The following is a 68,855-nucleotide window of genomic DNA, read 5'->3' on the forward strand; positions in this document are numbered from 1 at the left end:
TACAGCACCTAACTCCATCTCAGACCGTCAGTTTTGATGTATCCCAGATCCAAAGGTCGCTTCATATCCATTTCCATCGAGCCGTTGGATCATTCCTTCATCTTTTCATCCAACATCTTCGCTTCGCTAAACATCAAAATTTTCTGCACCCGCTCAACACCACAATACCTAACCCTACCCAAAACAGAACCAAACGCACCCCAACCTAATTCCCATCGAGTTTACTTCTTCTCCATCTCTTCTCCCTCACCCCCGATGCAGAACCCATTTCCACCACCTGCTCCGCCACCAACTCTCTGCCACTACCACAACCACCACTAACTCCACTTACCACCAACCCTAAGTCCATCATCACCTCTATGTCTCTCAACTAGCCTTTTCAATTTCACATCTCCCCAAACCCTAGCCGTTTGTGTGTGAAATTGGAGAGAATAGTTGGTAGGCATCAATGGACAAATTGAAGGCATGTGAAGACACAAAAGATGCAATAGAAGAATGGGTCGACGTTATTGAGTGTTTTCAGAAAGTAGGTATGATTTAATTTTGATTTCTTTGAAACCATAATTTTGATATTTTGGGGATTCTAGGGTTAGACGTGTGCAACTATAAATTGAGACCTTGGGTTGTTGTAGAAGTCATGCCTGGATTAGCCAGAGCACCATTTGGAGGCCTGGATTAGCCAGTGCTCTCCACTGTTAGGTTTTGTAATTTTCTGTTTTAATTCTAATTCTAAATTTCAATTTCAATTACTCTCTATGTTTATCATGTTCTAATTTCATGTGCTAGGTTTAGATGAAACTCTTGATTGTATGTTAAGATAGTTAGTAATCATGCCATTGTTCTTGTAGTGCTAAAAATGAGTTAGGACTGCTAGTAGCCATTTGAACAAGCAAGCATGTGATCAGCTGTGCTGTAGAAAGACAGCTGATGCTAGGGGTAAGTGAGTGATAATGGTTAAGAATTCAGCCCATTAGAAGGATTGTGCTCAAATGCCTTAGGATTGATAGATTAATTGGTTGTTACAAGTAAGCCTGTGATCAGCTGTGCTGTAGAAAGACAGCTGATGCTAGGGGTATGCTAGTAAAATTAGTTGATAAATCACCCATTATAGTATTTCCTGAGATGAAACAAGATATGATTCGATTAGATGCTGCCTTAGCTTAGGATCACACAAGGAAGCCGCGAAGAATGTTGTGCACAAGACCAAAAGGCTAGAAGTGTGCTTGAAGAGGAAGAATTGTTCTTAAAGAATATCTGGGCTTGGCATACTCAAGTCCCAAAACCCTCATCCAAATCCATTTCCTATATCCATACCTGTTTCCCTTTCTAGCCGTCAGATTGGATCATCTCAGCATCCTACGGTCGCAGCATCGCCAGTACATCATAGTCTGAAGCTTCTGTCTAACACTACAGCACCTAACTCCATCTTGAGCCGTCAGTTTCGTTATATCGGGCATCCAACGGTCGCTCCCCGCTTCCTTCCATCTCGCCGTTAGATCGATCCATCATCTTCGCATCCAACGTCTCATCCTCGCTGTGCATCAACAATTGCTAAACCCGCTCAACACCCAAGAACCCAAATCTATTAACCCAACCAAACGCACCTTTCTTCCAAAAACCATCGACTCCATCTTCTCCATTCCTCTACAGACGCCATACCACCACCATCTCCACCACCAGCTCCTCCACCTGCTCTCCCAACTGCTCTGCCACAACCATCCTATCTCACCATACCCCAAACCATCATTACCACCTAGCCCCCTATCCTCCTAGCCGAGTTGTTCCATCAATCTCACACTCTTCCTCTCTGAACCCTAGAGTGTGCAGTTGATGACACAAATCAAGCTAGAAACGTAGCAGGAGCAGGAGGAAGAGAAGATAAAGCATGGGTCGAGCTGAATTCGCAAATGGGTGAGAGAAATTGAAAATCCCCAAATTTTAGGGTTTAGAAATTAGGGATTTGATGTAAGATATAAATAGAAACTGATGTAGAATGTTTAAAGTGTTCTTGGGTTAGCCGAGATACCCCCTAATTGGGTTAATTTCAATTTCATGTTTAATTTCAAAGCAATTTAGGGTTCTTCAATTTTTGTTCATATTTGTTCTTTGCTTTTTAATTCCATCTTTCAATTTTTGTTTCTCACATGTTAGTTAGTTTAATTTCCTGTTTAAATCTTAGAGAAGACCATTGAACCATGTTGGTTAGCCATTTGAGTTAGACCCTGTTGAGCTCAAAACACTTAGGTTAGTGACATTCCAAGGGTTCACTGGCTTGTGATTAGTGGTGCTTTAAACAGACCATTAATGCTAGGAGTTAGTAATAATCTAAGGGATGAACAAACCATATTAGTTAGAAACCTAGGAACCTAAATGACCTGTGATTTTTAGGCTTTAATCAGATAGGAAATGCTAGGGTTTAATCTAAGGATTTTAGGTAGTTAACTAGCCACATGACAAGGATTTATCCTAGGCTAACTAGCTAGGTGAAAGAGAATTCTCATCCATCTCCATACACTTCATTCCCATCCACATTCACATCTTCCATGTCCTGTTCTTGTTAATTTTCTTTCATGTCCTGTTTTCAAATTTTAATTTTCATGTTTTCACTTTTGCTATAACTGTTAGTTCTGATTTTGTTCACTTCTCAAAGCTCTCATTTCAGTCCATTCATGCTCTGTTAGCAGTTAGAGATAGTTAGGAAAGAAAGAAAACAACAATTGTTCCCCCAAGTCTCTGTGGATCGACCCGTACTTGCACATTTGCCACTTTCGACACCGTGCACTTGCGGTATTAGTTTGTGACTCTTTTAGAGAGCCACCAGCTCACCTGCCTGGGCAACATGTCGGAGACAGTAGTAAATCCTTGACACCTTTCGTGCCGCTGGTGGAACAGGGGATGGTCACACCAGTTTAGTAGGGTTTACGCATTCACGACCATTAAAATAGCATACCCACTTTATCCCTGCCCAAGGCATGCAGGGCTACAGGGGGGAGTCCCCCCTTTCACGATCCTGCTGCCTTCATAGCCACAGGAGGGAGTCCCTCCCTTCACATATGCTAGGATGATTACACATGTTCACTGTTGTAAGGGGAAATAGTTGATAACTTTTCGACAGATAAGCACAAGGACCAAACGAGTCTTTCCCTCAGGCGACTCAGGGATGAAGTTGAAGAGGTAGTCGGGCTTGTTGTCTCCGCGTGAAACGGGGGGCCAACCAGCATCGAAGACCAAACACCACTCATACGCCAACACGTATTGTCCATCAAGAAACGACTGTCTATAGTTGAACAAGACAGCCAAGCTTTTAATACCAGGCAAGCACGAGCACCAGGGGCAAGTCGTTTCAAGCGGGCACGATGTGCGCGAAAAAAACCTTGCAAGGAACTACTCCTAAACACTCATTTACAATGATGAGTAGAGAAGCAGTCAAAAAGTTTTTATACAAAACTTCACATAGCATTATGGGACATTTATTCTCCGTATCTCCAGCCTCAACACCCCCTCGAACTCCTGACATTTACTTCCATTATTACTAGAATTCAATGATAATTTTCATGAACCCACGCAACTTCCACCTCAAAGGAGTCTGGACCATACAATTCTCGTACAACCTCTCTCAATACCTATTAGCCAAAGAGAATATAAATATCCATATATACAGAAAGGAGTAATTGAGCAACAAATAAGGAAATGCTTCAAACTGGGAAAATTCAGCCTAGCCACAGTCCATTTTCTTCTCCCATACTTTTGGTTAAAAAGGACAATTCTTGGAGGTTTTGTATAGATTACAGGAAGCTCAATAGCATACTATCAAGGATAAGTTTCCTGTACCTATTGTGGGTGAGTTACTAGATGAACTACAAAGGTCAATAATTTTTTCAAAGATTGATCTTAGAAATGGCTATCATCAAATTAGAGTTCATGATCTAGACATCTACAAGACAACATTTAGAACTCAACAAAGACATTATGAGTTTAAATTCGTGGCATTTGGCCTCACCAATGCCCCATCTATATTCCAAGCACTGATGAATGATATTTTTCAACCATTTTTAAGAAAATTTGTGTTGGTCTTCTTTGATGATATCCTTATTTACAGTTCCAACATGAGTGAGCACTTGGAACATCTCAGGATGGTTTTTTATTTACTTATACAGCATCAAATCTTTGATAAGATGTCACAATGTTGCTTTGAACGACCTTTAATGGAGTATCTGGGTCACATAGTCACAGCTGAGGGAAGTTGTGCTGACCCAAATAAAATTGCTTGTATGAAATCTTGGCTACTACCTAAGACAACGAAAGAACTGAGACGCTTTCTTGGTCTCACTGGCTAATATAGAAAATTTATGCAGCATTATGGAGCTATCAATAAACCTCTCACTAACCTTCTAAAGAAAAATTCCTTCCAATGGAGTCCAACTGCTACAACTGCATTTGAGAAACTTAAACAAACAATGAGCACTACATCTGTCTTAGATTTGCCAGACTTTACTAAACCATTTGTGGTTGAAAGTGATGCTACTGACATGTTCATTCGAGTTGTTCTACTCTAAGAGAACATACCTATTGCTTACTCCATCAAACCATTGGGTCCTAGAGCTGCAACAATATCTACTTATGAGAAGGAGTTTCTGAAAAAGCGGGGGTCTAACAACACCACCCAATATTTCGTTTGGCAATCTGAATAGACAAACTCCAATATACTTTCTAGAGAATCAACTAGATAGTCAGACTCAATCTAGAGTAAAGTATATCAAAGAGTTTAATATCTCTTTACAGTAAGAAACCGCAAATGCAGAAAAACATAGACTCAATCTACAGTACAAAATAACACAGACACCGGATTTTTTTAACGAGGAAACCGCAAATGCAAAAAAACCCCGAGACCTAGTCTAGAATAAACACACACTGATAATAAGCTGTTACACCAAATTCCTACTACTTATTCGGACTAGATGTAATGCCTTCTTCAGCACTTGTAGAACTCCTAGCAAAATACCGATTCTCTTTAGGAACTCTTCACACAAATCTTCTAGCAGAACCCAAAGTTCTCTTTAGAAGATACACCACAACGATCGATAAGATTTGATATTTTGTTTGCAAAAATTACCAGTTTGATTTTCCTTTAGATGTGAATCAAGGTTTTGGAAATCTTGTGTTTATTTTGATAAAAACAATTACTAGGTAAAAGTAATATCAAAACAAACTTGTATATTAGGGTTTTAACTTACAATAAATATGCGTACACACAAGGAGTCCGTGAACCTGATTTCCGCAAGTAAACTTGGGTGATTCCAAAGATAAATTTCCAAGTTAAGAAAACCCTAATAAATCTACCACAAGAACAACTAGAATAAATTTAGAGATATCTTGTTTAAAACTTCTCAAGGATTTTTACGAGATGCCTCAAAAGAAGTTTTTCTTTCTAGTCTCCGATTTCGACTAACAAGTGTTGGTATACGATCGGAAACTAAAATCTATCAAAACCTAGGGTTTATGATCAACAACTCTTGAATGGTTTTATATCAGAAGAGAAAACCTTAGAATAGACAAGAGGTGAAAAACCTAGATTACAAGTTGTATGATCACTCATGAAGATTAAATCCAACTTGGATTTGTGATCTCTAATACAAAGACTTTTATCTCACTCTCGTTCACGAAGAACGGAAGACGTGGAAAACAACCTGCAGAGCTTACGCCAATTTTCCAAAGGGATGAAAAAACATGTAAACTCGAGAACTCCTTTTTTATAATGAACAATAGCTTGGAAGATAAGCAAAGCTATTTTCCTTTTACAAGACTCTCCTAAATATGGGAGTCTTTCCTAAGTTAAAACTTTTGCCAAAATAATTAAATAAATAACTTATTTAGCAAAAATTATATTTATGTGAATAAATCACATTTTAACTTAGGCAGGAATCACAAACACTTTAATATGGTAATCAAAAGTGTTTGGACCAATAGCTAACTTGCCTAGATAAGGAAACATCACCAACTTGACCAAAAATCCCTTTTAGTCACGTATTGGGCCCAAGTTCGCGGACCACTCCAAAGCCCATGGAATGTTTCCTACTAATGAACTTAAATCACTCATAACTTTGTCGTTATAACTCGGAATTGAGTGATTCTTGGATCATTGGATCCGCAAGATCATTCACTATAACATGAGATCCTTTATAGGGATAAAGGTTATTGTCTCCAAGGTCATGAATCAAATAACCTCAAGTATATATACATAAATGTACATTTACCGTCATCGGAATTGTTCCATATAGTGAGCATATATCTTGATAGATTAGAAAGGTATAATAGAACAAGAATCCAAATGAAATCAATCACATACCTTTGATAAAGTACTTGTTGATGTCTTCTTGTAGTCTTCAATCTTCATCCTTTAAGGATAGCTTCGATTCAACTTCTTAGACCTAATCTAGTCCGAAACTATCTTTAGTATGCTAAATCAAGAATGCATTTTGGCAACTAAAATTGACAACTAACTTGACATACCAACGCTAGTGGGTTCAACCGAGCAGTGCTCTAACAATCTCCCCATTTGTCAATTTTAGGACAAAACCATTTTACATATGTCTTGTACTTGTTAAAAGTAAAAATGACAATCTTGATTTCCTTGGTTCTTCAACTCTTCATGTGTTCATCCTGTACTTGTTGAAGATCCACCATAGTATTATTACACAGCATCAAAGTTTCATTGTATCACAACTTTGACAATAATACTACGGTGATATGTATCACTCCCCCTTAGTCAATACTCCATCTCACATGGAAACCACTACCCCTTACACAATGATACGAAAACCATATGTATATGTAGTAGAACTACACATTAATTCTCCCATTTTTTGTCAATAAAATTGGCAAAGGTACAAGAACGGGATCCTAATGAAATTTCCCAGAAGAGACGTTTCATAGACTAAAAGACAAAATACATACCAACTTAATTTAGATGCAATCATAAAGCCGAAGCTAAATGCATTCATCAAGGAGTTTTAAGATACAAGATAACCCCTATAAAATTCCACAGCCGCACACCCCGCAAGATATTACCATTAAGCACAAGTTCAAAATAACTATCCCCCATTTGATGTCATTCCCGAAAGAACAACAAGAGCGACCTTACTCCAAAGAGAAGGATTTAAAAAGGATCTTAGAAATTCTACAAGGAGATATGATTTAAGAACCAATCATTGAAAGTCTCCCATGAGATCATGTTACTAAAAATTTTAGAACTATCTCATGGTAACAATACACAATATGTGATCATCTTTTCTAAGATACAAACTTGTATAAACAAGACTTTATATGCTTAGAAGGAAGAATAAACTTTTCCACAAGGATTTACACCCAAAATGGTTACCATAAGAGTATGAAAAAGGTTCTTTGAAAATAAAACCAACATCCATGGCTTTGATAATTGCTTCTAACCTGTTATATTTAAGAATTTCAAACACAAATCAAGTTAGGTAATTAAGACTCATACATGTGGTATCTAACCATATTCTTCTTCACCATAACTAGTTCAATTGACTCAAATGAACTAGTTAGAGAGTTGTTCAATTGCTATGAGATCTTATGTAACTACACAAGACACAATTGAAACAAATATGATTCGATTCGAAGAATCGGCTCATGAACTTTATAGCCACGGTTTGCATAAAGAATTCCTTAGTAATCTAAGTTTCATGTTCAGAGCACATCTTTAGATCATAACCACTTAAGCTCACAAACAAGTTCGCGGACTTAAGTAAACCGGTTGAGTTTTCCAAACTCAGCAGAAATTCTCGGAAAGAGAAATTTCGCCAGTTCGCGGGTTGGGTTCGCGGACTTAGCACACAAACGAGTTTTGGAAAATCCAGCAGAAATTCTCGGTCGAGAACTTCCGGCAATTCGCGGACTGGGTTCACGGACTTGGAAATCCAAATCCACAATCCTTCCGATTTCTGTTGATCAACAAAGTTCGAAAACCTCGGTTCAAGGAATACATGGTTATGTAATCTAAACTCTCATTTCAATCACTGAGACATTCTCAGAGGACGCTATGTAGCCGTTTTTCACAGACCGATTCACGTCAGAGCAATTCTCAAAGTGATTGAAACTTTTCATGACTTTCGTCACTAGATGAAGATAAACTTGATCAAAGCAAAACGCTTTACCAACACATGTTTTGAGGAATATATAAGCGAGTTAAACTCAGCTCGAAACAATAAATTTTCCACATATTCAGAAATTTCCCAACTTAATATGTGCGCCCAAACTCTTTTGGAATCCTCACCGCATTTATTAGGGCTTCTTGGCGAGGATGCACTTTCAACACAATCTTGCTCACTACAAGTATTCGAAACAAAATCATGCATGGACTCTAGGAATTTAAAAACTTCCTTGAAACTTTCAATAAATGTTCCATACCTTTTTAATATGTTATCCCTTGTCAAACTCTTGTCTGGGAGATCCTTCTTAATAGTACTCGTTGTTTTATTAGTCTTCTTTGGTACCCAGTTTTGAGCAGCTTTTGGAGCAACATATTTCTTTTTCTCCCCAATATAATTGTGAAACTTCTTTGGGGGAATACTGAAAGAACTGATATTATGAGACTCAGTTTTTCTCCAGTTTGGAACATCAGATCTTGTCATCCAAACAGAATCATATCTGGTTTTATCTCGTTTAAGAAATCTGCAATTCCTTTGCAAGTGACCTGGTTTTCCACAATAAAAACAATGTTTAGTATAATGGAAAAAGTTATGTTTAGTATTACCTGAATGTGTATGTGCTTTCTTTGAATCTTGGCAGGATTGCTTCTTTTCGCCATCCGTAGTTGGTAGAGATACTTTACTTTTGTCAACCGTGGAAAGTTTTGGTTGAGAAGAATATTTAGCTTTGACAAATTTTACCTCTTTGAAAATACTAGGATCATTTATTCCTTAATATCCCAATCCTCGTGTATCACGATGAATTCTACATGCTCCCAATATCGAGGTTAATTTGTCTGAGCTGCTATTTCTAGAAAAACTCTCTTTTAAGCTCGAGTTTTCTTCTTCCAACCTTTTGACCTTTTCAAGTGCAGTAACTAGATCATTCTTGGATGATTCATATTGAACTTTGAGATCTTCTCGTTCCGAATCAAATAACAAGTTCATCTCAATATTCTCCAAGTTATCTAGCTTTGCTTGAAGAGTAACTTCCCGATCTCGACCTTCGGTAATTTAGTTCTTTAAGCTTTCGTATTTCGTTGAGATAATCTCTTGCACCAATAGAATCAAGTTGGTCTTGCAAGTATTTATTCCGACAAGTCTGTCATATTTAACTTTGTCACTGAATATGGTGCTTTCAGCCTCCGAGAGTTTCCGATGACTTTCTTTAAGAAGATTATTAGCTACTGGATCATCATGGAACACTTCTTCGTCAGAATCAGGATCAGTATCAAAAATAATTTTTCCAGAAGCTAGTTCAACCTCGCCTATGAGATCTTGAGGATTATAATATTTAGGTCCATCATCAAGAGTAGGCAAATCTGCTGCATATGCCGATTGTCTACGTCTCCAGTTAGGACATACTGCAGACAAGTGCCCGAAACCTCGACAGTTATAGCATTGTACATCATCATTAGATGTTGCACCTTTATAAAAACTATTTCATGTCTCTCAAGAATTTTCTAAATTGTCGAGGAATAACATCCTTAGTATCTGGCGAACCAGATTTATCTTTAGAGGATTCAGAATTGTTTGCATCTTTAAGAGAAATCACCTCTTTTCTAGCGTGTTCATTATCAAAGATCTTTAACTTTTCAACAAGAGTATTTCTGGAGAGTGTAGAAAGATCGTTTGCTTCTTCAATGGCATATTTCTTAGAATCGTATCTAGATGGTAACGATCTGAGAATTTTCATCACAATGTCCTTTTCAGGAATAGTCTTACCCAATGCAAAAGATGTATTAACAATTTCAGACACTTTGTGATTAAACTCATCAAATGTTTCATCATCGGACATGCGAAGGTTTTCCCAGTCAGAAGCTAGATTTTGAAGCCTTGCTTCTTTCTCTGCGGCATTCCCTTCGAATACGGTATCTAAGATATCCCAAGCATCTTTAGACTTATTGCACGTAGTCACGTGGTGCTGAAGATTTGGGGTAATGGCATGGATGATAGCATTCAAACCATCGGAGTTTTGCTTTGCAACAAGTATCTCGGCAGGACTGTATTCACCAATGTTCTTGGGAACGTTTACATCTCCAACTGCCACAACGGGAGCATCATAGACATTAACTATATATACTCATGATTTAAAATCACGTGCTTGAAGAAAAGCTCGCATACCAATTTTCCACCATAAGTAATTAGTGCCATCGAAGGCTGGTGGTATGTTTATAGAGATAGCACCTCTGTCCATAGAATCGGATTGTTACAAACACAGACTTATGAGGTCTTAGCGTGTTTGCCTGCTCTGATACCAATTGAAAAAGCGGGGGTCTAACAACACCACCCAATATTTCGTTTGACAATCTGAATAGACAAACTCCAATATACTTTCTAGAGAATAAACTAGACAGTCAGACTCAATCTAGAGTAAAGTATATCAAAGAGTTTAATATCTCCATTTCAACACAATCAAAGTTAAACAGAAACAAGTCTGTAAACCTGATTTTAGTGTGAAGCTCTTGAAACAAAGTCTTTTGTTTTAATCACAACCTATTTAATATCCACCGTGTATAAACCTCTTTAAGCAACAATCACTAAAGGAATATTTCAACACAGTGTCCACTTGAAATAGGGTTAGTCCAGAGTGGTCTAACAATGTGAAAATAACAAAATCAATTGTTAAAGATCAATCAAGTCTTATCCAACAAACAAGGTCGGATTTAACAACTATGATTGATTAACGTACAACTTGTATTATTTCAATTATATAAATAAAATATAATGCGGAAAAGAAATAACACAGACACCAGATTTTGTTAACGAGGAAACCGCAAATGCAGAAAAACCCCGGGACCTAGTCCATAATAAACACACACTAATAATAAGTTGTTACACCAAATTCCTACTACCTATTCGGACTAGATGTGATACCTTCTTCAGCACTTGTAGAACTCCTAGCAGAATACCGATTCTCTTTAGGAACTCTTCACACAAATCTTCTAGCAGAACCCAAAGTTCTCTTTAGAAGATACACCACAACGATCGATACGATTTGATATTTTGTTTGCACAGAACACCAGTTTGATTTACCTTTAGATGTGAATCAAGGTTTTGGAAATCTTGTGTTTATTTTGATAAAAACAATTACTAGGTAAAAGTAATATCAAAACAAACTTGCAGATTAGGGTTTTAACTTAAAATCAGTATGCGTACACACAAGGAGTCCGTGAACCTGATTTCCGTAAGTAAACTTGGGTGATTCCAAAGATCAATTTCCAAGTTAAGAAAACCCTAATAAATCTACCACAAGAACAACTAGAATAAATCTAGAGATATCTTGTTTAAAATTTCTCAAGGATTTTTACGAGATGCCTCAAAAGAAGTTTTTCTTTCTAGTCTCTGATTTCGACTAACAAGTGTTGATATACGATCGGAAACTGAAATCTATCAAAACTAGGGTTTATGATCAACAACTCTTGAATGGTTTTATATCAGAAGAGAAAACCTTAGAATAGACAAGACGTGAAAAACCTAGATTACAAGTTGTATGATCACTCACGAAGATTAAATCCAACTTGGCTTTGTGATCCCTAATACAAAGACTTTTATCTCACCCTCGTTCACGAAGAACGGAAGACGTGGAAAACAACCTGCAGAGCTTATGCCAATTTTCTAAAGGGATGAAAAACATGTAAACTTGCTAACTCCTTATTTATAATGAACAATAGCTTGGAAGATAAGCAAAGCTATTTTCCTTTTACAAGACTTTCCTAAATATGGGAGTCTTTCCTAAGTTAAAACTCTTGCCAAAATAATTAAATAAATAACTTATTTAGCAAAAATTATATTTATGTGAATAAATCACATTTTAACTTAGGCAGGAATCACAAACACTTTAATATGGTAATAAAAAGTGTTTGGACCAATAGCTAACTTGCCTAGATAAGGAAACATCACCAACTTGACCAAAAATCCCTTTTAGTCACGTATTGGGCCCAAGTTCGCGGACCACTCCAAAGCCCATGGAATGTTTCCTACTAATGAACTTAAATCACTCATAACTTTGTCGTTATAACTCGGAATTGAGTGATTCTTGGATCATTGGATCCGCAAGATCATTCACTATAACATGAGATCCTTTATAGGGATAAAGGTTACCGTCTCCAAGGTCATGAATCAAATAACCTCAAGTATATATACATAAATGTACATTTACCGTCATCGAAAGTACTTGTTGATGTCTTCTTGTAGTCTTCAATCTTCATCCTTTAAGGATAGCTTCGATTCAACTTCTTAGACCTAATCTAGTCCAAAACTATCTTTAGTATGCTAAATCAAGAATGCATTTTAACAACTAAAATTGACAACTAACTTGACATACCAACGTTAGTGGGTTCAACCGAGCAGTGCTCTAACAGTTTCTAGCTATTGTTACAACAGTCCAGCGATGGAGACACTATTTGTAACGCACGAGACTCATCATCAAAGTATCAAGTACTTCTTTGAACAAAAAGTTACCACTACATTACAACAAAAATGGTTCATAAAATTGTTGGGCTTTGACTATGACATTTAGTACAATAAGGGCACTGAAAATGTGGTTGTTAATGCCCTCCCTAGAAAACCTTCAGATTCTTCTATTTGTCATTCCTTAGTCATGCCTACACCAACTTGGGTGCAAGAAGTTCGACAAATATATGTCAATGATGCAAGGGACAACCATCTCATCTTTCAGCTTTTTCTCACCTCTGATGGTCTTCCTAACTACACACTTAAAGATGGAGTTCTAAGATACAACAATAAGCTCTACGTAGGTGAAGGTGGTCATGCTAGACACAAACTTCTGTACTTATCACACGCATCTTTCATTGGGGGTCATTCAAGCTACTTCTTTGAGAGCTAGAGTCACTTCTACGGCGTGTTTGGTTGACGGGTTGGGAATGCGATACGCGGGAATATAATTCCTTTGGAATATGATTTCTTTAATCTTGTTTGGTTTAGTCACGATTAGGATCAAAATGTAAGGGAATAGTTACCAAAATAAAAAAAAATATTGAAAGAAAATTGATTCCCAACCGATGGGAATCCTAAACCCACCTTCTAGGTGGGTTTTCTATCCCCCATATTTGGGAAACCTAAAAGTAAAGGAATAGAATTCCTGCAGTTATTACATATCCCAAACAAGGGTATGGAATCATATTCCCGGGAATACGATTCCATACCCATGAAACAAACACGCTATTATCGGAAAGGAATATATGGAGATATAGTTTCTTTTGTGTCACGGTGTGATGTTTGTCAGAGGACCAAAACTGATCACACAAACTCTGTTAGATTGCTCCAACCACTCCCAATATCTGAGCATGCCTGGCAAAACATTACAATAGACTTTATAGAAGGCCTACCTGTGAGTAACATAAAGAGTGTCATATTGGTGGGCGTTTTTTTTTTTTTTTTTTGACTTAAAAGGTTAAAACTTTATTGATAAAAGTTGAAAAAGAGAACAAGAAAAGAACGCCTAAGCGAGTCTAAAGTTGAGGACAGAGCCAACATCAAAAACAACAAAAAAACATACCAATGGAGCGGCAAAATTCCACACCCCTACATACACATCCAGAAAAGCAAGCAAAGTTGTGAAGGAGACAAACTATTTGTACTTTTTAACAGCCGATCCTTGACATTTGCCCAGATTTTCGTTGCTTCCCTTGTTAGGGTCAATGCCATTCCATTTGAGCCTTGTAAGCTCTTTCTCTGCTTTCTTGCCAAGTTTGCCTTCATTAGCCGTGTAGGGCGCATTTTTGTTAGGATCCACATCTGATAAATCTTCAATATCTTCTTCACCCTCTTCAATAATCCATATATCATTACTCAAAATTTTTAAAGAGTTATTGGTACTCACCTTGACAGAAGAGTCACTGCTCCAAGCAACATTGGTCCTGTTTTTACCAGCTGCCTCAGAAATCTTGAAATTGCCATATTTAACTACATTATCTCCAGCCAAATCCTTCCTTCTCTTTCTCTTCATTCTGCGTCACTGATTGGGAAACTGGACCCTTGGAAGATTTCTCTGGTGATTTAGTTGCATTAACTGAATCTGTACTCTTCTCCTTTTCCATTGTTTTTCCATACATGTTTTTACAGCCACCACCTGTATTTCCTTGCTTCCCTGGTGACTTGGCAGACTGAGAAACAGAGATTGAAGCTTTTTCTAAAACTTTTGGCTTCTTAATGCCACCACTTGCATCTTGCTTCCCTGGTGACTTAGAGGTATGAGGTACAGAGACTGAAGCTTTCACTTCTGGCTTCTTATATCCACCACACAAAACCTTTGTTGGACTTTTTGTCGGTGAAGCTTGTTTTTGTATAACACCTTTGATACTTGTCCTAGTTTCTGGTGAAACATGCTCAACAGTTGAAAGTGTGACCTTTGCTGCACTAGAAATCAAAGCATCTCCAATCAAATTTGTTCTTTTCTCCCTTGTCCCACTGAAGAACTTTCAATGAACAATATTTCAGCTGCCTCCGCCATATTGTTTCCATTACTTACAAATTTCTCAGACACAACAAAGTCTTTACCTTGCTCAAAGTTATGTACCACTCCATGCTTTCCTTTAATCACTTTCTTGGGAGACCACTTAGGCTTCAATTTTCAAGAACAATTCTTGTAGGAGTGACCAAAAACCAAACAACTAACGCATTTGGATGGTTTTCATTTATACTCAACCGGAAGATCCATTGCAAACTTACCATCAATTACTAGTGGAATGCAATAGGGGTAGGTAAAATAAACACCAATCTCTACACAAATTATAGCATAGGATAGTCTAGTTCGTTTGATTGTGCAGTCATCTTCTAACAGGGGTTTACCTAAAAAACTAGCAATTAAACTTAAACCCTCTAAATCCCACATGTGAAATGGAATACCATGAATCATAAGCCATATCGGCACTGATTTGATGTCAGAAAGGGTTTTTTCAATAAGTTCACTCCAGGGTCTCAAATAGAAGAGTTTCTTTGAGATTTGGAAAGAACCAGTATCCAAAACCATCCTGCGATCTTCATCATCTAAAAATTCAAATATAAAGGCACTGTCTCCATGTAATGTAATACTTACCTCCTTCTTGAATTTCCAAAGTTTGCTCACAGCAACTTGTACTGCTGAGAAAGATAATATTTGGCCTATAAAGAAACCGACCACAAAATTCTCACACCTCTTGAAACCAGCTGAAAATTTTGTGATTGAGCAGCAACAACTAGCTTCCCATCTAGTTCTACAGGAGGTGTGAATTTCATTTTCGGGTGAGGTGTTACAACTACAGGAGTAGGGAATAAGGATCTCCAATCTCCTGAAGGAGCTTTTCCAGTTTGAGAGTTAAAGTTAGGGTTTGAAGATGAAGGATTAATTAACTCAGAGGAAGAAGAACTTGTAGGATCAATGATAGACGCATTTATGTGTTTAATTTGTCCTCAATGTTTCATATTGTTAGTACTCGATTTCGTACTTATTATGGTGTTTTGTGTGTTTATAGGTATTTTTTGGAAATAAACATTGTTGGAAAATTCGGCTCGAAAAGTTGCTCGGGACACCTCCGGAGAACATTTGCTATACGGATCCCAGATTTGGATAAGGGGCACCCATGGTTATGTGTAGCCCAAATTCATCTTCAGCACCCAGGAATATATGTAGCCCAAATTTGTCCACAACACCCATTTGTTATTGGCACCAAAGCAGCTGGTTAAGGGGCACCTTCATCCCCTTCGTTTGAACTGAATATTGGCGGGAAAATATTTTTATTTACTGTCAGATTTCAATCAAGGATTTGGAGGTGTTATAGGGAGACTAAGTGGCTGAAAATTTATGGGACCGTTCCTGGGACATATACAAAGTTATTACAAGTTTTTTGGTCTATCAAATTTGGCTGAAAAATCCGTGAGAAGAAATCAGGGAAGCACGTGCATGAGAGGGACAGTTCACGGGATTACATGAGTTTTGGAGAATTTAAACATGTTCTTCTCATGTATGATGACTCTAGCAACACTTTGGACCTTGAAAAAGATAACTGAGGAGATTTTGCAGCTGTAGAAACGCGTGAGAAGCTAAATCAGGGAAGAAAATATTCCCAAAATATTTTCTTTACTGCCCGAGTTCAATGAAGAATATTGAGAATCATGGCGTGATTAAATGAGTCTAAGGAGTATAAATAGGTGGATGGGATCATAGAGAAGGGGTCTCGAGAGTCTGGGGGGGCTGAGGAGAGCCAGAGAATGAGAAATTCTAGTTTTCCCAAACTCGGTTTCTGCTGCTGCTGATGAACATGAAGAACACGAAGAACGGACCATCCAAGACCGTCGTTTTCCAACAGTAACAACGACTCACAGCCGTGGGTCGTACATCAGAGGCATACTTATTTGTAAGCGTTTGCGACACAGAGCCGTGGGTCTTAGAGAAATAGTATCAGTGACACATACTGTGGGTCGTAGTTCTCTGGTTTGTAACAAATATAATTGTTACAAACCCGGTATTGAACTATTTCTCCATTTTCATTATTTGTAAACACCCTTTGAGCAATAATAATGATTTTTGAGCGTGTTTCCAACATGATGAGCGGCTAATTCTCCCACAACCAAGGCAATGAGGAAGCTATTTACGCATGAATAATTGGTAACTATTTTATTTTCTCTAATATTTAATTATAATTCACTCAATCACTGCTTTTGCAGAGTTTTAAATTGTTTGTGTAATTTTCCTAATCAGTTGTGGTTCAATTAGATAGGTTATGCTTTGTTTAGATGATTTATGCTTAAGGGATACAATTGATGTTTGAGAATTTGCTTGATTATTAGTGAGTTAAGATATAAAGGACTTAAAAGATAATTAGAGTTTAGGATTATTTACCATCATTAATTCATGTGTAATAGTGAAATCAGTGTCTTGGTTATTTTCTCTTACCTCTCGCCCACTTTGTTAATATTTTTGTATATAATTTTATTAAATCTTTAAATTTAATCTTCACAAGTCCGAGAGTATGAACCTCATTACTACAACATCATCAAAAAACATTATCAATCAAGAACAGACCCCTTACAATTCTCGACAATATCATTTGATACTTCTTTGTATTTCTATGAATCTTGTCTCTAACATTCTCTGCCTTTGAAGACTCCAAAGGAGGAAAATCAATTCCTTTTGGAGATAACGAAGAAGCAAGAAAACCATTATTGGTAACCTGATTTGAGATCAATGAGCTTGAAGGTGATGAATTTGTGTCGCCCTCCATGGATCTACTGCGAAGAAAAACCTAAGTAAAAATTGCCTTTTTTCCTTGCCACGTCACAGCTCATTATTTCTCCACATGTTTTTGTCATATTGGTGGTTGTGGACTGAGTAAGTATGCTCACTTCCTAGCTCTACGATACCCCTACACAGCTGCTTATGTGGCTCATGCTTTTCTAAATCAATTGGTCAAACTACATGGATTACCTTCCCCTATTGTGTCTGACAGAGATGAGGTTTTTACAAGCAATTTCTGGCAGGATTTATTCAAAGCTTTTGGTACTAGCCTTAACCTCAGTACATCATATCAACCCCAAACAAATGGCGAAATTGAAAGGGTCAATGCTTGTGTAAAAAACTATTTGAGATGCATTACTGGCCATAAACCAGGCGAATGGAGTGATTTTTTAGCTCTTGCAGAGTGGTGGTACAATACCAGCTATCACACCAGCTTAAAGATTTCTCCTTTTCAAGCACTTTATGGGTATGTACCTCCTCATCTAGCTTTTCCTTCTGCTACTACCACTTCAGTTGTTGAAGTTGAGACTTACTTGAAGGAAAGAGCTTCTCTACTTGATATTTTCAAAGAGTCTCTTCATAAAGCTCACGAGAGAATGAAACTGTATGCTGACAAGTCCAGAACAGGTAGATCTTTTGAAGTGGGATACTTGGTTTATCTTAAGCTCCAACCAGATATACATTCTTCTCTATCCTTGAGAAAGAATTTTAAGCCTTCCTCCAAGTTTTATGGTCCCTTCCCAGTCCTTCAACGTATTGGAAAGGTGGCTTACAGGTTGGATTTACCATCTCATTCACGTAATCATCCAGTATTTCATGTCTCACAACTTGAGAAGCACATTTGCCAGAAACATACTCCATCATCATCTCTACCAGTGGTTTCTCATGAAGGACGGAATCATGCTACCTGAGAAGATTTTAGGCACAAGGACAATTCTCCAGGGCAAGAGGTTGGTCTGACAAGTGTTGATCCAATGGACTAACTCATTCCCAGAGAATGTTTCATGGTAAGATCTCTCCAACATTCACACTCACTTCCAAAGTTCATCCTTGAGGATAAGGATGTTTTTCAGGGGAAGGCAATGTCACAATGTGCCGAGTATGGGTTAGCCAAATAATCTGCTTGTAATAGTTATTAGAGTGTGTTTATCATATTTCTCTTAGTAGTTAGTTGTCCATCAAATGAAGGACACGTGCCTCCCATTCATTGCAGTAGGATTAGGTTAATCATTGGTTATTTAACGTTGTAAGAGAAAACCATTTTATCTATCAGAAAATTAATGAAACAAAAACTATTTGGTTGCAGTAATTGGCACAAATCTTTGGCCTGGATCGAAGATTCAGGAGATGTTTATAAGTACCATTTCTATCTTTCTGCTTGTCTGGTTATTGTGTTATCACAACAGTCTCTACAGGGTAGACTCCTCCATGGCATAAAATTGCAACATCCGGATCTTCCTGACACAGTAAGACTGGCAACAATGGGTACTTCTAACGTAGATCATTCCAGCTTTCCTTCAGAACCATGACTTATATCCTCTTAGAGATGGACTTGTGGGACGCGAACTTGTTCCTTTCTTCTTTACGCGACCTACTTTACCTTTTGTAACTACACCTTCGGTTTTAGCCAACTTTGTACTCAGGATTCCCACTGGAACAGCAACACCGGCCTCATCCGGATTAGCATTTTTCACATCAGATCTTGTACATGCTGGAACATCTTTTACAACTTCATGCATACCAGTATCACAACTGCAACTAAGATTTGGTTCTTCACTTTTCACTTCTTCTTGTTGGACGGAGAATACAACACTTCTTTTGACTCATCAAAAGAAGACGTACTAGTTGGAACACCACTACCAGCAGACTTTTGGCCCAAGCATCAATCAGCAATATCCTTCCAGCCATATGAAAACCCACAACAAACGACTGCAAACCTGCTGATAGTGTAGATATCCATCAGTAGATAATACTAATTTCCTCACATACCAGAACAGATAATGTAATTTGAGACTCAACATGCACATAATGTTCTTAGCGGCTCAGCACAAACTCTACAATGACCCATAATTAGATGTTGTAATCCTCAACACAAACCAAAATTTATTTGTCCATGAATTTGCTCGCAATAAAGTGATAAGGAGGAAAGAAATAATGCAGGTTATAATCCAAACATCACTTGTGATCTAAAAGCAGAATTCGCATGGAAGAAGATGTGATGATACCAGAGATGAAAATAAAGAATATTAAAGAGATGGACGAGCCAACTGAAAGAGAATACACGAAACTGATAGAGTGATTTTCAACGACTTCAATAAATTATGGAAAAAATGAAAAATATGGTTTCTAGTGTTAGTTAATACACCAAATACTTTTAACATTGCAGGATTAAGAAGAATGAACAAAAACACGACGAAATAAAGAATGAAAGACGCAATTTACTTTCGTCCTACAGATAAAGAAAAAAACTTGGATGATTAGGAAAAGTTGAGCAATTATGCAAATTGATACTCCCTCCGTCCCACCATTAAGTGACCTAGTTCAAGTTTGCACAATTTTTAAGGCAAGAAGGGGAAATGTATTTTTAAGCACTTTTTATAATTATATCCTTATGGATAATAAATAGTGAAATTTTGAAATAATTTATCTCTCAAACTACACCACGGATGTTCGCAAACTTCGTACCATTGAAAAGCATTTTAAAACACCTACATAATGAATATAAACATGACTATCAAATTATGCATATTTCTTGTAGTTCTTATAATCAATTAAAAGGATAATTTTAGAAATATCTCATTGTTTAATGATATAGGTCACTTAACGGTGGGACAAAATCTAAAAATAACTAGGTCACTTATTAGTGGGACGGAGGGAGTATTATTAATTTAAGAACACAATTACGATTATTGATTGAATACATGATCTAATGAAAATTAAGGGGGGAGGGGGTGGGGATAAACAACTTCCATCAAAGAAAAATATTTTTAGGAAGAAAAAAGTGATATTTTGATTTTGAGTCCCAAAAAAGTGATCAGTGTTGTGTTTGGGTCCTAGAAAGTTCGAAACTAGAGTTTGGGTCCCAGAACCGTAGTTGACTGCGTCGACAGTTAAGAAAGTTAGTTAAATAAGGAAATGACCAAAATTTTATTAGATTTCGAATTATTTACTAACATAGCCATGTACTTTCTGTTAGACTAGTGTACGGCTTAAAACTACTCATCATTTTAAGGAAAGATCGAAACCTTTTGAGATGTCCTAAATTTCTTCTTCGAATTTTGTTTAGTCTTTCTGAAGCTTAGATACTTCTTCTCTGGATGCTGATGTAGAAATTAACCACTTAACTCACTTGGACTTTCTCGTAATAGATGATGATGTAAATCATGTAATGCCATTTATTGCGGAAAAAATTTTGAACTCACACTGCGAGTTCAAAAAGGAATTCGCAGCATCAAAAGCCATTGGATGTGGAGATGTGACATCATGACTTAACCACAGTTATATAATTAGATTTCTAAATATAACTGTGTTTAAATCTTTGGTTAGATAATGTCATATATCCATCATCTGACGGCTGTGATGCTGCATTTAGATAACAAAGAGACTGCCAATGCTGAGATTTATATAAAATCTGAGGAGGAGATGATATTTAGATAACAAGGATGAATTGGAGGCCCTAGAAAATAATTAGGGGCCTCAGCCATTTTATTTCCACCCCAAAATATCCATTTCCACCCCCAAAATATAGTGAAAATACTGTTTTACCCTTTACTAAACCTGAAACTCAAAATTCTATTAACCCTTAACTCTAAACCTCATCTCATTTTCATTTTTAAACCCAAAATTTTGTTACTCACTTAATTTGATTTTAACTTTTTTTTTTCCAAATTTCTTGTTTGCAAATTTTTTTTTTCCTGAGACTTGCATGAAAAGTCGTTAAGTAATAAAGATAACGACTCTTAACCGTTGTTAAAGTTTCAAAAACGACCCCAAGATTCGGTACTGTTTAAAAGTTGTTTCTTGACGATTCTAAACTGTCGTTAATGTTTATAAAAAAGTCGTTATCTTCTTCTAAGAGTCATTAATGGCGGAAATACATTAAAGAAGTTAACGACTCTTTTATAAACATTAACGACAGTTTAGAGTCGTCAAGAAACAACTTTTAAACAGTAACGACTATTGGGGTCGTTTTTGAAACTTTAGCGACTGTTAAAGTCGTTATTGAAAAACTTCACTATCTAACGACTTTTCATGCAAGTCTCCGAAGAATTTTTTTTTTGCAAACACCAAATTTGAAAAAGAAAAAGTTAAAATCAACTTAAATGAGATTAACACTAATTAAATAAGGGTAGATTAGCCATTACCTAAAATATTTGGATAATGGGTATTGAAATTAGGTTTGGGTGACCTTTTTGTCTTTTAGTGTGAGGCCCCCTAATTATTTTCTAGGGCCCCAATTCATCCTTGTTAGATAATGGTGGGGATTAGGCTTAGTCTTATGGGCTAGATATCTAACTGCTAGATTGGTCATCCACGTCAGCCTGGGCAACCTCCTAAGTCCTATGGTATTGCTAATCTAGCAGCGAAACGCTGAATAGAACAACGCTCAACGCTGAACCAAACAGCGCCACACAATTTTATTTTTTTAAAAACTAATCATTATCCCTCTCTCGCTCTCCACTTTTTCCCCCTCTCTCCAACTTTTTCCTCTCTCTCTCCCTTTTTTCCTCTCTCCATCACGTTTTCCCTCTTTTTCCCCTCTCCCTCTTTTTCATCTCTCTCCATCACATTCTCTCTAAAAAATTAGTAAAAAATATAGAGCGCTGAATGGTTCAGCGTTTATGTCACTTTTTGAGCGCCGAATGATTCAGCGTTTCAATCTCGCTGATATTTGAACTGCGAGTACTTGCTAGGAGAGAGAACTATCAACTATTAGTGTTAACTTTTTTCCCACACTTTTTTCATGATTTGCAACACTTTTTGGCCAATCTAGCAGTTCAATCTAGCCCATAGAGGTTAGCCTTGTGCTTTTCTTTCTGATTCACAAAAATGATATACAGTCGAACCTCGATAAATTAATGCTCTCAGGACAACGAAAAAATATTCGTTTAGCGGGGTTATTTATTTATCGATAAATGAATAAAATATTCATTTAACGATAAACGAATATTTATTCATTTAGACAATATTTTCTCAATTAAGAAGTTAAATTGTATAGGAGAAAATGTACAAATATATCAGAAAATGGTCAATTAGAAGAAGAAATCCAAATATTAATTGGTGTCATTTTTAATTTACGTTATAGAAATGTGATCTTTTGAACTATCCTAACGAGAATGATGCAGTTATGGAGTCTCCAACAGACGAAGAAATTATTGAGTCAGTAATGAATAATGAGAATGATCCTGAACCAGATGATAGTAGCTTCGTACCAAATCTGTCATGTAAATATGCTTTTAAAGCGATGGTCACTTCAAAAAATTACTTGCTACAACGCGAGCAAAATATTCCTGAAATTGTGCAAGCATTGCATAAAATTAAGGATATGATGCATTTTGGTTTGGGTGGAAGAAAAAGACAATCGACCATAGATGATTTTTTTTTTGAGTTCACTCCTACATATATTTTTATGTAAAACTTTCTGATTATGTATTTTGGTTTATTTATATATATATATATTTTTTTTATATACAATTCAGTGATTATTCGTTTATATTTCTACAGGGCCTGTAAGGATCCAATTTTTTTTATTCATTAATGCATTAAAAGAGACTAATCATTTATCACCTTGGCCCAAATCGTGACCGGAAAAAAATATTCATTTGTCGAGATTATTCATTTATCGAACATTCGTTTATCGAGGTTTATTCATTTATCGAGGTTCAACTGTAAAATTAAAGTTTTCCCAGCTAAAAAAAGATAGTTTCTCTATGTTAATTTCAACCATATATTTGAGCTTTTGGTTCAACTGTAATATTTAAACTTTAATCAGTTGATTCATGAAAATTTCATTCCTTATATAAATCTGTATATAGGAGTCATTGAGCACAACTTGTTCGACGAAATGATTGTGGGTTATTTTGCTTTTATTTTTGTTGGAATGATGTCATTGGAAGTATTGTTCTCGTATCACATTTGAATTTGGCACAAGAACATAATGAAATGTACTAAAACAGGGTTGCCATCTTAGAGATTTTTGTTCTTTCCCACTGTCCCAAATCCAAGATGGAAAAGCTAACCGCAGCTCCTTCATGACCTGTAACATTTCAGTCTTTTCATTACATTACTCAATAGAACACATAATACGCCAAGTTTGGCATTAGGCTTTGAGAAAGTAAGCAGCAGGTGACCATTAATGGCGGATCCATCACAGTGGGGTTCTTGCCGAAATAATATGGACAGTAGGATTGATAATATTCTCAGCCGATAGATGTGTTCTAGTATGCTAACGGAAACTAACGGAGTTAACCAAATATTGATTAATGAAAATATAAAAAAATTTCTTTAACAGTCAAGATGGTCAACTTTAGTCCTGAGACCGAAACTCTAACTTGAAACTTTCCAGGACCCAAATGCAACACTGGTCACCTTTTTGGGACCCAAAGTCAAAATATCCCAAAAAAAGATAGGAGAAAGTTTTACTCTAAAGATACTAAAATTGGAATTTAAACCAGTCATATTATGATGAGAGTCTGGAAAGAATTTACAAGAGCATACAACACAGAAGAAAGTTTGGCTTTCAGCTCTCCTATTAAAAGGAAGACGGTGCCAACAAGAAACAACTAACGTGAACAAAAACAGAAAGTTCACAGAGAAGGGGAACCACTAGTAGATGTGACTTTGAGCAACCACGGGGGAAAACTAAATAGTGAAAGGTGATTAGTAAAATGGAATTCAGTGAGGGATATAGTGTTGGGTAGAAAAGAGAGTTCCTAATATAAACTGTAGTTCTGAGCATGTCAGCAACCTCGAAGTGTGAACATATGACATATATATCACATACCTTGTAATACAGGACTTGTTGGTTTCACCATAACTCTACGGAGGTAAAAGTAGTCTTCCTGCAGAATACATCATTCATAAGAAACTAAACACTCTAAATAAACTCTACCAGTTTGGCAGTTCAAAATGAAACGCAACAACAATCAAAATTTTCACATGCTAGAGTTGAAAAAGGGACTGATAGAATTACCAGATCTTGTTCGTTTGACATTAAGATTAGCACGTTCTTGGGCAGTTGAAGATTGTTTCTTCCTTTTAGTGTTAGAAGAAGGCAGTGCAGGTACCTAAACAAACGGAGCTGATCATTACAGTTAATACTTAAAAGGTACATTTTAATTTTGAACTAAACTGCTAAACGGACAAATAATTTAAGGCCTCAATACAGCTTCGGATAAAAGCAACAACGAAACAGGTTCTGAAGAAGACGTAGCTCAGGTAATGTTCATATATTGGAATGGTATGATTAGAATCAAATTTAAAAAAAAAATGGACTATCTTATCATCATAGCTTTCAAGTTCTCACAAACACTTTTAAGTATTAAGGTTTTAAATAACTTAGTTGAATTTTGAAAAGAAAAAGAAAAGAGGAAAATATGTACAAGGTATAAAATGGAGATTGAATGTAAAAACTTACCTTTTCCTTCATTATGATACTTCCCGGCATCTCCAGTTGGCTATGTTTACTTTCTTCACTTCCCTTTGACACCAGGTCACTTGCATCCTTCACATCACCAACCTTGTAGAAAGATGTGCAAGATTTTCTCAGCTCACGACCTTCTGTGCCATCAATACCACTTCCGGAATTAATTTTTTCAACAGCTCCAGTAGGGACAGGGGAACGCATAAAATCTGTCTGGAGCCCATCTTTAGAATAATGATCATCATGTGGTTTTCCAGGAATAGTCCCCTGCAGTTGAACATTGGGCTGATCAGGAGTACTTGTGCCACCTAGTTTACCATCAGTACTTGTTACCTTACTATTTACAGAAACAGAACCCAAGGAAACAAAGTCAACTTTTTCTCTTTCACGCAGAATCTTACTATTGGTAGGTTGGTTGTTTTTCAAATTGTTTCCCAGTATTTTGATTCTGCTAGCTGTTCTTGTGCTATTAGGTGAACACATAATCTCCTTTACATTGTCAATATTAGAGCTAGAAGGATTTGGAACACAGCTACTAATCAAGAACTTTTTTTGTTGTGTCTCAATAGCCTCCAATCTTGGTTCAGGGATACTATTGACATTGTCATTGCAACAATCCAACGCTATATTCTTATTATTCAACCTACTGCTAGTAGTTTTATCTAAACCCACTTCAATCGAGCAACTAACGTTAGCTTTGGGAATGCTCTGCAGAGTAGACTCATCCATGGTATGAGAATTGCAACTTCCAGATCTTTCTTGCACACTAGGACTGGCTACAATGGGCGTTTCTGACACAGATCTTTCCAGCTTTCCTTCAGAAACATGACTTATATCCTCTTTGAGATGGACTTGTACAACTCCACAGCCAGTAGACCCAGAAATAGAACGTGATTTTGTTCCCTTCTTCTTTTTCCGACCTACTTTACCTTTTTTAACTCCACCTTTGGCTTTAGCCAACTTTGTACTCAGGATGCCCACTGGAACAGCAACAGCAACAATGGCCTCATTTGAATCAGCATTTTTCACATCAGAATTTGTAGATGCTGGAGACTCTTTTACAACTTCATCCATACCAGTATCATAACTGCAACTAAGATCTTCCGGTTCTTCACTTTTCATGTTAGTGAACGTCTTCTTGTTGGACAGAGAAGTCAGCACTTCTTTTGACTCATCAAAGGAAGACATACTAGCTGGAGCACCATCACCAGCAGATTCTTGGTCCAAGCATTGATCAGCAACATCCTCCCAGCCAAATGGAAACCCCACAATGAAACGACTGCAAACCTGCTGATAGTGTAGATATCCATCAATAGATAATACTAAATTCCTCAAACACCAGAACAGGTAACGCAATTTGAGACTCAATGTGCACATGCTGTTCTCAGTGCAAACTTTCAATGACCCATAGTTAGATACTATAATCCTAAACAAGAACCAAAATTGACTTGTCCATGATAAAAAAGGCAAGTAACCAAGAAGAATAGGGATAAAGTAGTAGTAACAACCTCTGGAGAAAACCCATTTTCCTGAGAACGAGAATTATTGATAGGGCCTTGAATTAAAATGTTGATCCCATCAGCTGACTTAAGAGACATTAAACTATGTCTCTTAGTAATTGGTGCAGAGGAAAATACTCGCTTAGCTCGATTTCTGTAGTAGGACAACAAAATTAGAAATCACTGGGACCCTTTCCAAAAAAGACAATGAAAACCCTAAGTATGTAATTACTTACTCTGATAAGACTAAACCTCCAATGCATAATCTCTTTCCATCTTCAGATTTCAGCAACCACCAATCTTCTAAACAAACCTACACAAAAACAAGAAGAAGACAGAAATGCAGGATGAGTTAAAAGGGAATGGAGAAATTTGTTATGCAGAATTGTGAGTGAGAGAGAGGTGAAGAGAAGTACTGTTGGAAGATATCTGGAAGAACTGGAATTGGAATTCTTGATCGGTGTATTGTTGTTTAGAATTTCTGAGGAAGAAGATTTCGTCGTCATGATGAGAACCAAATCAGCTTCTCCCCATCTTTGGCTAGGGCACACATGAAAATGAAATAACGAAGACGTTGGAGGGAAATAAAGAGGTGTAGCAGTGTTGGAGGTAGATGATTTAGTACCATATTCAGTATCAACAGCAAACAGGAAGCTGGAATAGCTCAGTTGGTTAGAGCGTGTGGCTGTTAACCACAAGGTCGGAGGTTCGACCCCTCCTTCTAGCGTTTTTTTTAGCGCCGATATAAAACTCTTTTAGGCTTAGTTAGACCCTAGCGCCTGGTGACTTATTTAGCGCCGATATAAAACTCTTTTAGGCTTAGTTAGACCCTAGCGCCTGGTGACTTATGCAAGAGCAAGTCATGTTTTAGGCTTCTCTTAAATATAGCTCACACTTTTATTAACCATAACCATTTTAACCATAATTCACAATATTTTTCAATTTATCAAACATATCCCATACAGAGTTATCATAAATCGATAGTCAGCTAGAGGCGAGTTGAGTTGAGTTGAGTTGTTATATAACCAATCCAACTGAGTTGATTCAGTTACAAAAACTAAATTCGAGTTGAGTTGTTATATAACCAATCCAACTGAGTTGATTCAGTTACTAAAACTAAATTCCAAACCAGCCATATTCACGAACCTCTAACTATGAACCCTAAAATTTTATCTTCCAAATTTGTTGAAAAATCAACCCAATATCATCATGGGACGAACTAAAGGAGAAAGAAACAAATCAACTTCATGAGATAATTTAAGGTTAGTTTTGCTAAATTTTTAAGAATTTAAATTGAAACCCAAATGAGAAGAATTCATGTTATTGGGGCTTTGATGTTTAGGTAAAAAAAAATTGTTGTTGAGATTATGTTCATTAATTGTAGACCAATTGGTATACAACGAATTTATAATTTACAGGTTTTATCGAAGTTTTTTAGTTTTGGAGTGTTAGTATTAGGATTCTGCATTCCAGGTGTTTGAGAAATTGTCCAAATCAGATACATATATGTAAGGGAGCACATATATATTTGATTTTGTTTGTGATGCTGAAAATCTATAAGTATTGTTGAGTTAGAATGTTCTTTAGCAATGTAGCACTAGTTACACATTCTGAATCACGTACTCTAGTAAAGTTTCCATGGGAATATGACTCAACCTAAATAATGGATCATCATTGCCAAAACAGATTGATATTTATTTAAAGACGAAGCAAAAACAATCCTGCAGGTGGCTTTTCACATGGTAAATGGTTAAGCCTTCAACTTTTATTAGCTTCAGCACACCATTGGAAGTATCTCGTGTAGGTCATATATCACTATTAAATACTAGAAAAAAGCCTGATTCCTCTAGCCAAAAAACGACCAATTAGTAGGTTAAGGCATAAAGGGCTATCCACTTTCACTGCCACAATGAGGGGCTTACTGAATATCACCTGCAATTCTACTAGATAACTAGCAATATTTACAAAGCAGATGTTGCTCCTGCCTTGTTCCTGCTTATATTCAGGAATAAATCATTTTGGACACGGTAGAATTCTAAAAGATCTTGTCAAGATGTTTCAACAAGGTCAATCTAAGAAACCTTTAGTATACCAGAACTATCTGAGCCATTCATATTTTCGGCGTACCACTACTTCTGAATCAAATTCTGAAGCTACCGTAAATATCAACAAGTGATCTTTGCAACCAATTTCCAAATGCATTACAAACTTAGAAGTGGTTTTATAACAATGAACCCATTTTACCATTACTTTCGTCACTTACTGTTTTGGTTCTTCGCCATAAGGTCGTAATGCATATACAACGGAACAGGTAAAAGAAAATTATTGTCCTGGGTGCAACATTCTGTCTGGCATCCACTTTCACTATCACCAAGTTGGTCTTCCCAATCCTGCCATTCACTTGGTTTGTTGTGGTCATATGTTCATGTACCACCCACACTACTTCTTCCTATTTGACTGTTTTGTATTGGGATATTCTCAGGAATTAAAATCAAGAAAACCCTCCATAGAATCTGCACATTAGGAAACATCATTTTTATATACTGACTGGATGTTGTGGATTTAAGTAATCCAGAAGGAAAGGTTGATTTAATGGCAAAGATGATCCATTATTTAGGTCGTTTTAATTTTGATATTAAGGAAATATTTGATTTAATGTTTATATTAAGTAGATATGTGACATTACATAGAATTTAATTTCCCCTCTTATTGTTTTAGGTTTACAAAAAGAACAACAAGAATGACCTCATCTTCAGTTCGGAGGGGTGATCGACCACCAAGTAAAGAAGTTGCGGATGAGATAGACGAAGATACAATGGAAGAGAGTGATGGGGATGAATACAATGAAAATAAGTATAGTCGTGAAGCAAAAAGTGATGAGGTTGATAACGAGAATGGTGTTAAGAATAATGAAGAGATCAATTGTGACAGTATGAATCTTTATCTCTAGTTTAACCGAACTCATTAGGGTTGGAAATCAAAGTATACACTAAGTGTGCTAAAAATAAGAAAATCAAAGTTTGATGTTTGTGTGCCTTTAACAGTTTTGGGGGCCTTACTAGTGAATATTAGCTTCTAAATAGAGAGTTAGTCTTAATCTAAATCCCGGGTGCCTTAATAGGCCTACCTGCATGATGCACAAGTGTCAGGCTTTTGAAAATGAATACAAAATGATGGAAAGGGGGAGAAATATTTTTATTTTTCCCTCATTGCTTTTGTTCTGGTCACCCTCTTTTAAAAGAGAAAAATTTCAGAATATTAGGCCTGTTTGGTAGTGTTTTTCAAAACAGTTTTCACTTTTCAAAAACAGGGAAAACAGAAAACGATGGGAAAACGTGTTTGGTAGCAGTTTTTCTAAAAACGTTTTTTACCCGTTTTTTGTTTTCGAAAACACCTAAAACGAAAACAACATTTCATCGTTTTCATCGTTTTCATTTTTTCCTTCTTCTCCTTCAGAAACAAGCAGTTCCCAAAGGAGGTGGGTTGATTTTGTTTTCATGATCGTTTTCATGATTTTGTTTCGATTTCTTTTAGGCTATCAGTGAATCTCCCTTTGGACTAATCGGGTGTTTGATTTGAAGCAGATGGGTTGATTGATTTGGTATCAAGTTCTAGGGTTTGCAGCAATTTTTAGGTATGAATATCTATTACAATTTCTGGGTTGCATGTATGATTTTCTTTTCGATTTCTCTACGGTTATTAGCTAATCCCTTTTTGGAATAATGGGTATATGATTTGAAACAAATGTACTGATTGATTTGGTATACGGTTATTAGAAACCACCATTCCTGCATCTTTTTAATTGTTTGTATGTTACTGCAGATTTGATTCATATTGTTGCAAAACAGACAAGGGAAAACTCGTCTTGCAAAGTACTACGTTCCTCTTGAAGAATCTCAGAAGCACAAGGTTGAATAGAGGTAATCTATCGCTCATATCTGGGCAGTTGCAATGCTCCTAATCTAGAATTAAATGATTCTGTAAGACATATTGTTAGTCATATTCCATAAATAAAAGTCTATGTTACATGCTCAGGGTTCTTTCAGTCTTCCACCATATATATGTTGTTGGCCACAATTTACATACTGGAAAAAGGTAGAGATTCTTAATAAAAACATACAGATAGTGAGTGTGATATCGACTAGTGGGATTGACATGAGTCGTCACTGAATCATCATCATAATGTCATCATTTATGTCTCCCTACTGTAGAGTGTGTACTTGTGTGCACTTTGTATAGGACTATAGTAGGTAGATATATCTAAATTGGTAATACTTTCTGGAACGTGAATCAGTACTACTATTAATTTCCATGCTTATCCAAAAGCATAAACAGCTTACCTGTTTATCTATTGTTTGTCATGGTTCAAAGACAAAGTTGAATTCAAAAGGTACACATCCACCATGAGTAGGTGGATTCAGCTCAAAGAGTTTAATTCTGAATGGGAGTATGGCACAATGTACAATGATTCATATCTACTAGTATGCTATGTCTCCTGGTTGTTTACTATTTTCGGAATCTAAACAATAGGTACGATACAATTACCACGTGATTTGGTTAGGTTTGGTATTTACAGGGAATATATGTTGGGGTGCTTCTTGGTTTCTACTTTTCGTAAAAGAAGGAAAAGGTGTGTTAACACTTACCGGTAGTTGGGTTTCTTTTGTTGAAGACAAGGTCTTTCCTAGTTCCCTTCCCAACCTCAGATATGAGCCATGTTGAATAGAACTTAGTTTCCCACAAGTTATTACAATTTTGAGCCTCAGCTTTTATTTTGGTGTCAGTTACATGAACATGTAACACAACTTAGTTTTCTCATTATAACTGTGTTTAGAATTTTGAGCCTGATTTCACTTTACAGGTTCATCGTTTGGTGGTTAATAGGGATCCTAAATACACAAATTTCATCGAGGTTAGTACTTGGTAGTTCTTCTGCTTTTATTTATTTACATTTAGTTTATTAACAACTAGTTTATTAACTAAAACTAGGGATCCTTACTGGATATTGTTATTACAATTTTTTTTTTTCTTACGTAAGTACCATGTGGTGGACTCCACTGAATTTTTCTTTAAGTTTTATACAGTATGTATTCTGTAGAAAAAAAGATGGCTTCTCTATCAAGTGATGATAATGTAGATGATATCCGCACATGGCCACAGTATATTGTGGATTACTTTGTTCAATTGGTTCATGATGAAGCCAAAAATGGGTTACAAACCACTACATTGGAGAAAAGAAATGGGGAGAAATAGATAATGCTCTCTTTGCTAAGTTTGGTAAGAGATACACATTCCTAAGTTGAAAGCTAAATTCAATCGACTGCGTATAGAGCATAGGGAATTTGCAAGGTTAGTGAGTGATACCGGTATGGGTTGGGATCCAGTTGCAAACACTGTCACTGCAAGTGATGATGCTTGGAAGCGTTACTTGAAGGTATGCGCATAAATGTTTACACTAAGATATTTACTTGTACATAATATAGGTACATAATGTAGTTCAAGAGTATAATGCATGTGTAACATTCCCAAATGCAGAAATATCCTGGTGCAAAATCCTTCCGTAAAAAGGGGTTAGACAATTATTATATGCTTGGGGAGATATTTAATAGCACAACAGCATCTGGAAGCATGTCTAATGCATCAACACGGTCTCCTCCTGACTCAGACACCGAAAGAGACTTGGAAACAGAATTCCTTGGCAAAGGGGTACATGTAGAACCCGCTAGCTCTGGAGACACGAGTCACCCTTCATCACACACACAGTCAAACATACACGACGTGCTTTAGAACTTCCTATTGATCTCCCTCAGCGAAAGGCGACTAAATCATCAAGGTTTGATGATGCACTTATAGCATGGACTGAAAATCTCAAAGTTAAAGCTGAAGTAACAAAAGCGAAGGCTGAACGTGAACGAGAAGGAAGGAAGTAACATCTCCTCTTTGTACCAGCACCGAGATATCATCTATTGAAGATTGTATGGATATATTGGACAACATGGAAGGAGTGGAAGATGATGTATATCTCAAAGCCATTGACAAGTTCAGAAACCCTGACTATAGGAGAATTTTTAAGAAAATGAAAGAATCAAGGAGAATTATGTGGCTTAAGAGTTTGTAATATGTTTTTTTTTTAAGAAACTGAACTCGGTTAAGGGTTGTTGAGTGTTGTGATTTAGAACTTGAAGTTACACTGTGACACAATATTTATGTTAATGTGAGCTTGGTTTTGTGTGATTTGCTTTTTTTGATAGTAATTAGTAATAGGTTTATGTTGATTCAGTAAAAGTTTATTTTTTATTGTTATTCATTGTGCTTGTAATAACAATATGTATTTGCTTTGTGTAGGCACTGTACCAAAGGGAGTATTTGGAAGAGATTTGGTTGTTAACTGGCATATCAAAAGTCCAGGTATGTAGCTTTACTTTTCCATTGTTTCCAGCTTAAATCTATGAATAGAACATTCGTCATTCGCCACTGCACATCATCAAGACAAGTGTAGGATCAATAGAAAATACCTTGCCATTCTCTGTAATCACTGTAGGATCAATAGAAAAATGAAAAATATCATTATCTGTAAGAAATATACGTGTACGGTACCCTGTAAACTTGCTATAGATATACAATTTCCATTATATAAAAAGGACTAGTTCTGTTAGACTCGAAGCATCACAGTTCTCTCATTAGTGTTAGCTATTTACCCGCATTTGAGAGAAAAACTTCATTAGAAGTGTGTGTGGCGATTATAGAAATGGAGATAGAAGAAATAGGTAGCATTCCTCCATTGCCACTTTTATCATTAAATCACATTTCGTTGTTATGTAGATCCCTGAAAACTTCAGTTCGGTTCTACGAAGAGATATTGGGTTTCACTATGATTATATGATAGATATTGTCTATAATATAGAGTTTGACACCGTCCAGGGTCCGCATGTTGGAATTGATATTGTCTATAATATAGAGTTTCCAGATTAATGGTGTAGCTAATGCTCTAAATCTTTCAAGCCTTCCTACGCTTCCTCCTCAGTCTTCTAGTTCTGTATCATAACACTAGCATTACTAATAGTTTTAGTTGTCTTCTTATTAGTACTTATCTGTTGCCTGTTAGTATTTTTAGGCTTGGTCATGATGCGTCGACCTTTCTTCTTATAATCATTTATCTTTTGCATCAGGCAGTAATACTCTTGTGTTTTACCAGAGTATTAAAATGGAATCCAGGGATACAAGTTCATCAAGTGACTCATCCTCAGACTCGGAAGACTCGTTTATGGAATTGCTTATGGTTAAGGAGTTGCATAAGCGTTATATTAAGATACCAATGATGACATCAGTGCTTAGTGGGAGAGAGTTTATTTTTGAGTTACTGAATGGACATCCAAGACGAATGTACAACTTGATGAGAATGGATCCTTCTACATTTATGCTGTTATGTTCAACTTTAAGGACCAATGACTTCTTACAAGATGATAGATCAGTAAGTGTCGAAGAGGCGGTTGGAATATTTTTGGCTATTGTTAGTCAATCAATGCGCAATAGATTGGTTGCAGAGATGTTTCAACATTCGAATGAGACCGTATACAGGCACTTTAAGAAGGTTTTAAAAGCATTATGTCGCCTTGGATGCCTCATAATTAAACCTCCCAATATGGATGAGGTACCTCCAGAGATTATGACAAATCCTAAATTCTATCCATGGTTTGTGGTATGGCTCTCATTCCCATATTACTTGTTAATGTATCTTATATGCATGTTTGTTTCTTTACAGTTGATATTCATCTTGGTTTTAGCATCTTTAGCTTAGCCTTTACAATTGATAATTCAAAACAGGATTGTGTTGGTGCTATTGATGGAACTCATATTAGTGCTTGTGTACCTGCTTCTAAACAAATTCCATTTCGAGGCAGAAAATCTCAAATCACGCAGAACATTATGTGTGCTTGCTCGTTTGATATGTTGTTCACATTTGTATATACGGGATGGGAAGGAACTGCCAATGATGCAAGAGTACTCATGGATGCCATATCGAACGAAGAAAACAAATTCCCAATGCCCAGAGAAGGTATTGAATACATATTACTTTAATTCTTGTTAGCTTACATTTAATACTTTAATAGATCAATCTGTCCATGCAATATCTGAATTGTTGTACCTTGAGATAGTGTTTAAGATGATAAATGTTCATGTTCCAACTGTCTGTTGAATTGATGAAGTTAGCAACTGGTAATTTGAATGTAGGAAGGTACTATGTTGTTGACTCCGCTTACACAAACATGCCTGGGTTTCTGACACCCTATCGTGGAGAACGGTATCACTTTCGTGATTTTAGGGGAAGAAGTCGACAAGCAAAGGGTCCTATGGAATTATTCAATCATAGGCACTCCTCTTTACGTAATGTTATTGAACGTTGTTTTGGAGTGTGGAAAAGTAGGTTTCCAATATTGAAATGCATGCCAAATTATCCACTTCGCAGACAAAGACTCATTCCCGTTGCATGTTGTACTTTACACAACTTCATTCGCTATTCGCTTAAATTCAAGGAATGACGAACTGTTTAGTCAGTTCATGGCAGAAGATCTTCTAGTGGCAGATGAAGAAAGTTCAAGTACTGGTCAAGAAAGCACATCAATTGACATTGATGTAAGCGCAGCGAATATTGAGCTGATGAATAATGTTAGAGATGACATAGCAGGGACAATGTGGATTTATCATCAACGCCGACATCACCACCAACACCTTTAGCTTATACAAATATGTAAAATTGTTGTTATGTGTAAAATATTTGTGCAAGCTCATAACTACTTTTTGAATTATTAGTTTTAACATATAACTAATTTTGAAAAATATGTTTTGAAAAATATGTTTTTGAAAACAGCCATACCAAACAGTTTTTAGAAAATGAAAACAATGAAAAAAGGTCTGTTTTAAAAACAGTAGAAAACTATTTTTGAAAACTGTTTTTGAAAATGCTACCAAACAGGCTCTTAGGTTCTTGCAATCGACGGAGCTAACCTAGGAAGATTGTGGAAATCGTTATTGTTGCTTATTTGTGTTGTGGTTCTGATTGAGGTTTACAAAGGGGTGGGAGAAGCTGAAAATTTTCTTATTCTTCCCTCCTCTTCTTCATTTTCTCTGGATGGAAGATATAGAAGAACTTAATCGGAACCAGGCCTGAGTTATCTTTACGGACATATGTTTATTTGGGCTGATGATGTTGTTGATGTTAGATGAATTCATAAATGAGGTAAAGAGAGCCTCCACTTTGTTTCAAGTCCTTCACCTTAATTAACACCAACTGTGCATGTTGATATTTGACAAGGAACAGACTTAATTGTTTAATTTCTTATTAAACCGAAATTCCTCCATGTTAACTGATTTGGGTATTTTGTATTCAATTTGATTTTCGGGATTTCTAGTATTTCGAGTTTATGAGAAAATGCAATTAGGGTTCTTGTGGAATTTGGGGCTTTTCCCCTAAATTTTTTCAAAATGTTAAATTAACATGATAAATGCTTGAATGGGTTTGCTTAAATTTACTCAGTTCTCAGTTTTGTTGTTGTACTGAGTTAAAATTTTCATTGGTTTGAAATGTAGCCATGTATATGGAAATGTCTGGGAGCATAATGTTGTGAATTTGAGCTGTTTGTTTATTTTCCTCAGAGAAGAAATTCATTTTTAACCTTTTGGTTTGGTGTTGGTTTAGCCAACTCTGGGAACTGTCTATTGACTCTTACATAGAGCTAGTAGCAAATTTGAGAGTTTAAATTTATGATTAGGGTGAAATAAATTATGTGAGAATATAGAAGAGGATGCAAAACGTCTGAGAATATCCATGTTCCTGTATGAAAGCAAGACACTACGAACCGTCTGTTCGATATTTCTATAGTAGATCAATGGTATAAAATAGTGCTTGGACGTACGGATTAGCAAATTGTTGTTCCTTGATCAGCAACTTTGCTATGTAGCTTGGTATGTTGATACTATTTCATTTGATTTATTATTTTGAATGTATTTATACTAGACTGTTTGATGTGGCTGTCACTGCCTTTACTTTGTTAGAAATGAAAATGGGGTTTTGTTGTGCAGCCTACTAACTATACATGTTAATCAATTGAAGACTTGATGTACTAGACATGATGGATGATGTTAGTGGGAATATCATGGCCTTCCTTGCAGTACCATCCTTTTGGATAGATATTTCAGTTATATGAACTCAGGTCGTTCCTCCGGGCATGGACTAACCTAGTGTCACACATGTATTATAATGTTGTATGCATGGACCTGCTTAAAAATGAACAATAGTTGTTTAGGATTGTTGTTGACGGTATGGGGTTAGTGTAAATTCACTAGTACGGTGCTACGATATCTCATCTGTATGGGTTGTGGGTTCACAAGGCCGAATCTTATTGTGATCTCTTTGCATATTTTTCGTGTGTGCATGAGTTTCGTTCTGTGGTGTCCAATATTTAGAAAATGTGGGAACTTCCTTCGGTTTTTTTCGGAGTCACGACAAATAAATTCCATCTCATATTTTTGTCCATGTCGTTGACCTTGAGTGATATTGTTGCTTTATTTCTCGAATAGATGAATGGTCCTGTTGCTATAATTCTGAAATGGCTAGCATATTGACTTTCCTTGGAAATGAAATGTCATTTTTATGTGCTGCTAATGTCAGATTTCAAAACGGTACTATATGAATAAGTTACAGCTCTTGTGTCTCAAGCTGTACCATGTCCTCTCTATGGGTGAATGTTAGCCATGATTTGGATAAATTGGCAGAAATATGGACTAGGCAGTGGCATAATTTGATGTCTAAATAATCTGATTATATCCCCATGTGCCCACATGAATTCTTTGATCACACGAGTTAATTTAGCTAGGTGTGAATGTGAATACTAAACCACTTTCATTTTGTTAGTGTAGGCAGTTTATTTCTTGGTGGACTTCTTTAATACCAATTTCTAAAGTGATTAGGTCTTAAAACCATATGGCCAAGTCATGTGCGTGATTGCGTCGTACCGGCAACTTCAGCTTAAATTATTTGATGCATGGTTGGTATCGAGGTCGGCATTAAGCCATTATTTGACCATTACTAATGTGACTACTGCTTCATTCTACTGTGTATGGACAGGGTTGTGGACAATGAGAAAAATTAGGGATAGTTTGTTTTTTTCTGACTGAAAAGGGCAAATTTTATAAAGAGAAACTCTTCATCACTGTAAAAGTGACAAAGAGAAGAGGTTACAAAGATGCTTGAATAACAGCATCCCAATTACAAATCAAAGTTGATAAACTAACTCCTCTAAAGATGTCAATGTTTATTGTCGAGTTGAACAGCAAACACTTAACCTCAATAATCAATTGCTTAGTATTTCTAGACATATTCTTGTAAAGCTTGTTGTTCCTTTCATTCCATATACACCACCATATAGCAAAAGGCAAGTAACTCCACAGATTTTTCACCAATTTCTTACTCTTTACTTCTTCCCCATTCCCAAATTGTTCTTTTGACATCACTTGAGTGCACCCAACTGATTCCAAAGCTTCTTACGAAGTAATCCCAAACACGACTTGTAGTTTGACAGTGAAGGATCCGAAGCTTCTTAAGAAGTAATCCCAAACACGACTTGTAGTTTGACAGTGAAGAATCCAAAGCTTCTTAAGAAGTAATCCCAAACACGACTTGTAGTTTGACAGTGAAGAAAAAGATGAGAGTTTGTTTCAACATGAAAGCTGCATAGAAGACAATTTGAGTCTTGAACCAAACCTTCACTGAATAATTTATCTAAAGTTGCTTCTCCATTATAACACAAAGTCCAGACTAAGAACGCCATCTTCAATGGAATTTTAGGATTTCAAAGTTGTTTGTCAGGGAAAGAAAGGAAACCATCCAGTTCCTAGGGCTGAACATGGTGTCGGTTAACCGTTGGAAACCGACTGAACCAGACCAATAAGAAAGAAACCGAACCAAACCATTTAGTTTTGGATTGGTTTGGTAAAAAAAGTTGAAAAACCGACATTATCGGTTTGGTTTTGGTTTGACCTGAAAACCGAACCAAAAACCATTGGGGAACCAATTAATTTTTAAACTTAGTTTCTACCGTCGATTTAAAAGTATTAGATTCTACCCATTGATTTAGAGGATAAATAGAAACCCTAAATCTAATATTTCATTATGATACTCTCCCTCTTTCTCTCAGCCGCCTCCCTTCTCCACCCCCAACTACAGCAGCTTCTACTCGACTTTTTTCTTCCCGTCTTCCTTCTTTTTTATTTGTCAGTAACTAAATTAAGATATATTATATATCTTCTTTTGATCTCTAGAATTAGAGTAAGCTTTAACTATTCTTGATTTTTCTTTTTTTGTCTGTATATTTGTGTAAACCAATACTATCGGCAACTACGAATTTTTTATCTGTAAATTTGTGTATTTTTTTTTTTTGGTTTGACATAATTATTGGTTAACCAAAAACCACTGGGACAAACCGAAACCAACTGGAACCATTTGGAAACCGAACCAATGGTTAATGGATTGGTTTGGTTTAGATTTTTAGAAACCAATAGTATTGGTTTCGGTTTTGGTTTGGCTAGAAACCGAACCAAAACCGACCATGAACAGCCCTACCAGTTCCAAAGCAGAATAAGCATTGGCAACTGAAAAACCTTCACCTCTGCCATAAGTCCAGTGCCTGATGTCTTCAAACTCATTTAAAAGAACAGATGGATCCCCAATAACTTGCAGCAAGTTAACAACCTCCAACAACTCCTGAGAATTCAAACTTCTTACAAAGCTTAAATCCCAAGCACTTTCAGAGGAGATCATATCTTTCAACACAACATTTTTCTTTTTAGATAGTTTAAACAGATTAGGAAATAAAGCATACAGTGACTGCTCACCTACCCACACATCCTTCCAGAAATAGATACTGCAGCCATTACCCACCACCAATTTAGTACCTGAGGTAACAAAATCTCTTGATTTTAGAATACCATCCCATAAACTGTAGCAAACAGAATTCTTAGATTGATTAGGAAATAAAGCTTCTGTAAAACCCCCAAATTTCTGATTTATTAATCTCCTCCATAAAGCAAACTTTTCACTGCCATACCTCCATATCCATTTAGCATGAAGTGCTTTGTTTACTAGTTTTAACTTTTTAATTCCAATACCACCTCTGCATTTAGGTATAGTAGCTTTTGACCATCCAACCCAGCTCCTCTTCCTTGAGTTATTGCTTGAACCCCATAAAAAGTTCCTCATAATTCTTTCCATCTGCTTCCCTATACTTGCAGGTAACTGAAATAAAGAAAAATAATATACAGGCAAGCTTGCCAACACACTTTGGATCATAACGAGCCTTTCACCTTTAGAAAGATAAGTTCTCTTCCATGTTGCAAGCTTCTTTGGAAACTTTTGTAAAATATATTTCCACACATCCTTGCATTTGGACTTGCTACCAAGAGGGATACCTAAATAGTTCATAGGTAATTGAGTTAGAGAACAACCAAAAATATCAGCACATACCTCTCCATTATGTAGTTTCCCCAGACCCACAATTGTACTCTTCCTGAAATTGACCTTTAAACCAGAAATGATTTCAAAATCTAAAAGAATACTTTTCAAGTTGTTAATTTGGTCCTCATTATCCTTAAGATAAACAATTAAATCATCTGCAAACTGCAAATGAGTAATGAGAGTGCCTTGTTCTTCCACTTTGAAACCAATTATTAAGTTTTGAGGTGCAGCTTTCTTGAACATTAGAGAGAGCACTTCAAAAACCAGAATAAAAAGAAAAGAAGAGATGGGATCTCCCTGTCTAATTCCTTTTTGAGATCTAAACATGTCAGTAGCTTCTCCTTTAAGTAGAACAGCAAACCTTGGAGTAGTGATGCACCATTTTATCCAGCTCCTCCATCTATGACCAAAACCAAATCTGTGTAACACTAAATCCACACAACCCCAATTTATATTGTCAAATGCCTTCTCAAAATCTACTTTGCAAATGATACCTGTCTCCAATTGTCTCAATCTAGAATCAATGAGTTCTGAAGCAATTAAAATACCATCATGGATTTTCCTGCCATGAACAAAAGCACGAAAATCTGAAATTATTGAAGGAAGCACCTTTTTCATTCTTTCTGCCAACATTTTAGAGATAATCTTGTATACACTTCCAATTAAACTTATAGATCTAAAATTGTGTAAAGACACTGCCCCATTACACCTTGGAATTAAAGTGATATTAGTGCAATTTAATCTCCAATCTAGCATACTAGAATGCTCAAATTCCTGAACTACCAACATCAAATCCTCTTTGATAACCTCCCAACTGTGTTTTTCCATTGTGAAACCATCATGACCAGGGCTTTTATTAGTCCCAAAATTATCCACCACCATCTTGACTTCCTCTTCAGAGAATGGCAACTCCAAACTAATACTCTCCATAACAGAAATAGAGGGAATTTCAAGTTGATCAAAACCAGGCCTAGATTTATGCTGCTCAGTGAATAATGAAGTATAAAAAGCTTTAGTTTCCTCAGCTATCTTCTTCTTATCATAACATAAATCTCCATCAATCTTCAAACAATTAATGTTGTTGTGCTTATACTTGAAAGAAGCAAGCTGATGCAGATAACTAGAATTTGACTCTCCATCCTTTAACCATCTTTCCTTAGCTCTCTGAGCAAGCCTCCTAGCCAAAGTAAGAGATAAAGAAGTATGTTTAACTTTAGCATGCTCTCTATCTACAACATCATCATCACTTAACACCTGAATCTCTTCTAAGTTATCAAGAACATCAATAGTGAGCTCCAAATTATCTAATTGTGACTGCAGATTACCAAAAGTATCCTTTTGCCAGTTTTTAATGATGAATTTCAAAGCTTGCAAATTTTTTGCAAAGATAAAACAAGGCTTACCAGAAAAAGATAATTTGTTCCACCATAGCTGCAGATTTGTCACAAAGTATGGATGATTAAGAATATAGTTATCTAATCTGAAAGGAGATTTAAACATCTCACCAAAGTTGCAGCACAGCATAATAGGAGCATGGTCAGAGATTAGTCTTTTTAATCTTAATTGTATAGGAGCTGGACAATGTTCTTGAAAATCTGGAGAAAGAAGAAATCTGTCCAACCTGATCAACAAAGCCGGCTGTTGAGAATTAGTCTATATAAATCTTCCTCCTGACATTGGTAGATCAATTAGAGAAAATCTATTCACAAAAGCTTTGAAAGACTTTTTATTTGCATTGTTACCACCAGCTACATTCCTATCTTCTGCACAAAGAGTTGCATTAAAATCACCCCCTAATAACCAAGGTTCATCAAACAAAATTCTAATGTCTCTTAACTCCTGCCAATATTGATTATAGTACCCTGAATCAGAAGCACCATACACAGAAGTAAAGAGCCACACAAAATCATCAGCCACATTTCTGAACTTAATCGAAATTATAAAAGCACCGATCAAATGGTCTTCCATTACTACAATTCCTTCCTTCCGCATCACAATGATTCCCCCTGAAGCACCTTCTGAAGCTAAAAAGATGTAATTACACCTATTACTTCCCCACAAAGATCTTATCAGTCTATCATCCACAATCTCTCTCTTAGATTCTTGAATTGTTCCAATTGAAGGGTTATTTCTTGCTATTGCACTTCTAATCGCAATAATTTTTGGATCCTGACCTAATCCCCTTATATTCCAACTCATAATTTTGTGATCCATTAATCAATCTGGATGTGCCTTGAAGCAATTGGATTAAATCCATCTTCTACCTCATTACCCTCCGACTCAAAAGAACCTTTTACAGCCTCAATTAGCTCTCCTTCTTCAAGATTGTCTTCCACTGAATCAAACTTTTCCAATCCGTCATCATCTTCAGCCAGAGGAATCTCCATCTCCACATTTGGATTAACATTTCTTTCTAGTAAATTCTTACATATAGTAAACATATTTGGGTGCTTGGTATTCAAACCCATAGTTTTGTTAAAAACCATCTGATTGTGGATTGACTCTTGCAGAGTATCATTTACACCACCAACTAGAAGCAAAGGCTGATCTTCACTTCCCAATGTAGAAGAACGAGCTTCGTTATCATCAGATAACCTTTGCAACGGCTCTAATAAAGTTCCATTGTGATTGGCCAAAATTGAATTCAAAATAGAATTTGAATTAACTGAGTTATCCAACAGTAAAGAAGAAATCGGATCATGGGCTGGAGTTCCACCCTTACCTGATGTAGAGCCGATATCCAAGTCTAAAACCGCACTTGAAGATACCACTCTCCCCATCTGGGCCATATCTTGATCTGAAATATTTGTCGAGTCATGGATAGGAGTTCCATCCTTAAATGATGTAGAGCCGATAACCATATCAACTAGTACCACTCTCCCCATCTGGTACATATTGCGACCCGACACCGTTTTTTTGTTTCTTACTGTGACCCATGGAATGCAGATATCAGATTCCGGCCCAGTTTCAACATCTCCCATTTTAGACTTTCCTTTATAATTTGGGTTAGCCCTTAGCTGAAAATCAGTCACCCTTCTCCAACCCTTGTTTAACCTTTTTACCGCCTGATTTGACGAAGATGAGCCAGAAGAAGCGCTTTTTGAATTTAAAGAATTTGGTGACTTATTTTCCGGCCCAAAATTAGGAGATGTGAAATTTGAAAAATCTTCAGAAAATTCTGGAGCATTAGTTGATGGTTGTTGATGAACTAACGAAGATTGACCATCTTCATCCTAGATTACAACAACTGATTTGATCTTTGGTTTGAATGTCGCCCTTGAATGATGATCATGTTGATCAATCTGATCGTCATAAATCCACTCTACACTCAGCCAATGACCTTGAAAAAAGACAGCAGCCGGAATAGCACTTAGCGTAGCTTTCACTTTTATCATACATCTATTGAGTTCCATATAATTTTATGATAAAAAATGGACTTTAATAAATTTTCCCCAAGAACCACAGACGGATTCCAAATTCTTGTGATTCCAAAGATGCATTGGTAAACCTCGAAGACCTATCCAGTGTCATCCGATGCTATATGGTTGATACAAGAATCTTGCTTCGTCCAAAGACGCATTGTTATCCTTGATTTACCATGATAGAAAACTTTTCCATGTTGAAATTGATTAAAAACCTCTTCAGAAGAAGCATAAAAGAAAGCTAATTTGTTGTTGATGCTTCGGAGATCTAAGTTAGTTTTCCAATTAAACTTATCCTTCAAAACCTGCTCCGTGCGAATCCAACCTTCATGGGTGTGTTGTATCTCAACTGCTAAAGCCAAGAAATAAAACTCATCTTCAACTTTTAGAGGCGAGATTAGTGAAGGAAAGTTCTTATCTGATACTTCCAAAGCTTGATCTGGTAAGACTTGATCGGGTTTAGAAGACTGAATTTTAGGGTTGAAAGACTCCCAAAATCTTTTCCAATTACCACCATTGTGTCCAGCAGGAATGCATATAAAGTTTTTTGCTGAAGAAGCAGGTGATATTTCATCCACCCTTAGGAAACTCCTATGAGAATTATCCAACCAGCTAATTTGAATGACGGCATTGTTGAATCTTTTTGACCAAACTCCAGTACCATAACCCCCTCTGCTGTCATCATAAGAATTGAAGAAAACCAAGGTATAGCTAACCTTAGTAAAACAATATTTGTGGAACTCTTTTTGAATTTCTCTATACATTTGAGACCAGAGTAAGTCCAAACGAAAGAGAAAGATTTAGATCGAAAAACTAAAGGGTGTATCTGATTTACCTTCACAGTGAAAAACAAAAAGACGACGAAGAACTCTGCTACCCAATAAATCTCGGCCCCAAGGGGAAGGATCAAAGATCCGTACTTGGACAGCGAAGAAGTTCAGGAATAACACACTCCTAAACTGAATCAATCACAAAGGATTGAGACGAGTATGAGGCTGAGTTCTTGGAAGAAATCGCCATGAAAAAAGAGCTCCAGGAGCATGTAGAATCATTTCTCGAAATTAGGGATAGTTATTGCATCGCAATTCATACTATCCGTTGGTAGGGATAATTGTTGATATTAAAGGTAGTTCATATTATCTAGACAAAATGGAGAGTTACGGTTGTGCTTGATCCCTTTCCAGTTACGGAGGAGGGTACGTAGGCAGCCGCTTTGCGGTTCAGCACATCTCTGCGAGGTTGTTCATATCGTCTGGGAAGGGTTGGTTGTTGTTTCACATTTCATACCATCCACTCGGAGATGATTGCAACCTACGTAATATATATCTCGTCGGTGGAGGTTGTTGCAGCGTTGGCTGTTCATACTACCTAGTGAAGAGATGATATTTGTCTCTCTGAGATAATTCATACTATTTGATAACTGTACAACCCATAAGACAAGAGATGATTATTACTATTCGAGGTAATTCATATCATCTGTCTAGGATTGTGAGTTAATAATGGTTATTATCATGAGAGGTAACTTACATGATATGAGAGGGATGGTTGCTGCATATGATGCCAGTTCATACCATCGACCTAGAGATGATTGCTAGCTCTTTGAGCAGTTCATATCATCTGACAAAGATAGTCGGTTGAGCTTGAAAGAGTATTGTGAATTGCCATGCCAGAAATGGCACCCCACCTACGGGCGGCAACCCGGAAGACCATTTTTTTGATAACGGTGGCTGGTATCGGACTACCCTGGCATTGAATTATTGTTAGTTTGATACCAACGCGTTCTGTCAGGCCAGGAATGGCATCCCACCTACAGGTGGCAACCCGGAAGACCGTTTGTTTGATAACAGTGGCTGGTATCGGACTACTCTGGCAAGAGACATTGTGTCTTCACTGTAAAGATGATGGAAATCAATTGTCAGTTTAAATGACCCTTCGAAAATTTGGTTTCTTCAGTGGCGTATCAGGAAGTCGGAGCTTGCCAAGCGAGTCGTAACCTGATCCGTTGGAAGCGAAAATTATCTGGTCCGCCACATCAATAGTTATGAGCATGATAACGAGAATATGAGCATGACAACGAGAATGTTGATAGAGATGATGAAGAGAATACATACAATGATAGTCATATAAAATATAATGGAAAAATGGTGGTTGAAGCAAGTGACATCCCGGACAACCGATTAATCCACATCTTTTATGTTAGGGATTGAATTCAGACTAGAACACATTTACTTTCAGAGTACATTAAGAATCTTAAATGTTACAAACATATTTTTCACTTTTTATGTTAAGCAGATTTTGCATTTGAAGTCGTAACATATAACTTTCTATGTCTTGGATGTGTTGCTCTAGTAGTTATACAGACATTTTTTTTTCAGTTTATGGTTTTCAGGAAAAAAATTCAATGGTTATCAAAGTCATGGGAAAACAAAATTCACAGTGGGTCTGGTGTACGAGAATTCAATGAATTCACGGCCACGAGAGGGTCTGTGAGTTTTCGATGGTAATCAAAGTCAGGAGAAAAGAAAATTCACAAGGGAAAAATATCGTTTGGTCCTTTTTTAGGTGGACCCATGTCTGTTTGGTCCTTTGGTCAAACACCTTTACTGTTTGATCCATAATTATTTAAAAATATTAAACTGACAAAAGTACCCTTCCGTGTTAATTATTACTTATTTTCTTGTAGCAGTTCATTCCAGAAATGAAGTCCATATAAAAACCTAAAAAAACAGAAATGAAGTCCATATAAAAACCTAAAAAAACAGACTTCATTCCGGAAATGAAGTCCATATAAAAACATAAAAAAACAGACTTCATTCCATAAATGAAGTCTATATGAAACCTAAAAAAAAAAGACTTCATTCCAGAAATGAAGTCCATATAAAACCTAAGAAAAACAGACTTCATTCCAGAAATGAAGTCTATATAAAAACATTAAAAAAAAAACAGACTTCATTCCAGAAATGAAGTCCATAAAAACATAAAAAAACAGACTTCATTCCAGAAATGAAGTCCATATAAAAACAGACTTCATTTCTGGAATGAAGTCCATATAAAAACATCAACAGCATCATCTTCATCTTCTTCGACGTCTTCAACAACAGCAGCAACATCGAAAATAAAATCCAACATCAAATCTTCATTAACAACACCAAAAAAATCAAGATCCAAGATGAATATTGAAGGTTATATTAGTTTTCTTCATCTTTTTCTTCTTCTTCGTCATGCACAGCAGCAGAAAAATCTTCAAAAACTCCATCATCTTCATCATCTTCATCTTCTTCAACAGCAGCAGCAACAAATAGTGACGAAGAAACACAAAAATCTCCTCCGTCTTCATCATCTGCATCATCTTCATCATCATACTCAACAACAGCAGTAACAAATAGTGATGAATAAACCAAAAAATCTCGTCGTTCTTCATCGTCTTCATGAGCAGCAACAGAAAAAAGAAAAAAATGGGAGGAGAGAAACTAGATCTGAAAATACGAGGAGAGAGAAAGTAAATCTGAAAATAAGATATTTTCTAGGATTTCTTTCTATATATGTGGTCCCAAAAGGGTATTTCTGCCACCACAAGATGACATTTACATCATCCATGACATCACCCTAGGACCAAACTATAATTTTTAGGACCAAACTATAATTTATATTACCAAATAGGACCAAACAGACAACTGACTAGGTCAATTGGACTAGACTCATCCTAAAATATTATTTCTAGGACCTAATGGTATTTCCTACAATTCACAATGGGTCTGGTGTATGAGAATTCAATGAATTCACGTCCACCAGAGGGTCCGTGAGTTTTCAATGGTAATCAAATTCAGTGGAAAACAAAATTCACAATGGGTCTGGTGTATGAGAATTTAGTGAATTCACGGTCACCAGAGGGTCCGCGAGTTTTCAATGGTAATCAAAGTCAGGGGAAAAAATTTCACAATGGGTCTGGTGTACGAGAATTCAATGGATTCTCAACCACTAGAAGGTCCGTGAAATTCCTATGTCAGGTCAACAAACAGATTAAAACGAGATTAAAAGTTAACACATAATACAAAAAAATCAAACTTAAATAACCTCATTATAAGAAATCAAAGTACCAGTAGGATTACTGTTAGTACCAACATGATCTTCCAGTAAGTTTCCAATTGATTTTTCTAGGGTTTCAGATGGTGTAGTCAGAGAACTTGATGTATTTTCTTCCATTTTAATAACAAATATTAGATAATGATTATATAAACTTTATATCTAGTAACAACTAGGATTTTAAGGTTAAGATAAAAAAAAAATCTCATGTATATAAAACTCTAGTCGAAAGAAAGAAAAAACCAACAAAAAAAAAACCCTAAAACGTTTTTTTTTATATAAAAGTTTATGTTTTTTATTGGTTCACCGAGTCACTAGTTTTTCAACTCACTCTCTCACTTATTCACTGATTTGCTAACCTAGTTTATGGGCTATGAATAATAATAAAAAAGGTCAAACTTCGAAATTTAGTAAAAATAAATTGACCAAATTCAAATGGACTATGGTTAATAAAAGTATGGGCTATATTTAAGAGAATCCATGTTTTATTATAAAAAACAACATGATATTCCACGTTTTGAAAATGATTATATCCATATATTCGAGGAGTCCTGGAATTCGGTCACTAATCATTGATATAGCTTCTTTTTTTTGAATTGAAGTAATTAGGGATATATATTTTTCAAAACATCATGATGGTCCACGTTTTGAAAATGATTATATCTATTTGTTTGAGGAGTCCTGGAATTCGGTCACTAACCATTGATAAAGCTTTTTATTTTTTGAGTTGAAGTAAGAGGTTTCTATGGAGAGTCCATCTCTCATCCGGTCATTAATTACTGATAGAGTTTCTTATTTTTTTTGAATTGAAGTAATTAGGGATAGAATAAATGATGTCGAATCATTCTACGATAAGCGTTGTTGATTTCAAAATTTTGAAACCGGCCACTTAGTAACCAACTATATGAAGCAAACATACTACATTAATCAAGTACATTTAGTAGTCTCATGCGTGGATCCGGAGTAAAGGGAGGATTCAAACACGTATTTTCTTTTGTACATGCATCTGTATGTGAAAAGAAACCTAAATTTTGCGTGATGCATGGTGTGTCCTTCCCAGGATGCGGCGAAACCTGATTTTGAATATTCTTACCTTCGTCTTGCGAAAATATTTTGGCCTCTCTATAGTGGGATTGATTTCCAGTCCTCGAATGATAGCATTTTATAAGTCTTGATATGGACACAAGGGTTGTAGCATGTCGTCATAGGACAAGGATACTATGTCTGAGGCTCGTCCATGAGAGATGAGGCTCGATCAAGAGAATTTATTCTTCCTCATGTACCTTTAATAAGAAGTATCTGAATTGGGACGTTCTGAATTCTACCACTTTGTTACATGTTCCGAAATCTTCATGTTGATGGCATAAGAGCTAGCCACTTAGGAATTAGATGTTTGGGCCACCTCATGTTGGTCACACAGATATATGATGTATGATGAATGGTAACTCGCCAGTCCTCAGTTTGTTGTATGAATAGGGGTTCTCATTCTCTGGAGATGTTTGATCGTCGAGGTAAGACCTCTGTATTTATCGATATTTAGTCTTCAGAGATGAGGTCTGTCTCTGCTAGGTTTCTTGACTGACTTCTGTTTCAAATTCTATGTTGAGATATATCATGTTAGAGCATTGTTCGGTCGAACTCGCAAGCGTTGCTATCTCAAACTTGTTTGTCAAATTTAGTTGTCAAATATATGTCTTGATTTCTAGTCTACTTATAGCTAAGTCTCGGACTAGGATAGTTAAGTGTAGTTGAGCTCCAGACTCCATGGATATCATCTTAGGAAGACGAAGAACTACTCAAGGAACAAGTGGAACTTCATCCGATTAAAAGGTATGTGGATACTTGAACTTATCTATCACTCAAAAGTCTATTTACTCTATCTCCTACTCTTGAGACAAAGGTCGTATAAGTATGATAGTTTTCATACATACACATTTGCTATTTCGAGCCGAGTTTACTCGCCTATCTATTTCTCAAAATATGTGTTGGTAAACTTTTGCTTTAACCACTTTTCATCTTTATCCGTGACGAAAGTCATGATGACGTTTCAATCTTGAAAATGGCTTTCATAACGATAGTTGTGAATAACGATTGTTTTAACATTATTGAAGAATGTTTCAATGATTGAAATGTAGAGTTGAGATTACCATCTATGGATATAATCATATATAATGTGTTCGTACATTAGTGTATAAATCCATGTATCGGAAACCAAGTGTGTGCATATGAGTGCATATGGTATTGGTGAAGGAGACAGGTTGGGTACGCGAACCCGTACGCGTACTGTCGAAACTTTTCCTCCCGAAAAATTATGTTGAGTTTGGAGTTTACGAACTCATAAACCAGTCACCTTAGGTACGCGTACCCATACGCGTACTGGCGAAACTTTTCTACCCGAAAAGTTCTTCTGAGTCTGGAAACCAAAACCAACTCAAATCCAGTATCTAAGGTACGCATAACCGTACGCATACCCAAGATGGTTATTTCTCAAATCGGTAGTTCATGAACTTAAAACATGAAATTATAAGGAATGCAATCTTTGCAAACCGTGGCTATATTGTTCATGAATTGATTCAAATAAATCAAACCGATTTTGTTTCAATTGTGTCTATGAATAAAGACCTAAGCAATTGAACAAGTCTTCAACTAGTTCTTATGAGTCATTTGAACTAGTTATGTGAAAGATGAATACGGTTAATATGAAAGCGCTCATATGGCTAACCATTGGTTAACTATTTGTGAACCAACTAAGTGTACACGTTTAGGTACGGTTACTCAAACCTAAATGAAATACATTTCATTTGTGTGTGACAAGCTAAGTTTCGATCTAACGATTGAAAAATATTATCTTGGTTAAATCAGGTTTTTCATTTAACGGTGAATATTGAATGCCTAAGCTAACATAGATTGCAAAACCTGATTTGAAAACTATATAAAGGAGAACTTTAGCAACTGGAAAAACTAATCCCCACACCTCATGTGTGATACTAGTTGGTTTATCTAGATTCGATTCTCCTTTAACCTTAGGTTTCTTCTCGAGACCCTGTAGGTTAACGACTTAAATACCTCATTGGGATTGTGAATCCAGACGAAACTACTTCTCTTGTAGTTGAGCGTTCTGATCTTGTCATTTTCTATAGTACGAGTTCAATTGAATAATTGACTTGAGATTATATCTCTGATAGGTCAAGATAAAAAGAAATCACAAACATCTTCGTCTCATCGTTTGTGATTCCGCAATATCTTGTTTCGCTACCATACGATTAAGATGATTCTGAGGTGATTGATAATTCTAAGATGTTCTTCGGGAATATAAGTCTGGGTTATCGATTATTTCTTGTTCACCTTGATTTCTATCAAAAGACAGAACAAACTTGTAGGTTTATCTGTGGGAGATAGATTTATCTATCATCGCAGACTTTTCTGTGTGATATAAATTTGTTTATTCAAGTCTTCGACTTCGGGTCGTAGAAACTCTTGGTTGTGGGTGAGATCAGCTAAGGGAATTAAGTGCGTAGTATCCTGCTGGAATCAGAGACATAAGGAGCGCAACTGTACCTTGAATCAGTGTGAGATTGATTAGGGTTCAACTACAGTCCAGACCGAAGTTAGTTTGTAGTAGGCTAGTGTCTGTAGCGGCATAAGACAGTGTGGTGTTCAATCTGGACTAAGTCCCGGGGTTTTTCTGCATTTTCGGTTTCCTCGTTAACAAAACTTATGGTGTCTGTGTTATTTTTATTCCGCATTATATTTTGTTATGTAATTGAAATATCACAGGTTGTGCGTTGTATCGATCAATTGTGAAATCCAACCTTTGGTTGTTGATTGGAAATTGATTAATCCTTGGATATTGGTCTTTGGTACCATCCAAGTTTATATATCTCGTATTTGATAAAGACTCACAGATTTCTATTTGTTTGAGTATAGATCAAATCGAGAGATAGAGATATTAACTCCTTAATATACTTTTTATTAATATTGAGTCGGACTGTCTAGTTGATTCTCTTAAAAGTATATTCATGTTAGTTTATAAAGGTTGTTAATCGAAATATTGGGTGAGGTTGTTAGACCCCCGCATTTTCATATCCTTCTTATGAAGATGGTTAACCGAACTTGAGAGTAATAGAAACCTTTTGGGACTGAGGGAGATGTAACTGGTCGTCATATCTTGTCCTCTGGTTATCACTTCTGACTCTGATATATGCCGGCATCATGTTGAGCAGGTTTTTGACAGAAGAGGCTTTGGCTGCAGGTACTGCTAGGAGTGTATGAGTATCTTATGGCCTGATTGATGAAGAGTTACGGTCTTGGATCCTTCCTTTATTTACTTCAGTGATAATATATGGTTGTGATTGTATTTCGAGTAGTGGAGTCTTTGTCTGAAAAGTTAACCTCGCGAGTATCAATACGGGGTAATTTTCCCTTGATAGGTTCGGCTGCTAAGATATTCACCTTTTACGTCTTGGGTGAACTAAAGTACCATCATCAAATGAAACTGGATAGTCATTTGGTGCAGCTAGGCTCATCGAAACATGGTTGTAATTTCTAGGGCTAGTTCCTCCTATTTCTGACAGAACGGGTGTTGAGATAGCATTATCGACCAGCGATTTTGAACCTTCGGATAAGTATGAGCTTTGGCGGAGCGTCGTCTTGGAAATTAGTCTTTTCTGATACTTTGTTTCTTTCTGGTCATGATCCACTAGAGAAGGGAGAACGACAAGTTGTATCTTGGTCGGATATCGTAGTCCGTGAAAGTAGACGGCTTTGTAACGTTTTGATTAGGTCACGAATTTTATTGGAGCCTTTCCAAGTTTTCACTAAGTTTATCATGTAGACGACGAAAAGACAAATCCGATAGAAAAATAACGAGGTCAATCAGATTCAGAATGAAAAAGTTATAAGTAAAATAGTAAAGTGAAGTAACATCCCGAGTCCCCTGTGATAAGGTTGAGGTCCTTGACCTAAACGAATTTTAGAGCGTCATATGGTCCTTGAGAGCGGTAAGCTCGGTTGGATGGTTTCTCATTTTCTCTGTCGCGTTCGTAACGAGCTTCATCTTCTCTTGTGATGTCGATTGCAGGCAGACTGGATCCCGTCCGTGTTATTCTCAGCAGTTTTAGTACTCTTTCTTTAGGAAACATGTGCTCGATCTATATTCGTTGGATTTATCCCTAATGGTAACTTTAAATGCGTTTTCAGATAATTCTGGATGTCGATCTGAGATTTTCAATATTTTTTTGAATCCCCATGAGCTCGCCTTGGTCCTTACCTAACATTTTCAAGGATTTGTTGTAGGTTTTCATGGAAATAGTTCATTGGCGCGTTTTAGGGAGAGATCCAGTTGATCCGAGAAGAACTAACCTATTCACTAAGGTCAAACACTCGTCCGAGAGACAAACTGATGGTAGGGATAACTCTTTCGGTTAAATATGTAATGGATTTATAAAGACATGTTTCAATTAAACATTTTTTTGTGTTTGGATTGGTGGAATCGTCTTCCTTCCTAATAGTGACCATGATTGAAATCTGTAACTGAGGGAACAACCTCCCACTGTGGTCGCCAAAATGTAGTTACCTAAAATTGGTGTGAGGCTAAAAGTGGGATTCTAGGGTTTTTGAAAGTGATTTGGAGGTTAAGCACAAACAGTCTTCGCCTAAACCACGCACAATGTCCGTTCAAAGGATGCTCCAGTCACATGGATGGAGGCTTAGGTCCGGTCTTAGGGAGGGAATAAGATGAAAAGAGATCATAGAATTCTAGGGTTTGAAGAAGGATTGATCTGAGGGAGTTTATGAGAAATAGATGACCTATTTATAGTTGAATTATCTAATCTCAGGTCGGTGAAGATATGGATTGCTTGCCGTGCGGAGCACTTCTCTCGTCTCTTCAGGAATAGATACAGATAAACTATATTGAGTTTACCTCATTATTCCTCCGCCTTTACTCTCTTATGCAGTGAGAAATATGTCGGGTGTTTTTCACACGTGTCGTACACCGCCAGACCAAAACCTTAATTGATATCCCCTGAAAAAGCGGGGGTCTAACAACCACACCCAATATTTCGTTCGGCAATCTGAATAGACAAACTCCAATATACTTTTAAGAGAATCAACTAGAAAGTCAGACTTAATCTATAGAAAAGTATATCAAAGAGTTTATATCTCAATTTCTCAATTCAATATGCAATCAACAAATAGGAATTTGCGAGCCCGATTGAATAAGAGAAATAACTTGGACGGTATCACAAACCAATATCCAAGTGTCAATCAATTCGATCAACAACCCAAAGGTAGGATTCAAGAACTGATTGAACTTAACGCACAATCTGTGATATTTCTATTATATAACAAAATATAATGCGGAAAAGAAATAACACAGACACCAGAATTTTGTTAACGAGGAAAACCTCAAATACAGAAAAACCCCGGGACCTAGTCCAACTTTGAAAACCACACTATATTAAGCCGCTACAGACACTAGCCTACTACGTACCAATGAACTTCGGACTGGAACGTAGTTGAGCCCTAATCAATCTCATACTGATCAAGGTACAGTTACGCTCCTTACGTCTCTGAACCCCAACAGGATTCTACGCACTTGATTCCCTTAGATGATCTCACATGTCTCAAACATAAAAGTCTATTGGAATAGATAAATCTGTCTCCCACAGAAATACTTATGAGTTTTGTTCCGTCTATTGGTAAATCAAGGTGCACAAGAACCAATTGATAAACCGGATAAAAACAAAGGGGGTCTAACAAAACCACCCAATATTTCGCTTAGCAATCTGTATGGACTAACTTTGAAATACTTTGCTAGATAATCAACTAGACAGTCAGACTCAATCTAGATAAAAGTATCTCAAGGAGTTAATATCTCTCTCTTGTTTTTGATATTACTCAACCTAATAGAAATCAGCGAGTCCTAACCAAAACACAAGGAATACTTGGACGGTACCAAAGACCAATGTCCAAGGATCAATCAATATCAATCAACAACCAAAGGTTGGATTTCCAATTGATGATCACGAACGCACAACCTGTATTATTTAAATTATATAAAATATAATGCGGAAAAAAAATAACACAAACACCAGAAATTTTGTTAACGAGGAAACCGCAAATGCAGAAAAACTCCGGGACCTAGACCAGATTGAATACACATTGTATTAAGCCACTACAGACACTAGCCTACTGCAAACTAACTTCAGACTGGACTATAGTTGAACCCCTGTCAATATCCCAATGATACAAGGTACAGTTGTACTCCTACGCCTCTGATCCCAGCAGGATACTGCGCACTTGATTCCCTTAGATGATCTCACCCACAACCAAGAGTTGTTGTAACCCAAAATCACAGACTTGATAATAAACATATCTTCCTCACACAGAAAAGTCTATCAAAGGATAAATCTGTCTCCCACAGATAAACCCTAGGTTTTGTTCCGTCTTAAGATACAAAATCAAGGTGAACAGGAACCAATTGATAATCTGGTCTTATATTCCCGAAGAACAGCCTAGATTAATCAATCACCTCTATACAATCCTTCCTGACTACACAATCAGATTGTCGAGGAATCACAAACAGTGAGACGAAGATGTTTGTGACTTCTTTATCTTGCCTATTGGAGAACTCTCACGATCTCAAGCCAATCAATCGATTGTACTCGTACAATAGAATATGCAAGATCAGATCACACAACTACGATAAAAGTAGTATCGGTATGGCTTCACAATCCCAATGAATTCTTTAAGTCGTTAACCTGATTTTAGAGAAGAAAATCAAAGGTTAATGGAGATCGACTCTAGCGAGCGCACTAGTAGCACACAGACGCGTGGGGATTGGGTTTGCTCAATGCTAGATGTCTCCTTTATATAGCCTTCAAATCAGGGATTCGCCTTAGTTACGAAGCAATCCATATTCACCGTTAGATGAAAACCTGATTTAGATTCAAGCTAATATTTCTCAACCGTTAGATCGAAAATTTAGGTTGTCACACACACTCGGGTATACATTTACTGGGTTCGTGAAAACCATGCCCAAACGTGTACGTTAATGTTGGTTCAACATAGTAACCCAAAAGATTAACCATATGAGCATTTCATATTAATCTTGTTCTTCTTCACCATAACTAGTTCAATTGACTCAAATGAACTAGTTAGAGAGTTTTCCAATTGCTAAGAGATCTTATGTAACTACACAAGACACAATTGAAACAAAGATGATTCGATTCGATTGAATCGGCTCATGAACATTATAGCCATGGTTTGCATAAAGCATTCCTTAGTAATTTAATGTTTCTTGTTCATAGCACATCTTTAGATCATAACCTCTTAAGTTCACAAACAAGTTCGCGGACTTAAGTTAATCGGTTGAGTTTTCCAAACTCAGCAGAAATTCTCGGAAAGAGAACTTCCGCCAGTTCGCCGACTGGGTTCGCGGACTTAGCACACAAACGAGTTTTGGAAAATCCAGCAGAAATTCTCGGTCGAGAAGTTCCGACAGTTCGCGGACTTTGCAAGCCAATTCCACAATCCTCCCGATTTCTCTTGATCAACAAAGTTCGAAAACTTCAGTTCAAGGAATACATGGTTATGTAATCTAAACTCTCATTTCAATCATTGAGACATTCTCAGAGGACGCTATGTAGACGTTATTAACAGACCGATTCACGTCAGAGCAATTCTCAAAGTGATTGAAACTTTTCATGACTTTCGTCACTAGGTGAATATAAACTTGATCAAAGCGAAACGCTTTACCAACACACGATTTCGAGATAAAAGATAAGCAATGAATGCTTATCTCGAAATGTCAAGTGTGTATGATCTAGTCTATATAGCATACGACTTTTGTCTCATAAGAAGTATGAGATAGAATAGATAGACTTTTGAGTGATAGATAGGTTCAAGTCTCCACATACCTTTTTGTTGATGAAGTTCCACGGTTCCCTGTATAGATCTTCGTCGTTGTATGATGAATCTCCATGAAGTCCTTGAGATCAACTACACTTTTCTATCCTAGTCCGAGACTTGGCTATGTAGGCTAGAAATCAAGACTCATAGTTTTGATCACTAACATTAACAAACATGCTTGAGATAGCAACGCATGCGAGGTTGACCGAGCAATGCTCTAACAATCTCCCCCTTTGTCAATTTTATTGGCAAAACTATTAATACATATGGAATACAGAAAAGATAAACTTTAGTGGCTCCTATTCCATAGTCTAATCTTCAATGTTTCCTGAAATCTTCGTCCTTCCAAGTACTCCAATGATCCCAAAGGTTGTAAGTTTAGCATCACCGTTGTTGAAGATCCGTAGTTATAACAATGAGAGAAATCGAGATTCTCGATCATTATTATACAGTGTCATAGTATTATTATGAAACATCAAAGTCCAATTGTATCAAGATTTTAACAATAATACTACGGTGATATGTATCACTCCCCCTTAGTCAATACTCCATCTCGATCATGGAAACCACTCCCCTTTACACAATGATCCGAAAACCATATGTATTTGTAGTGTGAACTACAATATTTCTCCCCCTTTTTGTCAATAAAACTGGCAAAGGTACAAGAACGGGATCATAATGAAATTTCCACAAGAGACATTTCAAGACTAAAAGAAAAATACATACCAACTTAATTTAGATGCAATCATAAAGCCGAAGTTAAACGCATTCATCAAGGAGTTTTAAGATACAAGATAACCCCTATAAAATTCCACAACCGTACATCCTGGAAGATATCACCATTAAGCACAAGTTCAAAAGAACTCTCCCCCATTTGATGTCATTCCCAAGAGAACAACAAGAGCGACCTTAATTTCGAAAGAAAAGAAGGATTTTTAATTTGGACACCAAAAACCATCGAAATAATTTTCTATATCCAAAGCTCAACCAAATTAATCACAAGTAAACCCATGATTAATTCAATTGGAATACGCAACTAAATCAAACCACAAAAGTGATCAATTTAATTGAAAGTGCTCAACATAAGTAAACTTACGGAGCTACGACTAAGGTAATCATACGGAGATGACTAACTTAATCATTCACCTACTCAACATAAGGAAAACCTTACAGAATATACGACTACATTAACCAATAGAACATGGTAGTGTATCCGTTCATATACTCAACACAAGAACTTGTGGAATATATGAAAACTCAACTAGATTAATTACAAGAGAACCTATAATTAATCCAATTGGAATACAAACAACCAAACTAATCACTGAAGTAATCAATTTAATTATTTTGCGCTCAACATAAGAGAACTTATGGAACCCCGATTAAGTTCATCATGGAATATGACAACCTTAACCGTACATGTACTCGACATAAGAAAGAAAACTTATGGAGTACAAACTAAATAACCAAACTAGTTGATTAATTTAGTTCCTAATGCTCGACATATAGCATCTCATGGAACAACCAACAAAGCCAATAAGAATAATCGACTTAGTTGTAAGGTGCTCAACATAAGACACACAATGGAGCCTTCACGGTAATACATGACAAAATGGATCAATAAAGATCAATACCATGGATAACATACAAGGATCTATTCTATTTTCCATCATACGACATAATAGACTTTATCCTTGTCAAACAAAAGATTTAAATTCTATTTTCCATCAAATACATGACTGCATAGGCATAACTTTTGTAATTGTCAAAAGTCCATTCGTCCTTTCATCAATACGAATATCAATTCATGAACAACTTTACTTTTGACCGCAATATGGGACCTTCAAGTTCACGGACGCAAACAATACATATCCCATAAAAATATTGCAATATCACAAAATCAAAAGATCTATACTGCAATAACATCATCCTCGAAATATTTTTAGAATTTAAAAACAATAAACCTAAAAAATAACATAAGAAGATGAAAACAAAAATAGCTATGTGTAGTTACAATCATCGCTATTCAAAGCACTAGTTATTCTTCCAACTAATCCAAAAAGAAGACATACTAGGCATCTAAGATAGATGACAAGCTTAAACGGATTCCAGCGTATCCTCAACAGCGAACAGGAACACGGGAGGTTCAGGATCCTCATGAGACATGAATTCAATGAGCTTGTGATCTACAGCCTTCTTAGCATCAACGGAGAGATGATTCTCTTTTCGAAGATCCTTGATTTGAGATTTTACGAGACCAAGGTCAGACACAACCTTTTACAACTTAGTTTTCACCTTATCAAGACCTTTAAGAGTATCAACAAGCTGCAGTTTTGCTTCCCCAAAGTACTTAAGAAAGTCATGAACAACTTCAGCAGAGATCATATCATCCTTTTCAGCATCTTCATGAGTATATGCAAAGAAGCATGAGGCACTGGGATGATCTTCATCTACAAGAGTTATCTTCTTCTTGGAATCAACCTCAATACCTTTGTCAAGGAATCCTTTTCCAAAACCACCATAGCAAGAAGAGGAGGAAGCCATTCTCAAAAATCCAAAACTACCCGGAGTACACGTACGTGACTTGTAACCCTAAGAGGTCGAATATTTATCCTTGGGGACATCAATTTAGGGTTTCAAATAAACTGTTGACTCGGGCCAGAACGACATCCGTTCGAGTACAACGAATACCCAAGAAATAAAGTCCTTCAAACAATTTTGAAAACAGGACCTAAAAACAAGTTTTAAGACAGTATGCAACATCTTCTTTTGACTTAACGAATACTTGATCTTAGCGGATCTGTCAACACAAGTTTAGCTATGGACGATAAGAAAACAACTTAACTTAACAGATGCAAGAAACAAGTTTACCTGTTATTAACACAACTTACTCAGCAGGATTTTATATGAGTAAGCTCTCGAATTTTGTGATTAATTAGCACAAGTACGAGCCTCAGGCTCATGACGAGGTTTATGTCTTTGGTTTATGTCTTTGGTTTTCTTATGGAATGATTTTCTCAACAGGAACAATGTTGTATTTAGAGACAAGGCGTCGAACTTTCTTAGGATGATGATTATTAAGATGTCTATTCTTCCCTTGAACATTTGAGGAACTCACTGTACTGACTTTCCTGGTAGCATACACAGGATACGTACGAAAACCAATTGGCTCAATCCTACGGATGTCAGTCACAACTTTGAGAATCAAATATAGGGTGTGTTGAAGTTGAACTAAGGAGTCTTTATTCAACTTGGAGTTTCTCTTTTGTCTAACAAAACATTTGGTCTCACAAACAAGACATACCTTTTGATCATAGGAATGATTGGAGGAAGCAGTCATAATATCATTATCAGAAGTGTTGTCTCTTTTACAGAATGTACCAAGTTCAAGATTGGAGGAAACATTAAGAACATCTGTATTTACTTCTGAATGTAAAGTTGATAGACGCATTTATGTGTCTATTTTGTTCTCAATGTTCTGTATTGTTAGTGCTCGATATTGTACTAATTATGGTGTTTTTGTGTTTGGATAGGTGTTTTTGGAGAAATACATTTGTGTGGAAAAAGTGCTATTTGGACCCCCGGAGAAAATTACTAAAGGCACCCCAGAAAAAGTGTTAAAAGGCACCCTCACTTTGGATTAGGGCACCCCCAGCTGTTAAAGGCGCCCATATTTTGGATAGGGGGCACTTCTTCTTCACGGTTTAAAGATGAAATTTTGGCGGAAAGAAATATACAGCAACAACAATATTTCTGGGGAAGATTTTAACGAGTTTTGTTGGAGATTCTCAAAGGATTTGGACTTGATGTATCCTGTTTCGGTAAAACAGGATTGGTATATGGTTTTGAAGAGTAAAACAAGGGAAAATTTCTTTCTTTTATAGAACATAGGAGGTGGAAATACTATCGAAATCTTGTGGAGATTTTTGTCGGAGATTTTCAACAGTATTGATTGGGAATGATTTGACACACCGAAGTAGGATTGCTGACTGGTTTTTGATCGACAAAATAAAAGATTTTCGTGTATATTTGAGTCAACAGGGAAAGAATAATATCTCGAAGATTTGCTGTTATCTGCAAGTTAATGCAGTATATGGGAATATAAAATCCCCTGGGATTCGTATCTATCAGTTTAGGGAAGTTCAGAAAGATTTTGACAGCTCTTCTACGTGTGAAAATAAAGAGAAAATACTTGGGAGATACTTTATTAATCGTCAGAAGATGTGAGTATTAACTCGAGAGATATCCATCTGTTGGGTATAAATAGCTGATGGGGGACACACAAAAGGGAATGGAGAGTTAGGAGAAGAAACAGAGCGTATAATAGAAAGGTGTAGAGAGTTTTTTTGTTTTATAATATTTTCACCTCTTGTAAGCACTTTTGAGCAATGAAAAATTATTCTGAGTGTGTTTTCACCATGAGGAGCTAAACCCCATCACTGGGACGACGGAGGAAGCAACTTTTCATGATTGTGGTAAATGAATTAATTCTTTTATTGACTATTTGCATTGATTTAATTGCTTTATGATTTCTATTAATTATTTGTTATTTTATTAGATGCCGCATGCTTAGTTCTAAATGCTTTAGATGCGTCATGCTTTTAACTTACAAATAATATTTTACGAAATCTATTTTTGGCAAAGAACTGGAGTCACAACTTCTTTTGTTTGAGCTATATTGTCTAGAGTTAATGATTGAACCATAACAATATGAAAAGTAGTGGAATCCCGCGTCTCAGCGTCTCTTCATCTTGTGACAAATTGTGTGTATATATTTTTCCTTATTTTCTTTATTAAGTCTTAAAACAAATTCTCAACAAATCTGAGTGAACGAATCATCTTACTACAACATCATTGAAAAACCACACCAAAAGTATCAGAAGTTCTTGGTACATTAGATTGCTTTGAACATCCTTGAATGGAGAGATTATTCAAGCGGCGTTCAATATCCAAGGCATCCTTTTCGAGGCTGGCCTCAAGAGTCAAGCATGAAGACTGATCTTCAGCGTTGCCATGGACTTTGCAATCTCTTACAATACCAAGAAGAACATTGACATGGTGTTTTAACTGATTCATTCTAACAGCTTGAATTCTAACAAGATTTAGAATCAATTTACTCTCTTCAGCTGTATCACATTCATTAGAAGAGAATGTCGCTTTCGAAGGATAATCATGAGCACACATGTCATTGTTTGTCTGTCTCGTCGAACCACAAGGTTTTTCTATATTCGAGATTGAACTATTCTCTTTAATAGATTTAGACGAGAGAGAATCTTTATTACTGGTGACGTTTTTATCAGAGATAGTACTCTTGTCCATAGAGTCAGATCGCCACAAACACAAACTGATGAGGTCTTAAACGTGTTTGCCTGCTCTGATACCAATTGAAAAAAACGGGGGTCTAACAACACCACCCAATATTTCGCTTAGCAATCTGTATGGACTAACTCCGAAATACTTTACTAGAGAATCAACTAGACAGTCAGACTCAATCTAGATAAAAGTATCTCAAGGAGTTAATATCTCTCTCTTGTTTTTGATATTACTCAAGATAATAGAAATAAGCGAGTCCTAATAAAAACACAAGGAATACTTGGACGGTACCAAATACCAATGTCCAAGGATCAATCATTATCAATCAACAACCAAAGGTTGGATTTCTAATTGATGATCACGAACGAACAACCTGTATTATTTCAATTATATAAAATATAATGCGGAAAAAAATAACACAGACACCAGAAATTTTGTTAACGAGGAAACCGCAAATGCAGAAAAACCACGAGACCTAGTCCAGATTGAATACACACTGTATTAAGACGCTACAGACACTAGCCTACTGCAAACTAACTTCGGACTGGACTATAGTTGAACCCCTGTCAATCTCCCACTGATACAAGGTACAGTTGTACTCCTATGCCTCTGATCCCAGCAGGATACTGCGCACTTGATTCCCTTAGCTGATCTCACCCACAACCAAGAGTTGATGTAATCCAAAATCACAGACTTGATAATAAACAGATCTGTCTCACACAGAAAATTCTATCAAAGGATAAATCAGTCTCCCACAGATAAACCCTAGGTTTTGTTCCGTCTTAAGATATAAAATCAAGGTGAACAGGAACCAATTGATAATCCGGTCTTATATTCCCGAAGAACAACCTAGATTAATCAATCACCTCTCTACAATCCTTCCTGACTACACAAGCGGATTGTCGAGGAATCACAAACAATGAGACGAAGATGTTTGTGACTTCTTTATCTTTCCTATCATAGAACTCTCACGATCTCAAGCCAATCAATCGATTGTACTCGTACGATAGAAGATGCAAGATCAGATCACACAACTACGATAAAAGTAGTATCGATCTGGCTTCACAATCCCAATGAAGTCTTTAAGTCGTTAACCTGATTTTAGAGAAGAAAATCAAAGGTTAATGGAGATCGACTCTAGCGAGCGCACTAGTAGCACACATACGCGTGGGGATTGGGTTTGCTCAATGCTAGATGTCTCCTTTATATAGCCTTCAAATCAGGGATTCGCCTTAGTTACGAAGCAATCCATATTCACCGTTAGATGAAAACCTGATTTAGATTCAAGCTAATATTTCTCAACCGTTAGATCGAAAACTTAGCTTGTCACACACACTCGGGTATACGTTTACTGGGTTCGTGAAAACCATTCCCAAACGTGTACGTTCATGTTGGTTCAACATAGTAACCCAAAAGATTAACCATATGAGCATTTCATATTAATCTTGTTCTTCTTCACCATAACTAGTTCAATTGACTCAAATGAACTAGTTATAGAGTTTTCCAATTGCTATGAGATCTTATGTAACTACACAAGACACAATTGAAACAAAGATGATTGGATTCGATTGAATCGGCTCATAAACATTATATCCACGGTTTGCATAAAGCATTCCTTAGTAATTTAATGTTTCTTGTTCAGAGCACATCTTTAGATCATAACCTCTTAAGTTAACAAACAAGTTCGCGGACTTAAGTTAATCGGTTGAGTTTTCCAAACTCAGCAGAAATTCTCGGAAAGAGAACTTCCGCCAGTTCGCCGACTGGGTTCGCGGACTGGATTCGCGGACTTAGCACACAAACGAGTTTTGGAAAATCCAGCAGAAATTCTCGGTCGAGAACTTCCGACAGTTCGCGGACTTGGCAAGCTAATTCCACAATCCTCCCGATTTCTCTTGATCAACAAAGTTCGAAAACTTCGGTTCAAGAAATACATGGTTATGTAATCTAAACTCTCATTTCAATCATTGAGACATTCTCAGAGGACGCTATGTATCCGTTATTCACAGATCGATTCACCTCAGAGCAATTCTCAAAGTGATTGAAACTTTTCATGACTTTCGTCACTAGGTGAAGATAAACTTGATCAAAGAGAAACGCTTTACCAACACACGATTTCGAGATAAAAGATAAGCAATGAACGCTCAGCTTGAAATGTCAAGTGTGTATGATCTAGTCTATATAGCATACGACTTTTGTCTCATAAGAAGTAAGAGATAGAATATATAGACTTTTGAGTGATAGATAAGTTCAAGTCTCCACATACCTTTTTGTTGATGAAGTTCCACGGTTCCTTGTATAGATCTTCGTCGTTGTATGATGAATCTCTATGAAGTCCTTGAGCTCAACTACACTTTTCTATCCTAGTCCGAGACTTAGCTATGTAGGCTATAAATCAAGACTCATAGTTTTGATCACTAACATTGACAAACATGCTTGAGATAGCAACGCATGCGAGGTTGACCGAGCAATGCTCTAACACCAGACTTATATTCCCGAAGAAAATCCTAGTATTATCAATCACCTCACAATAATCTTAATCGTATGGAAGCGAAACAGGATATTGTGGAATCACAAACGATGAGACGAAGATGTTTGTGACTACTTTTAATCTTATCTATCAGAGATAAATCTCAAGAAAATCTTATCAATCACAATAGTAGAAGTAAGATCAGAACACACAACTACAGAGAAAATAGTTGGTCTAGCTTCACAATCCCAATGAAGTCTTTGAATCGTTAACCTACAGGGTTTCGTGAAAAAACCTAAGGTTAAAGGAGAATCGGCTCTAGTCGCAACTAATATCACACATGAGGTGTGGGGATTAGGTTTCCCAGTTGCTAGAGTTCTCCCTTATATAGTTTTCAAATCAGGGTTTGCAATCTAAGTTACCTTGGTATCAAAGCATTCAATATTCACCGTTATATGAAAACCTGATTAGATTCAAGCTAATATCTTTCAGCCGTTAGGTTTGAGTAACTGCACCTAAACGTGTACACTATGTTGGCTCAACAGTAGTTAACCGAAGTTAGTTATATGAACACTCTCATATCAACCTTATTCATCTTAACCACAACTAGGTCAAATGACTCAAATTAAACTAGTTATAGAGTTTCTCAATTGCTATGTTCTCATAGAAGTATACAAGAACACAATTGAAGCAAAATCGGTTTGGTTCACTCGAATCAATTCATGAACATTATAGCCACAGTTTGCAAATAATGCATTCCTTATTATATAAATGTATTAGTTCATGAACAAACCGATTTTAGAACTTTAACCACTCAAGTATGCAAACGGGTACGCATGCTTAAAGTAGTCGGTCTGAGTTTGGGTTCGCCGGTATGCAAACGGGTACGCATACTTCCAAACAAAGCAGAAATTTCCGGACCCAAACCCTTCGCCAGTATGCGTACGGGTATGTGTACTTAGGTACTCGGAATTTCACAACTAACAGATATGCATACGGGTATGCATACTATAATTTCGGTCACGGATCACATACATGCAAGAATTCATATTATGTTTATAATCCAATGATGGTTAAGTGTTCTAAAATCTTATTTCAATCATTGAAACTTTCTTAGAGGATGACAATAGCTGTGTTCACGAACTATTAGCATCAAAGCAATTTTCAAGTTATTGAAATAAGCATAACGAAACATTCCAAGTCTATACCAAATGATTGTATCACACAAATCATGTAAGATGTTACTCGGCGATTTTCACATGATAATCTTTTGACTTTTGTCAATAATATAAGATGAACTTGGTTGAAGCGAAAGCTTACCAACACATATTTCGAGAAATATGTAAGCGAGTTAAACTCAGCTCGAAATCTCAAATGTGCATAATCAAATACTATATAGCAATACGACTTTTGTCTCAATATAGGAGATAGAGTAAAATACACTTTCCAAGTGATAGATGAGTTTTAGTCTCCACATACCTTTTGTTGATGAATTTCCATAAACTCTCCTTAGTAGTTCTTCGTCTTCAATCGATGAACGTCGTGAAGTCTAATTCTCAACTGCACAATCTATCCTAGTCCGAGACATCACTATAAGTAGACTAGAAATCAAGACTTATAGTTTTGTTCACTAACATTGACAAACAAGATTGAGACAGCAATGCTTGCGAGTTCGACCGAGCAGTGTTCTAACAATCTCCCCCTTTGTCAATTTTAGTGACAAAACTATCAATACATATGGATTACAAAATAAATAAACTTTGTAGCTTCTCATCCAATGCTTGATATCCTTGGTTCTTCAATATTACTCGAAATCTTCGTCACTTCCAAGTACTCCAATGATTCTAAATGTGTTCAACTCAGCATCAGAATTGTTGAAGATCCGTAGCTATAACAATGAGAAAACAGTTGCTCTGAATCATTGTTATACAATGTCATAGTATTATTATGCAACATCAAAGTCCAATTGTATCACAACTTTGGCAACAATACTATGGTGATATGTATCACTCCCCCTTACTTAATACGTCATCTCACAATGAAAACCACTCCCCCTTACACAATGATTTGTAAACCATATGTATTTGTAGTGTGAACTACACATTAATTCTCCCCTTTTTTGTCAATATAAATTGGCAAAGGTACGAAAACTAGGGGATCCTCATCAAATTTTCATAGAGATACTTCATGACCAAAAGAGAACAACATACCAACTTGTTTTGATGATTTCACATAGTCGAAACTTAGTGTATTCATCAAGGAGTTTATAAAGATACAAGAAAACTCCTACAATATTCTACAGATGCACTCCCACAAATATTTGGCAATTAAGCACAATTTCAATTAAGAACTCTCCTCCATAAAATGTCATTCCCGAAAGAACAACAAGAGTGACCTTGCTTTTATAAGAAAAGAAGGATTTCTTTGGACGTTAACAAATCACATAAAACATGAATTTGTATCCAAAATACTCAATTAAATTAACCACAAGGGAATCCATGATTAATTTAATCGGAAATGCTCACATAAGAGAACTTATGGATCCACACAGTACATACACAAAGATGTGGATCAGGGAAAGACCAATACTGAGGAATAATCAAAGATTCATTCTATTTTTCATCACTATTTGCACAATGACATATAATAGACTTAATCTTTGTAAACAAAAGTTCATCCTATCTTCCATCAATATTTGCATAATGACATAATAGGCTTAACTTTTGTAGTCAAAAGCTCATTCTATCTTTTATCAATATTTTCATACCGACATATAATAGAGTTAACTTTTGAGCATATATGGGACAATCAAGGTTCACGAACGTAAACAACATATCCCATAACAATTTGCAGTATACAAAACCATAAATATTAATACTGCAAAAATCATCTTCCAAATAACTTAAAATTTAAATAAATAAATCTAAAAACATTGCAAGATGAAAATGTTGGAAATAACTATGTGTACTCACAATAATGGCTATTCCAAACCCTAGTTATCCTTCTTAAAAACACCAGAATAATTTCTCATAAGAAGTTTCCTAGACAAAATAGATAAAGCAAGAAAATCTAATCATCATCTTCATCATCGGAGACCATAAATGTGGCACGAACCTTATCCATGTCCTCCTTGATTTCAGGAAACTTAGTAGCAATCACATGTAATTGTTCTTGTACACACCTTATCTTGGCAGCAATTTACAAACACCCTTGTGAATTTGATGAAGAAGCTTCACGGAGGAAGAATCACATGAGTCAACAAGAGTGTCACATCTTTGTCTCTTGCAAGCATTTTCCTTCATATGTTTGAAAGTATAAGGGAGAACAAGCTTGGGAGTTCCAATAGAGTTGCCAATGGGAGCAATGGAGAAGGTGCGAAAAATTCTCTCAATCAAGCAAGGATAACCTAACTTCTTGTTGGAACAAGTCACCGAAAACATTTGATAAATGATAAACCCACAAATGTCGAGACTTTGAGTTCCCAATTCAAGGAAATATACCAACTCAGCAAACTCACGACCCCAACAAGAATTCTCAATCGTGGAGGGACAAAGATTAGAATACCAAGTTTTCCAAAAGACATCAAGGCAAGACTAAGATGAATAGTAGGAAATTTCCCTTCATTCCAGTCAACACTCTTTCAAACAAAGACCATTAGAAATGGTTTCATAAGATGGTCTTTCACGACTAGGTCTTGGAAGGAGAAAACTCCCTAGAGGAATTTTAGTGATCCTTGAAATCAACTCTCTTTTAACAAGAATCTTTTGTTTATTTATCATGGTCTTGAATTCCATGTCATCATAATTAACATCATGGATGTTAGCATAGATGATTCTTGTAAGAGTGTCAAAACCTTCACCAAGACCATCAAAGATATTTCCAAGATTAAACTTTTCAAAACATACCAAATCTTCTTTATGTCCACTAACAAAATCCAATTTCTTTTCTAAAATAAACCCATTAGATGAAATCCTTTCAAAAACCTTGCCACATGAATAAACCCATTAGATCTTTGATCTATAGGTAATTTCATGCTAGAAGAAGATGAAGAACCCAAGTTTTTTGAAACTTCTTTTGAAACCTTGAAATTCCTCATGAGGTTTAGAAATAAAGAGAGATTAGAGGAAGAGAAGACTTACTTGATATGTCCCTTGAAAACCCTTTTCACTTTTTGATCTCCAAAGATGATTAATGGAGAAAACACATGAACCCTAGAAAAGTTCACGTACGCGGACAAGAAGGGAGGTAGAAGAAGGGTACGCGTACCATTACTTTTATAGACCCAAAGATGGGCTTGGACCCGTTCCTGAAATAAGATATAGATAATAAGAGAATTAATGGTATGTATCACCATTTACATTAGCACTAGCAGAAACTTAAATAAGAGAATTAAGGTAGACAAAAAGTATCAGATTTAACCCTAAATCTCAAAACAAAAACATAAAATAGATTTAGATAATACCTCCTCCATCGTCGTCACCACCACAACCACCACCACCATCATCATTATTACTTCTCTATTCAATAAATCAAAGAAGTTTTACTCTAAAATTATCTG

The 68,855-nt window shown here is 36.4% G+C and overlaps 3 protein-coding genes and 1 non-coding gene across 6 annotated transcripts; 3 read left to right on the forward strand and 1 right to left on the reverse strand.

Moving 5' to 3' along the window:
- Positions 1-23,468: 23,468 nt before the first annotated feature.
- On the reverse strand, positions 23,469-27,125 carry LOC113287328 (kinetochore-associated protein KNL-2 homolog). Of its 3 annotated transcripts, none has more exons than XM_026536067.1 (7): positions 27,003-27,125; positions 26,823-26,899; positions 26,596-26,740; positions 25,082-26,374; positions 24,638-24,731; positions 24,449-24,506; positions 23,469-23,701 (listed from the first exon to the last, which is right to left on the reverse strand). In XM_026536067.1, the coding sequence occupies exons 1-6, from the start codon at positions 27,090-27,092 to the stop codon at positions 24,484-24,486; spliced, it is 1,722 nt and encodes a 573-aa protein (XP_026391852.1). In that variant the 5' UTR covers positions 27,093-27,125; the 3' UTR covers positions 23,469-23,701; positions 24,449-24,483. The 3 variants fall into 3 exon arrangements, with proteins under 3 accessions (XP_026391852.1, XP_026391834.1, XP_026391841.1); XM_026536049.1 differs by having other exon boundaries at positions 25,082-26,377; XM_026536056.1 differs by lacking the exon at positions 23,469-23,701 and having other exon boundaries at positions 24,082-24,506; positions 25,082-26,377.
- Positions 27,126-27,239: 114 nt separating this feature from the next.
- TRNAN-GUU lies at positions 27,240-27,313 on the forward strand. The gene has a single exon. It is a non-coding gene; the product is annotated as a tRNA-Asn (tRNA).
- A 4,597-nt stretch (positions 27,314-31,910) lies between these two features.
- LOC113312985 lies at positions 31,911-33,558 on the forward strand. Its single transcript, XM_026561735.1, has 4 exons — positions 31,911-32,020; positions 32,122-32,364; positions 32,932-32,994; positions 33,409-33,558. Exons 1-4 carry the CDS (start codon positions 31,955-31,957, stop codon positions 33,556-33,558), a joined length of 522 nt encoding a protein of 173 aa, XP_026417520.1. The 5' UTR covers positions 31,911-31,954.
- A 954-nt stretch (positions 33,559-34,512) lies between these two features.
- LOC113313049 lies at positions 34,513-35,322 on the forward strand. The gene is made up of 3 exons (XM_026561794.1): positions 34,513-34,642; positions 34,819-34,888; positions 35,121-35,322. The coding sequence occupies exons 1-3, from the start codon at positions 34,513-34,515 to the stop codon at positions 35,320-35,322; spliced, it is 402 nt and encodes a 133-aa protein (XP_026417579.1).
- The last annotated feature ends 33,533 nt before the right edge of the window (positions 35,323-68,855 follow it).

The sequence above is a fragment of the Papaver somniferum genome, chromosome 1 (assembly GCF_003573695.1).
Source record: "Papaver somniferum cultivar HN1 chromosome 1, ASM357369v1, whole genome shotgun sequence".
NCBI classification, from domain to species: Eukaryota; Viridiplantae; Streptophyta; class Magnoliopsida; order Ranunculales; family Papaveraceae; genus Papaver; species Papaver somniferum.

Excerpts from the sequence above, each read along its gene's own strand:
- LOC113287328 (XM_026536049.1), bottom strand. The coding sequence starts at position 27,092 with ATGACGACGAAATCTTCTTCCTCAGAAATTCTAAACAACAATACACCG. Across the intron at positions 26,378-26,595 it reads AAAATGGGTTTTCTCCAGAG|CAGGTTTGCAGTCGTTTCAT; the intron begins GTTGTTACTACT and ends CTACACTATCAG. Across the intron at positions 24,507-24,637 it reads TGTCAAACGAACAAGATCTG|GAAGACTACTTTTACCTCCG; the intron begins GTAATTCTATCA and ends TGTATTCTGCAG.
- LOC113312985 (XM_026561735.1), top strand. The coding sequence starts at position 31,955 with ATGGGTTGGGATCCAGTTGCAAACACTGTCACTGCAAGTGATGATGCT. Across the intron at positions 32,021-32,121 it reads CTTGGAAGCGTTACTTGAAG|AAATATCCTGGTGCAAAATC; the intron begins GTATGCGCATAA and ends TCCCAAATGCAG. Across the intron at positions 32,995-33,408 it reads CTGGCATATCAAAAGTCCAG|ATCCCTGAAAACTTCAGTTC; the intron begins GTATGTAGCTTT and ends GTTGTTATGTAG.
- LOC113313049 (XM_026561794.1), top strand. The coding sequence starts at position 34,513 with ATGTGTGCTTGCTCGTTTGATATGTTGTTCACATTTGTATATACGGGA. Across the intron at positions 34,643-34,818 it reads ATTCCCAATGCCCAGAGAAG|GAAGGTACTATGTTGTTGAC; the intron begins GTATTGAATACA and ends ATTTGAATGTAG. Across the intron at positions 34,889-35,120 it reads ACACCCTATCGTGGAGAACG|GAATGACGAACTGTTTAGTC; the intron begins GTATCACTTTCG and ends CTTAAATTCAAG.